The sequence below is a fragment of the Neomonachus schauinslandi genome, chromosome 7 (genome assembly GCF_002201575.2).
Source record: "Neomonachus schauinslandi chromosome 7, ASM220157v2, whole genome shotgun sequence".
Lineage (NCBI taxonomy): Eukaryota > Metazoa > Chordata > Mammalia > Carnivora > Phocidae > Neomonachus > Neomonachus schauinslandi.
In genome coordinates this window covers 50,660,635-50,729,297 of record NC_058409.1, presented here as the reverse complement: position 1 = coordinate 50,729,297, position 68,663 = coordinate 50,660,635, and the positions used below count along the sequence as shown (strand labels likewise).

The following is a 68,663-nucleotide window of genomic DNA, read 5'->3' as shown; positions in this document are numbered from 1 at the left end:
AAAGAAAGAAAGAAAGAAAGAAAGAAAGAAAGAAAGAAAGAAAGAAAAGGAAAAAGAAAAGGAAAGATACAAGAGACATCATAAACAAAACCAAAAATGAAGTCTTTGAAAAGACTGGTAACAAACCTCTGGAAAAACTAATCGAAAATAAAATTGAAGTTCAGTATTAGTAATGAGAAAATGAACGTAACTGCAGATGTAGCAGAGATTAAAGAGATAATATTATGAATAACTTTATGGTAATATGTTTCAAATTTTAGAGGAAAGCAGACAACACATAAAAACAAAAACTACTAACACTGAATCAACAAGAAATTTAAACCCTGAATATTTCCATAAATATTAAAGCTTCTAAATCAGTAATTAAAAGTTTTCCCACAAAGAAATCCCCAAACCCAGGTCATTTATAGGAAAATCCTATCAAATCTCCAGGAAATAAATCATTACAATATTGGAAACTCTTCCAGATCATAGAAAAAAAAAGAACACTCTTCAATTTAAATTGGCAGGCATAGTCATAATATCAAAAGCAGGTAAGAATGGTACAAGAAAGAAAAATTATAAGCCAATCCCCTTCATGAACATAGGTACAAAAATTCCAAACAAAATGTTAGCAAATGAAATCTAGAATTTAAAGAGATAAAACATCAGACCTAAGCTGGACATATGCCAGGAATGCAAGAGTGTATTGATGCTAAGAAGATCTAAAAATATAATTGATTTTTATGAGATTATTTTTATTCCAAGATAATTGACATACAATGTTATATTAGTTTCAGGCATACAATAAAATCATCCAACAATTCTTTTTTATTTAAATTTAATTAATTAATATATAATATATTATTTGTTTTCAGGGGTACAGGTCTATGATTCATCAGTCTTATATAATACCCAGTGCTTATTACAACACATACCCTCCCCCATGTCCATCACCCAGTTACCCCACCCATCCAACAAGTCTATATATTACCCAGTGCTCATCATGATAAGTGTATTCATAATCCCCTTCACTTATTTCATCCATGCCCCACCCACCTCACCTCTGGCAACCAACAGTTTGTTTTCTATATTTAAGAAGCTGGGTTTTTTGTCTTTTTCTTTATTTGTTTCTTAAATTCCACATATAAGTAAAATCATGTGGTATTTGTCTTTCTGTGACTTATTTCACTTAGCGTAATACTCTCTAGCTCCATCCATATTGTTGCAAAGGGTAAGATTTCATTCTTTTTTATGGCTGAGTAATATTCCAAGCCCATTTATCTATGGACAGACACTTGGGTTGCTTCCATATCTTGGCTATTGTAAATAATGCTGAAATAAACTTAGGGGTGTATATGTCTTTTTGGATTAGTATATTTGTTTTCTTGGATAAACACCCAGTAGTGGAATTACTGGCAATTCCATATGGTATACTGGAATTACATATGGTATTTCTATTTTCAATTTTTTAAGGAATGTCCACACTGTTTTCCAGAGTGGATGCCCCAGTTTGCATTCCCACCAACAGTGCACGACAGTTCCTTTTTCTCCACATCCTCACCAACACTTGTTTCTTGTGTTTTTGATTTTAGCCATTCTGACAGGTGTGAGGTGATATCACATTGCAGTTTTGACGTGCATTTCCATGATGATCAGTAAAGTGAGGCATCTTTTCATGTGTCTGTTGGCCATCTGGATGTCTTCTTTGGGAAAATGTCTATCCTGCCTATTTTTTAATTGAATTATTTGTTTTTTTGGTGTTGACTTATTTAAGTTCCTTACACATTTTCAATATATCAACTCCATATCAGACACAGCATTTGCAAATATCTTCTCCTATTCAGTAAACTGTCTTTTAGTTTGTTGATGGTTTCCTTTGCTGTGTAAAAGCTTTTTATTTTGATGTAGTCTCAATAGTTTCATTTTGCTTTTTTTCCCCTTGCCAAAGGGGTCATATCTAGAAAAATGTTTCTATGGCAGATGTCAAAGAGATTACTGCCTGTTTTCTTTTGGGAATTTTATGGGTTCAGATCTCACATTTAGGTCTTTAACCCATTTTGCGTTTATTTTTGTGTATGGTATAAGAAAGAGGTCCCATTTCATTCTTGTGCATGTGGCTGTCCATTTTTCCCAACACCATTTTTTGAAGAGACTGTCTTTTTCCCATTGGAAAGTCTTGCCTCCTTTGTCCTAGGCTAACTGACCACATACTTATGGGTTTATTTCTGGACTCTAATCTGTGTCTATTTTTGTACCAGTATCATACTGTTTTGATTACTATAGTTTTGTAGGTTATCTTGAAGTATGGGATTGTGATACCTTCAGTTTTGTGCTTTTTCAAGAGTGCTTTGGCTATATGGGGTCTTCTGTGGTTCCATACAAATTTTAAGGTTATTTGTTCTAGTTCTGTGAAAAATGCAATTGCTATTTTGATAGGAATTACATTAAATCTGTAGATTGCTTTGGGTACTATAGACATTTTAATAATATTTGTTCTTCCAATCCATGAGCATGAAATATCTTTCCATTTGTTTGTGCCATCTTCAATTTCTTTCATCAGTGTTTTCGGTGTACAGGTCTTTCATCTCCTTGGTTAAGTTTATTTCTAGGTATTTTTTTTTTTTTGGTACAGTTGTAAAAGGGATTGTTTCCTTAATTTCTCTTTCTTCTACTTAATCATATTAACAGATTAAATTAGAAAGAAATCATTTCAGTAGTTCAGGAAAAGCATTTGACAAAATTCTATATGTATTCACAATCTATTTATTTATTTATTGAGAGTGAGAGCATGTGCGCATGTGCACATCTGTGTGCACGAGCTGGGTGGGGGGGGAGGGGCAGAGGGAAAGGGAGGGAGAAGATCTTAAGCGGGCTCCACACCCAGCAAAGAGTCTTAGGCAAAACTCGATCTCAGGACCCTGAGATGATGACCTGAGTGGAAATCAAGAGTTGAATGCTCAACCCACTAAGCCACGTAGGGGGCCCACCAATGCTAAAATTTACATAAAAAAACAAAGATTCAAGAATAACCAAGACATTCCTGAAGACAATAAGGTTGGGGCGAACTGACCTAGCAGATACCAGGATTTACTATAAAACTTTAGTTAAGACCAGTTTGGCATCAGCACAGAAACATAACCAATAAAATAAAACAGAGACCCTAGAAAAAGATCTGTGCATATGTGGAATCTTGAGTATGTTACAAAGATGGCATTGTAGGTCATGAGAAATAGATTCCTTTTGTCTAAATTAGACTGAAACAGTTGCTTAGTCATGGCAGGGGGGCTTGGTCGGGCGGAGGGGGGGTGGTGAAACAGAATTTCTACCTCTGGAATCCATCAATTCCAGATAGATTAAGGACTTCCATCTGAAAGGTCAAACTTCAAAACTATTAGAAAAAAAGTCAGGAATATATCTTTCTGACCTTGAGATATAAAACCTTTCTCAAACAAGACATAAAAAGCAGTAACAAAGAAAAGAGTAATAGACTTGGCTACATTAAACTTAAGAACTTCTTTTCATCAAAAGAAACATTAAAAAGTGAAAAGACAGGCCACAAACTAGAAGAGGGTATTTTCAACACATATCATGAGGCAACAATTAGTATTCAGAATGTTTTTAATTTCTTCAAATCAATTAAAAAAACCCAAAAATCCAATAAAAAAATGGACAAATAGCACAAATAGGAATCTCACAAAAGAGAAAACACAAATGGACATATGACTGGACATATGAAAAACACTCTAATAACTAAAGAAAGGCAGATTAAAACCATTTTATATAAAAGCATTTTATACCTACTGGATTAGCAAAAAGTATGAAGTTTAACAACTTTCAGGGTTAGAAGTATAAATGTATGAGAGCTCTCATACACTGATAGTGGAAGAGTAGATGGATGTAACCATTTTGTAAAACATTTTGGTGTTAACTTATACATCAGTATTAAATTTCCTAGTAGTCATGTTTAAAGGGTAAAAAGAAACAGGGGGACCTGGATGGCTCAGTCGGTAGAACACGTAACTCTTGATCTCAAGGTTCTAAATTCAAGCCCCATGTTGGGCATAGAGCCTACTTTTATTTTATTTTTTTGAAGATTCTATTTATTTGAGAGAGAGAGCGCCAGAGACGGAGCACAAACAGGGGTAGCAGCAGAGGGAGAGCAAGAAGCAGGCTCCCCACTGAGCAGGGAACGGGATGCAGGGCTTGATCCCAGGACCCTGGGACCACGACCTAAGCTGAAGTCAGATGGTTAACCAACTGAGCAACCCAGGCACCCAGAACCTACTTTAAAAAAAAAAAAAAGGTAAAAAGAAACAAATGAAATTAATTTTAATAACATTGTATTTTACTCACTATATCCAAAATGTTATCATTTCAACATGGAATCACTATAAAAAGAATTATTAATGAGATATCTTATACTCTTTTTTCATAATGAAGGAGATCAAAATATACCAGTCTAGGGGCACCTGGCTGGCTTAGTCAGTGAAGCATGCAACCCTTGACCTTGGGTTTATGAGTTCGAGCCCCACATCGGGTGTAGAGATTACTTTAAAAAAATTTTTAAATCTTAAAAGAATATATAAACCACTCTAAAACATGCCACTTGGGCATAAGAGTTATTTTTGAGCTAAAGACAAGTCAGAAACAGTAGACTAAGAGAGAGCTCTCTTCCCTCCCCTTTTCTGCTCGAAAGTAGGGCATAAATTTCCCTCTGTAAAGGTTACATAAATTTCTATTTGTAAAGCAGCCTACCTCCCCATGTCCTGCACCACAAAAAGGAGAGCCATTCTTATCTCAGGAGACAACTTGAGACTGCTTAACAAATATGATCTCAACAACGCTTTTCTAGGATGTATTTTCTAGTCATCATCCCACAATTTAACACCCCTCATAGCCCAAACTCCTTTTGCCTTGGTCTAGTCATTTCACCATAATTTATACCCCTTTGTTACAAAGTTATACAAGCTCCTGGGTCTAACCATCACTTTGGGCTTTTGCTTCTTTCCTATGAAATGCCCATGCATCTAAAAAATATTAACATCAAAAAATCTGTATGTCTTTTCTCTTTTTAATCTGTCTTTTGTGAATTTAATTCACACCATAAGAGGTAGAAGAAAAGTATTTTCCTCCCTATAATAAGTCTTCAAAATCCATTATGTATTGTACACACAGCACATTTCAATCCAGAAGCTAAACTTGGAAATACTTGATCTCTATTTATATTTCATAAAGTTAATAGTTGAAAAAGGAGATTCACAGACCAAAATTGTTCCAATCATATTACAAAGTTATCCAAGAACTGCATCGATTTTCAGTGTTTACATTAAAATTAAATTGAATATTTTAGTTCCTCATTCATGCTAGCTGCATTTCAAGTGCACAGTAGCTATGTGAGGCTACAGTATTGAACAACCATAGTCTTATAAAACAGAACATTCATACACCCTTTGACTCAGTAAGCCCATTCCTAAATAAATCCCCTACAGTAGTGGTTCTCAAACTGCAAGCATCAGAATACCTGAAGGGCTGGTCAAAACACAGATTTCTGGGGCCCATCCCAGAGTTTCTGATTCAATAGGTCTGGGGTGAAGTTCAAGAATTTGCACTTCTAACCATTTCCCAAGTGATAACTGACACCACCCTGTGTGATATACATGGAAAGTCCTCTGCAACTCTATCTTAGCAAAAACTAGAAACAACCTACATATCCATCAACAGAAGAATGGATTTCTGTAAAGTATGTATAAGCCCATAATAGAATACTATACAAAACTGAAAATGATGTGTTGTGTAATGAAACAATAAGGATCAAATTATATACATTTATAGAAACAGAATGTTGATCTTTTTAATAAAGCAATTCCCAGAAGACTATAGACAGCATAATGCTGTTTTTATAAAACTCAAAAACAAACAATATACTATTAGGACATAATTAATAAAACCATTCTTATTTTAAAAGCAAAGAAATGAAAAGCAAAATTTGAGATAGTGGTTACCTCAGGAGCTAGAAAGGAAGCATAAGAGTTAGAGGATATTCACAGGTGTTCATATTATTATGCCTTATAAATTAAGTTAAATACATGTCCTATTAGACCATTTTCATATATATTAAAAACATTATAAGGAAAACAAAAGATAAAAATTTAAATAACGCTGTATAGCACATAATCCCAAAAATGTTAAAAATACATGGATTTATAGATGCAAGGGAAAAAATGTCAGAATATTAATAATGGTTATTTCTGGGTTGTAGAGTTTGGATATGATTTTTCTTTTTGTATAATTATATGTTCTCTACAATAAATATGCAATGCTTTATAATTAAGCAAGTTTGTTTCTTTTTATCTTCAACACATATGGGATTCAACTTGCTGTACTCAGTTATTCTCCAAACCCTCTGTTCATTTCTGTACCACCACAGTACAGACCTTAAGAAGGACCTATTTCTGTTTGCCACAATAAATATCTCAGACGTCTTTACATGTTCTTATTAATAATAGTAGCAATGATAGCTGACATGGATTAAGCACCTACCATGTGTTCTTATGTTCTATGTATTAAGTAAATAATTTTGGTTAAGCTTACAAAAACCCAAGGCCTAGGTGCCATTGGTTTTCTCATTTTACAAATGTACAAAAGGAGATAAAGTGCTTACTTAAGTAGCTTGGATAAATTGCCCAAGTCCACATAGCTTAGAAGGTGGTTTTCCATCAATATCAGCAAAAAGGAAAGCAAAAGTTTGCATTTCATAACTAAGTTCTGTTTTAGGGTTCATTTTCTCAGAAATAAGTTGGTGAGATTATTCTACATGTCAACAAAAAGTGGGGAGAGGACTCATGGAAAGTGTATTAGATTTCCTAATTGTAATTACTGCTGATGACAGAACTTCCTGGCCAAAATCACTGTCTCAATGAGCAGAGCTTGGCTATTCTCAGTCTAATCAAGACAAGCAGAAACCTGGATGACATCAGCAGTGGTCAGAGTCAAAAGAGCCCTCAGCCTCATGAGGCCTTGGGACTCCTGCCACTGGGCTCACCTTCCAAAGAAAAGAGCTTAAAATGCATTTGCCGTAGTATTGAGTGCTAGAGAAAGTCTCAGGGACTATTTCCCTCACTCTCCATGTCATGTGTATTTCATCTTTCATGCCGAGATAATCAACCATCATACTTGCCAAATACAATGGAAAATAGATGCTATTGATTTCTCTTGACAACATCATGCTGGGACACTGAGACCATATCAGTCCACAAACATTGCTTTTGACCAAAAGTACCCTGAGTCATCACCAAACAGCTTATTTAATTTTATTCTAATAAAATCCCCGATACATCACCTCCTCTACCAAACCCACTATGAAGGCCTCTTGGGAGCTTTCTATTTCTGTCTTCTTTTCTTGGTTTCCACCTTCCTCATACCTCAATGATAATTTAGAATCTTTAAAAGCCCCAAATTCTGTCCTAAATAGACAAAAAATATCTATTCAGTTTCATTTTAAGAAAGTAAGCACCTTACTGGAAAACCCAAGATCTTAAATTCATGATGGCAGCAAAAGGTGGGTATATTAGTAGAAGCCAGACTGGGCAGCCCAAACTTGGGTCTGACCAGGCCCAAAGTGACCATGGAAGCTGACAGCTTGGGCCAGCTTCCAGGAAGGACGGAGCCACACTTCAGTCCAGCAGCTGAGGACAGAGGATAGCCTAGACAGAGAAAACAACACCCAATGGGTCCAATGTTATCACAAGGGTCCTTAAAGTGGAAGATGAGGAGCACCTGGGTGATGCAGTCAGTTAAACAACCAACTCTTGGTTTCAGCTCAGGTCATGATTTCAGGGTCATGAGATTGAGCCCAGGTCAGGCTCTGTGCTCAGCCTGGAGTCTGCTTGGAATTCTCTCTCCCTCTCCCTCTGCCCCTCCCCCTACTCACTCTCTCTCTCTCTCAAATAAATAAATCTTAAAAAAAAAAATGGAAGGTAAAATTGGAAGAGGGAACACAAGAGATGGCAGCATGATATTTGCCTTACAGATGGAGGAAAGGAACTACAAGTCAAGGAAAGTGAGCAGTCTCTAGAAGCTGAAAGGGTAAAAAAATGGATTTTCTGAATTGAGCATTAGACTCTCCCTACAAACATTATCCACACTCTCTTGTGAATCATGTACATAGACCCTTATAACAAGCATTTCCCACAATCCCATTTCCTGTTCTTTTCTTTGTTTCTCTATTTCTCCAAATAAAGCAGAGCAAAAAGGTCTTGGTCTAGCTGTTGATACACATTAAGCCTGTTCCTCAGGGACCAAGAGAAGCACAACATATCCTTGGCCATGTGCTTAACTCTAAAATGCTACATTTCCTCAGCTACCTTATTCCTCTGTCTTTGAAGAACCATTTGAAAGTATTTTCCCTTACAACAAATCAATTGAATTTCTATTATGTTCTGGACATTGTGCCTACCTCTGGGCATGCAATTATGAGCAAAGTAGACATTGTTCTTGCCCTTGGGAAGCTATTGAAAGAAATAGTAAATTATCACATAAAAAAGATAAAATACTTAGGCACTGTTTTAAGTACTTAACACACACTAACATTTTAATTTCTCAACAATCCTGGAGGTTATTATGTTCTATTTAAAGATGAGAAAAATGAAGTTCACAAGGGTTAACCATCTTGGCCAAGATTATCCATCTAAGTAGAAATGCAGCTAGGATTCAAACCCAGGCCATCAGTATCTAGATTTTGTGTTCTCAGCCTTTTCAATGTATTACCTCTTTATGATTCTAAGGAGATAGTTCTAGCTGGAACACACACAGGGGACAGCCTCTTGCATAAAGTTCAGGAAAGAAAAAGGAAAAAAAAAAACCCAAAGACTTGAACAATAAACAGAAGTGGTAAATTTCTTCCCATTTTCTCCTTTACTCAAATTTTGTGGGGGCGCCTGGGTGGCTCAGTTGGTTAAGCAACTGCCTTCGGCTCAGGTCATGATCCTGGAGTCCCAGGATCGAGTCCCGCATCAGGCTCCCTGCTCAGCAGGGAGTCTGCTTCTCCCTCTCCCGCTCCCCCCTCTTGTGCTCTGTCTCTAAAATAAATAAATAAAATCTTTAAAAAAATTTTGTGAAAAATACTAAAAGTTAGAAACGAAAATCTTTTAAAAAGAAAGAAAGAAAACTTCAGCACCCAGTACAGTGCTCATGCAACAGTTTTGTTGGTTGAATGCATGCTCCCTTCTCCCCACACAAGAAAAACTGCCAGTCTTCCAGAATAGATTCTGAATCCTATACCTACACTGGATCAAAACAAGCTAGTAAAACTTTTGGTGTAGTTAGCATTAAACACCCTCTTTGTTTTAATTTGAGGCACCCTATTTGAGAGTCTACTTCCAGATGCCTAACTGATCCTTTTGGCTAATCTGCCAGTTGTTCAGATGCAATAAGGAAGCTCCTCTGTTATTTCCCACAACGTCTGGAAACAAATCCTACAGAGACCTGTCACAAACACACAGAGCCTAGGAAATTACACAGACTTTCCTTTATCCTTTGTCATAGCTAACCTGTATTGAATACTTGTGTTCAGGTACTGTTCATACATTTGGCTCCTTTAGTCCTCCTTGGGTCAACAAGACAGATCAAATGGGAAAAAACTGCCTTCATGGTTACGAAGAGTCATGATCTGAACAGGTAATCCATGGCTATATGAGACAACCTCATTTTAGAGGATTATGTCCAGTTCTTGGTGCCACATTTTAAGAAAGTCTCCACCTGTACTAAGAACACATCTCAGTAAAAGTAACACTATATCCTAGCTGAAAGAACAGACAGGCTAAATTAGAGCCACATTAGCAGCACACTGACATTGATATTTAAACAGAATCTTTACCTGCCTTAATTTTATCTGATTATGCTTACTTCTACCTCCTCTATCTCTGCAAAAGAAGAGTTCAAAAACATTCAAGACAAAACACCCACCCCCGTTGTATTTATGAAATATGGTCTGTCTTCACTGAGACTGCAATGGAGGAGAAATTACTTTTCCCTTTTCCTGAGGGACATCATTAGCATAGTGATAATTAACAAAAGGCAGCAGCCAGAGTTTGGTAAATTATTAATGGTTTCAATCATCCAGAGAGCAGAGAGGCCATGTGTGCAGTTGCCCTTGGTGACAGCGTGAGAGTGCTCTGGGGAAACAAGGATAATGGACAGAAAACCAGAGCCGGCGTGGGTGTAGCCTGCGTGCACACACAGGTTCAGACTTTCTCATCCAAATGGAACAGGTTTTCATGCAGAAGTATTCATAGATCAAAACTGAGAGCAAGTCCCTCTGGCATATGGCGAATATTATCAGATTCTCCTTATACCATGGCTAAACAGAAATTAGGTCTGGTCCCAAGGAGCTGTGGAAAAGTTGAGGGGGAGAAGGTAGTGGGTCTTTTATAGCAACCAGAGTTTGGGGGTGAGAGGGTAAAATTGAGAACTCAGGAGATCAATGACAAAAGTGTAGTTGGAGAGTATATGCCAAAATAGGTTACTAGAGCCAAAGTGTTGGAAACAAATGTCAGAAGCTAAGATACACAGACAACCTGAAAAAAAGAGTGATGATGCTCTTCACAAATTTCCAGGGAAGGGAAATTCAAAGCCACTGTAGGAATCTTTCTCTTTCCATAAGTTTACTTGTATGGGCCCCACTTAAACAGAGTCTTCTTGTTACCTAAGATCATAAGCTCCATGAGGGTGGCAATTTTGACTGTTTTCTTCTCTGATGTATCCCTAGAGCCTAGCACAGTGCCAGACACAGAGTAAGTACTCAAAAATATTTGTTGAGTGATGAATAAAGGGATGAATAAGTGGATACAGCTATCTTACCATGTTAGGTATTGGATGAAAAAGAAGTATTGAGGCCATTTCTTTCATCTTGGGTCTCTGTGCCTTTCACAGAACTTCCAACAACACTATGTTGGGACTGAGCATCTGGGGGTTCGCAACCTCGGTGGTCCATAGGAGCCACTGTGAGGAGGCCCAGGGAAGAATTTGCCATTTTTAGTGGAAAACAAGTGGCAGTTACTAATTATGATGACTATGCACTTTGGATCTGGATTTGCTGTACCTTTTGCTTGACACCAAATGCTTGAGAAATAAAGATGTTTTAATTAATCCATTGAATAGATGTGAAAAGGAACATTGTAAGAGGTACAATCTCTTTGAAAAATGGATCGAACTCTTGAATTCAACATACTCAATATGTTTGTAAATAATCTTATGGCATAAAATAAAGAAGTACTGATAAACATTTTTCAAAAAAACCACATCAACTATTACTTTGAGTAACAAAGAATTTACTGAACAATTCATTGGAGATCAGAAAGAGAGTAGAAAAACACACATTGGATTTATAAATGTGAATTTGGTTGGTGGTCATGATAAAAAGTAGTTTTAATAGAGGGTTAAGAATATAAGTCAAACTGGGGATGCCTGGGTGACTCAGTTAGTTAAGTGTCTGCCTTTGGCTCAGGTCATGATCCCAGGGTCCTGGGATCTACGCAGCATCAGGCTCCCTGCTCAGCAGGGAGTCTGCTTCTCCCTCTCCCTCTGTGTGCTCTCTCTCTCTCTCAAATAAATAAACAAATCTATTTTTTTAAAAAAAGAATGAATGGGGATGTATACTTTCAGGATAACTGGTGCCTTAAGTTCATACCATGAAGTAATCCCACAAGGACAGAGAAAATATAAAAAGAAAAAACTTAAACAATATAGCCAGCCTCAAAAAGGAAGCTAAATGTCCCAATGGGCCAAAATGCAATGTCATGAACAGACCCGAGGCTGAGAAGTTGCTCGACTCAGGGTTCAGAAGCTGGCAGTGGCAGCTACAAATTTGGCTCCTATGCGGTAAAAGGACTAAAACTGCTCCAAAACAGGGGTTGAAGTGAAACAAGCTAAATTGTTTGAAAACAAGCTAAATTTGTTTTAATTGCTGCAGATGACTGCCTGGGTCTATAGCTTATTGGAAGTCATAAGCCCAGGGAAGGAGGACAGCTCTATGGCCTTGGAAACAGCAACTAAACACCCCACTGGCTGAATCCCTGAGTTGTTGCTTGGAAAAGAGCTAGCAGGAAAATTGCCCAACCATCTGACTATCTCTGATCACCACAGGCCAGGAGACCCAAACCAACACTGCAAGGCTCTGGAGCAGAAGCCCAAGGCACTTAGGAGAGGCAACACAAAAGATTACTCAAGTGCTACTTTGATTTTTAAATTTAGCCTTTAATTAATCAAAACTACAAATTCAAAAACTTAGCCCTTCTTTGTCCTATTCTTAGATCTTTTTATATCCTTCCTACCTAGATTTAAAGTAAGCCCAACTGGGAGTGCCTGGGTGATACAGTCAGTTAAGCATCCAGCTCTAGGTTTTGGCTCAGGTGGTGATCTCAGGGTCATGAGATTGAGCTCGTCCCCCCAACACCACTCCCCACCGTCAGGGACACTCAGTGCAGAGTCTGCATGAGATTCTGAGATTCTCTCTCCCTCTGCCCCTCCCGCTTGTGCACTCTCTCCCTAAAATAAATAAATAATCTTTAATTAATTAATTGAGTCCAACTAGAATCTTTCATGTCTCATCTTTCTCCAGTCATAGTTTTGAGGTCTTTCAAAAATCAAGAAACTGAGTTAGTAATCAAAATTTCCCATTGACAAAAAAGTTGACCAAACCTCCACAGATAATTCTTCTTTACAAACTGTTTCAAAGGACCAGGAAAGCAGAGGGGAAACAAATTCTTTAATGTATTTTTTGAGGCTATTTAGCCTACTACCAAAATCAGATGACAAGAAAATAAAATTACAAACCAGTCTTTCTTAGAAATACAGACATAAAGGTTTTAGTTTATATATTAACATATCGAAGTTAAAATGTATTATAAAATATGTCATAACTAAGTAGAGCTAATCCCATAATAGGGAAAACACCATTAGAAAATCTGTTGATAAATTTACCATGTCAAGCAGACAAGGTGAACGACCAAGCAGCACAGTAAGAAAGTAGTATTCAGGATATATATGAAGAACTTCTACAAATTGGTTAGAAAAAGACAAATAGCCCAACTGAAAAATAGGCAAAGTACATGAAGAGACAATTCACAAAAGAGAAGATATAAATAAATATAAAAATATGCTCATCCTAAGTAGTCAAAGGTATGCAAATTCAAATAACAATGAGATATGATTGGCAAAAAGGGTATCTGATTGGCCAAAAAAAATTTTTTTAAGGTTTTGTTTTTTGTTTTTTTTTTTAAGTAATCTCTATACCCAACGTGAGGCTCAAACTCACACCCCCGAGATCAAGAGTCGCATGCTCATCTAACTGAGCCAGCCAGGTGCACCGGGTTGGCAAAAATTTTAAAGATAACCATTCCAAGCATGGGTGAGGTTGTGAAGTACACCACTGGTAGGAACATAAACAGGTACAGCCATTTTAGAGAGCAATCTGGCATTATCTAGTAAAGCTGAAAATAAGCATATTGTACAACCTACCCAGCAATTCCACTACTGGACCCTAGGTAAACCTACCCAGCAATTCCATTACTAGAACCTAGGTAAACCTATACAAAGCAAGATGGAGAGACAGAGAAACATGTGGGTAAGGAAGTAAGAGAGAGACTGAGAGAGGAAATGACTCCTACTGGCTTTGGGCATCCACTTCCTTACTACACACCTATATTTCCTGTCTTCTGATCATCTTATAATAAATTCCCCCCCTCTAGACATAAATTCATTAGGATTGGCTTATATATATTTTTTGCCACCAAATGACATCTCCAGATAACTTGAGTCAAAAAGGAAATCAAATTTTAAAATAGAGTAAAAGGAGATTGAAAGATAAATAAAACATAATCAAGGAGGGTTTACTTCCACCCAAACACTTTTCAAGGCAATCTCCCAAACGAAGACAGCTTGTCCTAAGAGGGATTCTGTTGGATAGAATGTCCTACAACTTACCAAATACAGATTGATTGCTTCACTGAATTTTCATTTGGTCACCAAAGGAATAGACAAGTCACTTTACCATTAAGGCTTCCATCTTTTCATTTCTAAAATGAGATTTAATTAAATGACCTCAAAGTTTCCTTTCAATTCTGAAATTCTGTGACCAAGCCCAAGATTAAGACCATGTATAAAGTAGGTTTGTAAGCTATACAGTGAGAATCACAACAAACTCCTAATAAACCCACAAAACCCAACTGCTCTGGAACCTTGAGGCTGACACTATAAATCATGAAAGACAACGAATGGAATGTATAAAGTAGAAGCTCAGCTGAGACATGGGAGCTCAATCCATCAGAAGTGTGGTTTTAAGACTTTAGAGCCTTAAAATATTTGCTAGTATAAAGTGTCCGAGTTAAGGGGTACCTGGGTGGCTCTGTTGGCTAAGCATTGGACTCTTGATTTTGGCTCAGGTCATGATCTCAGGTCATGATCTAAGGTCATGAGATGCAGCCCAGCCTCAGGCTCTGCACTCAACAGGGAGTCTGCTTGGGATTCTCTCTCTCCCTCTCCCTCTGCCCCTCCCACCACTCCCATACTCTTGCACTCTCTAAAAAATAAAAATAAATTTAAAAAGTTCTCAAGTTAAAAATGTTCTCCAGTTACATGTTTACAGAGGTTTTCAGTCTTTATGAAGCCTGCTTATGTGTGCCTCCTTAGAGAGCCCCAGCTGGGTCCTAACCACCAATAAAAATTGGGAAATGAGAATACAAAAGGAAACAAATCATACTGTGTGGGGAAGCAACTAATGTATATAAATTATATACATGTAATTTATAATATGTAATTATACTTATATTTTATAATTATATATTATAATGGTTAAAATATATTTAAAATATACAAATAATTTTTAAACTATATTTATAATTTATAATGTAATTATACTTTAAGATATAATAATACATATGTATTATATCTAATTATATATTTACATATATAAATTTAATAATTATATAGTTATATAAAAATACGTAGCTATATATAACTTATGTACTTATTTGGTATCAGTATACATTTATAATTTAAATAGAACTAGAATATATAAATGTAATATATATACATAATATGTATGTATATAATTTTAAAGCAATTTATCTTCAAATTCCAAATGCTTAGGGCTCATCAGATTATTTAGTGTTTAAGAAATCCAAACTTAAAAAAAATTGAGGTGATTTTAGATTTATTCTTTCTTGTTAAGGCCTGCAGTTCAAGTAAAGCCAAAATCAGTTTGGGCTGGAGCATATTTGCTTTATTTCACAGTTGCTCAAACACAGAATATTAGATGTAGTCAAATAATATAGAATGAAGCCTTGAAATATTTGAACTGGAAAGGGACTCTTCGATGTGTGCATGTCTGAGGTCCTGCACAATTCCGTGACTTGCTTAAGGTTACACAGCTAATAAGTGGCAGAACCATGACCAGAAACCAGGCTTCCTGCTTCCATTGCAGTGCTACCCTGGGCTTGCCTCCCTCTGCTAAAGCCACATCTGCACTGGAATCTAGAACAACCTAGAGAAGCTCCAGGTCCCTTATATATTCATACCCGCACTCTCCTCCCCTGCAAGCATCCATGCCTGTTCCCTTTCTCTGATGTATACCATCCTCCCAGCCTAGCACACTCCTCTTTTCATAAATCTCCCCAAGTCCAACAGTTTCCACACCTCTAGATTTTCCAAACCAGTCAGAATTCCCCCAAAGTTCTGACATCCCAAAACAGAAATGCCCAATTTTATTTTGCTAATAGAAACATTAGGAAAACAACTGCCATCTATTTCCACTAACATTTCATAAAAGTTACTTTAACACTGAAAACATAAGGTGTATACACCTGAAAGAAATGAAATTTATTACATATAAAGTGTACCTCAACAGAGGTATATAGGTATGCTCTTAAAATGTAGGTATGCTGAACTGGGAATTAAAACAATTAGAGGGGCGCCTGGGTGGCTCAGTTGGTTAAGCATCTGACTTCGGCTCAGGATGTGATCCTGGGGTCCTAGGATCGAGCCCCACAATGGGCTCCCTGTCCTTCTGCCCCTCCCTGCCACTCATGCTCTCGCTCACTCTCTCTCTGATAAACAAAATCTTTAAAAAAAATTAGAAACTGAATATATTTAGCTTTGATCTCCCTGCCCCCATGCCATTTTGCCATAGATGAGGGAAAACACCATCACACACAAGAAGAGTTTGGGAAAACTATTGCTTCAGACTCTTCCTGGACAATGCCTCCTGCATCCTTCCTGTCCATCCACGCTACCCATATCCATCCAGGCTTTCATCACTTCTTTTCTGGACTACTGCAGTATATTCCTGCCTACTCTTTCTGTGCCATGTCCTCCTCTCTGGTCCCTCCTTTCGTGTGGTATCAGAATGAGCTTCCTAGGGGCGCCTGGGTGGCTCAGTCGGTTAAGCGGCTGCCTTCGGCTCAGGTCATGATCCCAGGGTCCTGGGATCGAGTCCCGCATCGGGCTCCCTGCTCTGCAGGGAGCCTGCTTCTCCCTCTTCATCTGCCTGCTTCTTTGCCTACTTGTGCTCTCTCTCTATCTCTCTGTCAAATAAATAAATAAAATCTTTAAAAAAAAAAAAAAAAAAAGAATGAGCTTCCTAAAGCACAGCCCTGATCATGCCCTACAGCTGTCAGGAATAAAGCCTTGGCCCCTTCACCCACAATCATACCCACCCTTATCTCCTTGTTCACCATTTTGTACCCCATGTTCTCAGCACTCAGGCTATTTCTAACTGCATTCTTTTCCTTACACACTCTTTTTAAATTTTATTTTTAAGTAATCTCTACACCCAACATGGGGCTCTAACTCATAACCCCGAGAACAAGAGTTGCATGCTCCACTGACTAGCCAGCCAGGTGTCCCTTCTTGCACACTTCCATTCACACTATTTCCCACATCTTAAACAAAATTTCCCCAATCTTCACATTTTGAAATATTACACATTCTTCAAAGAATACTCAAATGCCACTTATGTTTACAAGCCTTGATAATTCACCTCTATACCCTCTAAATTCATCTTCCTCTCTGTCTAGTACGTAACATATCATGTCTTATGATGAATTTGTCATATTATAGTAGAGGTTAGGCTATCATCAGTTTCTATACTGTGTATATATAATTATTAAATAGAAAATTTCTTCTCAACAGATCAGTTTATATCCTACTTCCCTTGGAAAACAGAAGCCATGAAATAACTACCCCCAGCTTCTGCCAACACACATATTAAAATCCCCTACATCTTCACATGTCATGTGCTCTCCTTCCTTCCCAAAGCTATCTTTTTCCTGGCTCTGAATCCCATCCTCCCATTCCTGACAAGAGCTTCACTTCAACAATTACCTCCTCTTTCTTCTAAATGTTTAACCTCTTCCTTGTTGCTCTTCCTCTTCTCAGTAGTTCAGGGAACACCAGTTAGAAATATTTGCATAGGGATGCCTGGGTGATTCAGTCGGTTAAGCATCTGCCTTCAGCTCAGGAGCCCCATCCACATTGGGCTCCTTGCTCAGTAGGGAGTCTGATTCTCCCTCTCCCTCTGCCTGCTGCTCCCCCCTGCTTGTTCTCTCTGTCAAATAAATAAAATCTTTAAAAAAAAAAAAAAGAAATATTTGCATAAACTATTCTTAAACCAAAACTGTTGTGCTGATAGACCCTCTAGACTGGAGACCCTGAACAGAGCACCTACATCTACAAAGGCAAAGGAAACAAGTTATAAACACACATTAGCCAGGCAAGAGAGAATTATATTTAGACACCCACCCATCAGTGAACTAAAGAACACTGAAAGCTGATGCCAGAACCACCACCCTCCTTACTCTCAGCCTTGCTTTCCCTTGAGATATTGCTGATCTACGAACATCTGTAAATTCCACCTGGTCAAGGCAAAAGTGTACACCTGAGGGGCCCAAAGACTTATTTCCTGGGAAAGCCACTTGGACCTCATCTGGTATTCATTTTCTAAGAGTCCACAGCCTCAACATGTCAACATAAATTCATAGAATTCATAGATAAATTCATAAAGTTTATTATGGCTTATAATTTTTGCTTATTATCTATTCTCACCAAAAGACTATAAATCACTTGATTGTAAACTCAAGAACAAGGATTCTGTCTCTCTTCTTTATCATTATGTTCTCAATACCCAGCACATCGAAGGCACTCAGAAAAGTGTAGCATGAATGGGACTATACCAAAAACAAGCTCAGGGCGCCTGAGTGGCTCAGTCATTAAGCGTCTGCCTTCGGCTCAGGTCATGATCCCAGGGTCCTGGGATCGAGCCTCACATCGGGCTCCCTGCTCGGCGGGAAGCTTGCTTCTCCCTCTCCCACTCCCCCTGCTTGTGTTCCCTCTCTCGCTGTGTCTCTCTCTGTCAAATAAATAAAATATTAAAAAAAAAAAAAACAAGCTCAATATTGCAGTGGTTCTAGGGTAGGAAGCTTCGCAGAACAATCTGAGGATCTTATTTAAACTACACAATCCTACATAGTCTCCCCTGTCAAAGAAAAACCAGAATTGGTCATTATAGCCATAGAAATAGATTTTGTTCAAGACTACTTCAATAGGGGAAAAGAGACTTCAGTACAGAACAGGGCTCAGTTCCTAATATAGCATGGGCAAGTAAGAATTTATAGCCAAGAAGTGGATGGGAAATTACTAATGGGAAACATCAGGGGTCAAGGAAATTCAAGATAAACCAGCCTAACAGGATCTTTGCTAAAGACAGGTCAAAGTGCCCAGACATCACCTGGGGGATGGTGGAAGATGAGAAGGATGTGGGACTCTTGATAAATTGATTTATCAGGATTCTTGCTGAAACTGGATTTTATAAGGGAGTGCATAGATAGGCTCAGAAGGAGGTTCAAGAACCTGACTCAAGTCTGGTCAAGAAAGAATCTTTGTCAATAACCAGAATCCGATGTACCATTATCAGGTTTGGGAAGGGTGTGTGGGTACCTAGGTATAGCATGTGTCCCTCACAGGCCTCCAGATTCTAGCAAAGAGTGAGGGGTGAAACATCAGCAATTACTGTAGGAAGGGCAGTGGTTATGTGAAGTTGAGAAAAGTCCTCTAGTAACTTTCACCTATCACCTCTAGACCATGGGAGAACTACTGTTCTAGAAACACCATTCCTATGCCTGTAACATTCTTCAGGTCTTTAGATGTAGATACTTGCCAACTCTCAGACCCCTGATCCTTCAGCCAATCTCAGAAGATCTCTGGGGCTCATACATGGTGACTGCACATGGATAACTCCTTCTCTTATTAAAATTTTAAAAATATTTAACATTCTTATCCTCTACCACAGAGACTTTCAGTCATTAAACATAGTAAGGCATTCTATTTGAACAGGAGGTCTAGGGGCAACTGGGTGGCTCAGTGTGTTGAGCATCTGCTTTCGGCTCAGGTCGTGGTCCCAGGGACCTGGGATCGAGCCCTGCATCAGGCTCCTTGCTCAGCAGGGAGCCTGCTTCTCCTTCTCCTGCTCCCTCTCTGTGTCTCAAATAAATAAAATCTTTAAGAAAAAAAAATGAAGAGGTCTAATACTGACAAAATGAGTAGGCAAAGTTACTTCTACCAAGCCACTTCAGATTAAATGTTGCCATCGTTAGTATAGAATGTCGTTACCACCATGAACTTAAAACCTGGATCCCCAGACCAAACTTTTGGAAAAAGGCTTTCATAACCAGCCCACAGATTCCTCATTACCAATTACCCCTAAGTCCATATCCTTTAGTCAAATGAAACAAGAAAGAATGGGGTGACATAGAAGTAGGGGTGACAGAGTTAAAGGGGTCAGAGTAGAATTCTTATTCCTGTCTTTGAACCACGAAGTCCTCCAGCATCTCTTCCTTTTGGGGAAACATTCCAGGCTGCGATAGGAAGCTCTTCTCAGTGTTCTCCTCCAGGGTCCTGCCTGTGCAGTAATCAATGATTAAAGCAATTTCCTGATCTTATTTATTTAGGACTGACACGAATGAGAACAGTTAAGGGACTCAAGATCAGGATTTTAACTTAAATACTTTCTGGAAAAGTAGCAGACAATGAAACCATTAATGACCTCCTCGCAGTTTTTCAGGATTAAAATGTAACACATTTCAATCACAACTAAGCCTGTCAAAGAGGAATTCAAATAGAAATGTGACTCCCAAAAATACATCGGCCACCCAAGTGAGCTAATTTCTATTAAAGAAAGAAGTGCTTTCTGGGGAATTTGGGAGTCCAAACAACCTGTTCAATTGCCCAGAGTGATATGGAAGCAAAAGGCAAATAAATATTGGGAGTCAGAGGGATTAGAGCTGAAATCAGGATTTAGGATTATGTGACCTGACCAAGATGATTTCCATCATCTCTCCTGACCTCTGCTTCCTTCTCCAAAAAATGGTAATAGTATCTATCTTGGAAGATTATTAAGGGAATGAGCCGTGCTAATAGTAACAATGAAAATACTGCAAATAGCAATTATGTATGAGCATATTTTCTATCAGCATACTCTATCTCCCCAGGAAGCAGGGGAGGGATTTTCTTTCTTAATACTAATATTATGCAGGTGCCTCTTGAGTTTGCACTGGGAAACCATAAGCCCCTGTTTGTCTCCTGATGCTTCTTCTTACATGTTATTTACTCTGGTTTAAGCCCTTAGAAATGTGACCTCGGGTAAACACTCAGAAACATTTAAAGGCTACTAACCTTTAAGATTTTTATATTTCTTGAGTTGAATCTACCACCTATCAATTTTCATTTTTTCCCCTCGAGATAAAATCTTAAAAATATATATATAATCTTGGAAAAATTACTTATTTGACAGAGAGGGAGAGAACACAAGTAGGAGGAGAGGCAGAGGGAGAGGGAGAAGCAAGCTCCCCACTGAGCAGGGAGTCTGCTATGGGACTCAATCCCAGGACCCTGGGATCATGACCTGAGCTGAAGGCAGACACTGAACAGACGGAGCCACCCAGTTGCCCCATGCAAGATTGTATATTAAATAGTGGGAATAAGTGGGTCTCCCACCCTTAAAACACCTAATACAGCTATTTCCCATCCTTTGGACAAACAACAAGCCCCCAAAGAATCCATTTCTTATCAATGAATATTTTCTAATAAAGGAGTAGCCAAAACAAAAATCCCAATTTTTCAAACTGCTTTTAATGGAGCTAAAGTCTGAAACAATTTATCTTTTATTGTTCTCACTGTGAAAATTAAGGAGTCTACTAAAGGTTTTAATAAACGCTATCACATCAGCTCAACTCCAGCCATCTCCAACACACACACACACACACACACACCCCACAGCAATCAAAGAAAAACAGTGCACAAAAGTTTGTGTGGCAAACTCCCAATTAATGATGAAAACTCCTTGGAGCCAAGGTGCTGTTCTCCCAATAGGCTGCTATTTTTAAAATATTTCTCTTTGAAAACAACAGCATGATTAATTCCACCATTCTTAAATTACTTATGACATAGAAACAATGATACAGTATGAGCAATTATTAAAAACACTTTATTATGTATAATTTGTACATGCTGCAATTTGTGTCATTTGGGGTCATCTTCCAGGTTGTGATGTCATCTACCAAGATTAACTAAATCTAATTTTCATCTGGCCACACCACATACAAAAATACAATTTTCAAAGCAGAAGTTCCCCTTCTTTACACAAAGAGTGTGTCAGATGAATAAGAAAAGAATACTTTGCACATGTATCAACACCATACAAGGCATTATCCTTCACACAGTAACATCTAATGTGTTCTTTTATTTGGGAAAGGCAGGAAAAGAGCCCCTTAACCCTCAGAGGGAAATGCAAACTTTGTTGCTAAAGGCGAACTCCAGATATGAAGGTGTGGTCCTTTGGGGGAAGTAGAGGCAATGGGGATTTATGGAGGCGGGTGGATGCCTCACAAGCACTTCAAAAGGAAAGAATTGCAGGTGGTTCCTCGGGGACAGTCGCACAGCTTCCCAATCCTCGCTCCTTTTCGCACTGCGCACCGCTCCCCAGCGTGGCACTGAAAACAACACAATGTGTGGTCTTCCCACAAAAGCAAACCCAGGCTCCCAACAGGCACATCTCCCCCATCAACACAATGTCTGCCTCTTAGGAGAGATAGATGGAACCTATCACTATCACCGGAGGTCTAAGTATGGTCAGACCTGAAACACAGCCTTAAAATTTCAGTGAGAACATAAAAAGAAAAAAACTTAAATTATTGAGCTCCTCCTACTTTATTCCACCTTTTATTTGCGGGGGAGAGGGTACATTTTCTAGCTCCCTTTGTTGTTTATCAAAAAGAAAATAATCAACCAGACATTTTTCTAAGAAATAAACAATAGACCTGTATTTTCTCACAACCTCTGCTCCCTGCTTCCAGACTCCTCATCCCAAGGAAGAGGGGTGTGTGTGTGTGTGTGTGTGTGTGTGAGAGAGAGAGAGAGAGAGAGAAAGAGAGAGAGAGAACACGAGTGTGCGCATGTGTAATTCCCCAAGGAAAGTGACAAGCGGGGAATCAAGAATTTTGACCTTAAAACATAGATCAGAAAAACTGGCAGTGCTCCAGATGGCAAGAAGAAAATTAGAGGAACAAGAACTGAGTAGATTTAAGGGCTCTTCCAATTCAGAGAATTTTTCATGAGAGGAAAAAAGCTCATCTTCAAGAAATGCTCCTTTCCACACAGACCCAAGAGCTGGTTCCTGGCACCAGCTCTTGGATCCTCCGAAATGGCCATTCTACTCTTTGCCCTTAGAAACCAAGGGGTATGATTTGGCGGTGGAAAATAAAAGAGCCCACAAAATTCTGCAAACCCATTACCTGATTTAACTGCGCCCTAGGGAGGTCAATGTATAAGACTCAAGGTGGTATATTTCCTCTCAGAAAAACATGGGGAGGGGGGTGATTCCAGAGCCTTACCATGGGGACTTGGCCATACTTCTTCTCATAGATTGGAATACTTTTAGTCTTGAGCTTCTTCAGGACTTCCTGTAGCGCTTCGATCTGCAACACATCACCCCGGAGCCCGAAGTTGCTGCATTGGCTGCGAGCCCAACCCAGGTGCTCACTCCCAGCCCTAGTTACAAAGAGCCCCGAAACCACACGCACTCCACCCTGGGACTCCAAGGACAGAAAGGGACGTTCGAGGGGTATTAACTTAGCGAGCACTGTCTCACATACTGACCGCAAGTCCCTTAGACGCTGAGGCTCCTGTTGCTCCGAGGGCCCGGGACAGGAGATTCACTCTACAAACTGCCTGAAGCAGTGGGCTCCAGACGATTTACAGATGTAAGCCAGGGCTTTACGCTCATCTCCCTGCACCCCGACTCTGGCAGTGGGGGTGGGGAAGGAGGGAAAGAAGACGGACGAATACAAAGGAAAGGACCGGGCGGCAGCCAAGGGGGATCCGGGAGATACCCACCAGCTCCTTCTCATGAGAGGCATCCTCCACGGCAGAGTAGATGTCCAGGGCTCGGGGCTGGAGCTCAGCGTCCTCCTGGGCCCCGGCGCCCAGCAGAGGTAGCAGCAAAAGCAGGGCGGCACCCAACAGGGCCAGCGGCCGAAGACGGGGGCTCTCCATGGTGCTGAAACTCGGAGCTGCTGTGGCGCGCCACGCTCCCGCCTTTTATAGAGAGTCAGAGCCCGAGTACAGGCGAGAGGGAGGGGGCGACGAAGGAAGTGGGTGTGGAGGAGGGTCCAGGTCAACCGTCTGTAGGCAGCGCTCCGCCACTGCTTGACATCAGTGCCCGCTGGACACCAGGCGCCCGCGAACGAAGCTCTGTGCACAGAGCTAGAGCAGCAGAGAACAGGGACCTTTCTCCCCAAGTGCTGTCAGCCCCATGGCAAGGGACGCTCCCCTAGGGGCCAGAGCTGAAACGGAGGGGCGACAGCTGAGGGATGGAGGAGGAGGAGGGGGCTAGGAAATGGAAAATGCCTTCGAGCCAAGGCTCAGGCAGCAGAGTCCCTCCCCATTCCCTAGTAGCAGCAGCAGCAGCAAAGCAATCCACCTCACCAGCCCTGCCTTGCCTCTCACCCCAGCTCCACATGTGGCAGCAAGTAGGAGGTGTTGCCTCCAGGCAGGCATGTTTGCTGAGCATTTTACTAGGCATTCTTCGGGGTAGGGGAGGCCAATATAGTAAACATAACAAAGAGAAATCATGGCCTTCCCCAGGATGAGCTCTTCATGGAATCTATGTGGTAATGAGAAAAGAAGGCAAACACACTAACTCCAATTCAGAGGCAGTGTGGGGAGCACAGAGAGCCCCATTCTGATTCCAGTCCTGGCTCCACCACTTACAAGCTGTGTGACTTTGGACAAAATAAATAACCTATCTGAGTATCTCTGTCTCTGTCTCTCTTTTGTAAAATTGGTATTTAAAAATGCACCTCACAAGTTATCAAAAGGAGGGAATGAGATTTGGTATGTAAAACTTCTGGCCCAGAGCACAATAAGCACTAAGCCTCCCTGCCTCTCTTTTTTGAACTGTGAGGCTGCCTAGGTAAGTGGCTGTGTGTAGTACCCCAGTTTTTCTTTAGGGCAAATTCACCATCCTCGGGATCCCCATTACCCACCACCCACTCCTGATATCCAAGAAGCCTGTCTAGAAAGAAAGCAAAGGGAGTGAAAAATCCAAGTCCCTGATTATAGAAATACCTCCAGAGATCAAAAGTCACTAATGAGCCAGGTCCTCAGTGACTGGGACAGACTGGTTTTTAAAAGGTAGGGGTCCTTACGGCCTGAATGCAAACCAAAGTTCCTGTAGGTGAGGTGTTGGTTTTCCCTACTTAGACCTAGAGGCTTATCTTAATTGCCTGCCCCCCTGGCTTCTTTCACCACACCTTTCTTTCAACCCCTTCTAGCCCCACTCACTTTTCTCCATCCCCATTACTACCATCCAGTTCTGGACAATTGCCCCAACCTACATTTTGCCTACCTCCAGCTCCATCCCATCTTCTCTTGCCTTCCTCTAATCCATAACTCACGACAACCAGCCAAAGCATTTTTACCCTTAAAATACACTGATGGCTTCCCATCTTACTAAGCACTAAATCTAAATTCTTCATCCTGACTTACAAAGTACTACATGATCTGTACCTCCTTCCGCTTTCGAGTCCTACCATTCTGCCCCAGGCCCCTCCACTCCAGCCTCAGCAGTCTTCTTTTTGGTCCTCTAACAGGTCAAGCTCATTCCCATTTTGAGGCTTTTGCTTCTTAGCTTACCTGGAAAGGTCACCCTGCATTTCTAAATAGTTGACTGCTCCTTATCATTTAAATCTCAGTTCAGGGCGCCTGGGTGGCTCAGTCGGTTAAGCGACTGCCTTCGGCTCAGGTCATGATCCTGGAGTCCCGGGATCGAGTCCCGCATCGGGCTCCCTGCTCGGCAGGGAGCCTGCTTCTCCCTCTGACCCTCCCCCCTCTCATGTGCTCTCTCTCTCTCATTCTCTCTCTCTCAAATAAAAAAAAAACTTTAAATCTCAGTTCAAATATCCTTGACCACCCAATCTAGAGTATCCACCAATTTATTATCCCACAGATTTATTGCTTGGCAGGTGATATGGGTCACTGGAATAGTTAATACATAATATGTGTCTGCTTATTTCATTTATCAAGTATTTAATTGTTACTCAAATGCACACTGGAAAGCAATTCAAGAAGTAATCTCTCTCCTGATGAGTAGCACACAAATTAACAGCATCAAAATATTTTTCCTTAAGATCAATCTAACTTGAAAATTAATCTAATACCTCCCTCAGGTCTGCCTTTTACACATACCTTTAGATTCTATACAACAAAACTTTAGTGGCAGCACATTTTACTTTTTAAACCTTACAGAGACATATTGGCACTCATTGTAAAATTGATCTCCAGCAATAAAAGCATTCTAAACTCCAGAAGGAAAATAGTCCTAAATAAGGTTTTAGTTCATGCTTCCACAAAGATGGGGATATTCCCAATGCAATAATTTCTCTCATACTGTGTTCTACCCAGACACAAATAATAACTTTCCTTTTGTGCTACTTCTATTGAAAAGTACTCGGGGCGCCTGGGTGGCTCAGTTGGTTAAGCGACTGCCTTCGGCTCAGGTCATGATCCTGGAGTCCCGGGATCGAGTCCCGCATCGGGCTCCCTGCTCGGCGGGGAGTCTGCTTCTCCCTCTGACCCTCCTCCCTCTCATGCTCTCTGTCTCCCATTCTCTCTCTCAGATAAATAAATAAAAAATCTTTAAAAAAAAAAAAAAAGAAAAATACTCAAAGGTTCAAATCCTACTGATGTAAGATTGGTGCTCATCTTCATGTAAGCAGGATATTACATTTAGCTGACAGGTTTGGAAAGGGACCCTTAGACAATCCTGTGAAGCAAACCAGGGGTATCTCGGTCATTTAGATATCACAATGCTTTTTTCATCTCTGAACAGAATTATTTGATAACCTGTCTTTAGGAAGCATGTGGTACAGTAAGACATAGGCCATTTTCCTCTTGAGACAACTTTTTTAAGTGTGAGATGTCCTACAGTTCTTACATCATGCACTGTGAGAATTTATATATTCTTGCTAATTTATAATGACTCCATTAGAAAAGAAAAAAGTCCACCTTTGATGCCCCCAAGCAAGTAAAGAAAAATTTGTAATTGGATTTAGTTACTATTTCTCATCTCAGATACAGAAAAAGGAAGCAGATCATCTCACAGAATAGAAGCAGTGACCAGCTTGTATCCACAGAGATTTACTGCAGACAAACCTCTCAACCACTCCCCCGAAGATAAACTAAGATCCTAGTACTTTTCTCTCCCTCCCTTCTTGAAATTTTGAGTCATTCCTTTTCCTGTATGGACCAAAATAACACTTGGTCTTTTGGATTGTCATATTGTTCAAATACCAAACTACTTTGTTATCTATTAACCCCCTTTCCATCCTTCTGCCAACCAAGTCTTGTTCAACAGTAAAACTTCCTCAGTTTTGGCCAGGAAAACAAAAGCAAAAATAAACAATTGGGACTGTATCAAAATAAAAAGCTTCTGCACAGCAAAGGAAACAATCAACAGAACTAAAAGACAACCTACGGAATGTGAGAAGATATTTGCAAATGATATGCTTGATAAAGGGTTAGGATCCAAAATATAAAAAGAAGTGATACAACTCAACACCCAAAAAACAAATAACTCAATTTAAAAATATGAAGACATGAACAGGTATTTCTCCAAAGAAGAAATACAGATGGCCAACAGATACATGAAAAGATGTTCAACATCACTCATCACCAGGGAAGTGCAAATCAAAACCACAATGAGATATCACCTCATACCTGTCAGAATAGCTAAAATCAAAAACACAGGAAACAACAAGTATGGGGCAAGGATGTGGAGAAAAAGGAACCCTCTTGCACTGTTGGTAGGAATGCAAACTGGTACAGCCACTGTGGAAAACAGTATGGAGGCTCCTCAAAAAGTTAAAAATACTTTCCTTTTATCAATATGGCGGCAGCCATAAGTATACTTAGGCTTCAGAAGAGGCTTGCTTCCAGTGTCCTCCGCTGTGGCAAAAAGAAGGTCTGTTTGGACCCCAGTGAAATCACCAATGCCAACTCCCATCAGTAGATCCAGAAACTGATCAAGGATGGGCTGATCATCCAGAAGACTGTGACTATTCATTCCCAGGCTCAAGTACCAGAAAATCACCTTGGCCTGCCACAAGGGTAGGCATATGGGCATCGGTAAGAGGAAAGGTACTGCCAAGGCTCAAATGCCTGAGAAGATGACCTGGATGAGGAGGATGAGAATTCTGTGCGGCTGCTCAGTTAATATCTCGAATCTAAGAAGATTTACCACCCCATGTATCACAGCCTGTACCCGAAAGTGAAGGGTAACCTGTTGAAAAACAAGCGTATTTTCATCAAACACATCCATGACCTGAGGCAGACAAGGCACACAAGAAGCTTCTGGCCCACAGATCTAAGACCGAGGAAGCATACAAGCACCATGAAGAGCTGCTCCAGGCCAAGGAGGAGGAAATCATCAAGACTCTGTCCAAGGAGGAAGAGACCACTCTTTTGTCTGTACACAGTGGCCTCAGCAATTACACAGATCAGTTACTCAATAAAGCAAACCTTTATCTGCCTCAAAAAAATTAAAAATAGGGCACCTGGGTGGCTCAGTCAGTTAAGTGTCTGCCTTCAGCTCAGGTCATGATCGTGGGGTCCTGGGATGGAGTCCTGCATCGGGCTCCCTGCTCCTTGGGGAGCCTGCTTTTCCCTCTGCCTCTACCTCTCTCTCTCTCATGAATAAATAAATAAAATCTTTTTTTTAAAGATTTTTTATTTATTTATTTGACAGAGAGAGACATAGCGAGAGCAGGAACACAAGCAGGGGGAGTGGGAGAGGGAGAAGCAGGCTTCCTGCTGAGCAGGGAGCCCGATGTGGGACTCGATCCCAGGACCCTGGGATCATGACCTGAGCCGAAGGCAGACGCTTAACGACTGAGCCACCTAGGCACCCGAAAATAAATAAAATCTTTAAAAAAATAAAAATGGGGCACCTGGGTGGCTCAGTCATTAAGCGTCTGCCTTCGGCTCAGGTCATGATCCCAGGGTCCTGGGATCAAGCCCCGCATCGGGCTCCCTGTTCAGCAGGAAGCCTGCTTCTCCCTCTCCCACTCCCCCTGCTTGTGTTCCTACTCTCACTCTCTCTCTGTGTCAAATAAATAAATAAAATCTTAAAAATAAATAAATAAATAAATAAATAAATAAATAAATAAATAAATAAAATGGAATTACCATATGATCCAGTAATTTAACTACTGGGTATTTACATAAAGAAAACAAAAACACTAATTTGAAAAGCTATATGTGCCCCTGTTTATTGCAGCATTATTTACAATCGCTGAAATATGGAAGGAGCCCAAGTGTCTATTCCTAGATGAATGGATAAAGAAGATGTGACACACACACACATAGTAGAATATCACTCAGCCATAAAAAAAGAATGAAATCTTGCCATTTGCAACAACATGGATGGATCTGGAGAGTCTAAAGCTAAGTGAAATAGGTCAGTCAGAGAAAGTCAAATACCTTATGATTTCACTTATATGTGGAATTTAAGAAACAAAACAAGGAAGCAAAAGAAAAAAGAGACAAAAAGAAAAAACAAGCAAAAGAAAAAAGAGACAGACTCTTAACTATAGAGAACAAAATGACAGTTACCAGAAGGGAGGTGCTTGGGTGGGGTGCCTAAAATAGGTGAAGGGGATTGAAAGTACACTTACCATGATAAGCACTGAGTAATGTATGGAACTGTTGAATCACTACATTACACACATGAAACTAATATAATGCTGTATATTAACCATACTGGAATTAAACTTTTTAAAAAACGTCCTCAGTTCCATTGACTTCTTATTTTAAAGTGTTTCTCTTTACTTGTGTTCACTGCACTTTCCTCCAGGTTAAACATAGCTTTATTTTCTTTGGTACACATTAATAATCTCTAAGTGGCACACTTTTCATTTCTACATTCCACCTGCCCTGTCTCCAGAAGAGAAATGATTGACATTCATCTTCTATTTACTGACTTTCAATCCATAGTCTTTCAAAGGAACTGATGCTCCTTCTGTTCTAACCAAACGTCTTTATCACTATTTGGAAGAAAATAATCTGCAAATAAAGGACACTTGGAGTTGATGCTCAACTGGGAGGTGCTGGATATGTAGGAAAGACTATGTGCTTTACAGACAGCCCTTGAAGGAACAAAGCAGAGAAATTAGACAAAGCTTTCCACTAATTTTTTAAAGATTTCGATTTAAAAACTTTCAATTTCAGGGTGCCTGGGTGGGTCAGCCGGCTAAGCACCTAACTCTTGATCTCAGCCCAGGTCTTGATCTTGGGGTCGTGAGTTCAAACCTCATGTTGGGCTCCATGCTGGGTTGGAGCTTACTTAAAACAACAACAAAAAACAACTTTCAATTTCAAGGCTTTCAGTTTTTAAAAATCTCAATGTTCAATATGTTCACAGCACTGCTAAGTACTATGAGGACTGTGGAGATAAAAAAAGACACAGTTCTTGCCCTTGATTTTTGAGTCTGATCATACCCATAAATACCTAGAATATAACATCTCAGTGAGGTAATCGTCCTAATAGAGATAGGGAAGCCCCAAGAAGTCAGAAATTAATTCCCACTAGTGAGAGGAAACTTCATGAAAAAATGGTATTTGAGCTGCTGGGTCTTAGAGGGTGGGAAGAATTTCAACAGTAAACATCCCACTCTGGATGTATGCTAAGTCATGGAGACAAGGACATCTGGGGAAACTGAGTGGCCTGGGATGCTGGAGGGTACGGTACATAGACCATGTAAAAGGTGGGATAACAAGACTGGAAGAGGGAGTAGTAGAGCATAAAAGGGAAATTCAGAGCAGCAACAGATCATTCCAAATTTGGCTCCAATGAGCAAGAAGTAGAAGCATAGGTGAACCCAAAGGATTCCATCTTTAAAGTAGTAATGCTAAAAACAAGCTTTTTAATCTAAAGGTGTAGCCTAATAAAAGTAGCCCATGTCAGATATAGGGAAGTATCAGTAATGAAAATATACTTGCCCCAGGACAAAGAAATCTTTGTCTTGTTTCTTTCGCACAGCACACCTGGAGTGCAGCAGAAGGAATGGCACACCTAGCTCACACTTCCTATGCCACAGGTGTCCCATCTCCTCTAACTTTTCTGGATCCAGAGCTCCTAAGCTTGTAGGAAGTGTAGAATTAGTACTGAAACAGCAGACTAGGATGCCCTAAGAGATGAACTATATGACTTAACAGAGAAAAACTTGAATCCTTCAATGACTGCTCATTGCCTACAATTTCAAGTTAACTTCTCAGCATGGTGTCAAAGTTTCTGTTTGATCTTGGCCCGTATTTCCAATCTCCTTTTCCTCCACTCTCAACCAGTTCTAGCAGATATCTTCTATTTTATTTGGCAGATACACCATACTTATTTCTCACTTTTGCACTGAATGAGAAGAATAGACTAGGTTATGCTACCATAACAAACAACTCCAAAATCTTAGTGACCTGAGAAAAAAACAGATTTCTCACTCATCTTACATGTGTATCAGGGTTAATGAAGTACTGTGTTCATCATGGTCACTCAGGGACCAAGAATGACAGAATAATCACCAGGTCTGACATTGCTGGTTGTGTTCTGGGAAGAGCTCTAGAAAGTCTTGACCAAGCTATTAAAAGCTTTGGCCCAGGAGTCATATTTCACTGGTTTCCAACTCATTAGCCTGAAGAACTAGTCAAATGGCTCAACCAAAGGAAAAAGGAGTGTAGTGTTACCACGCCTAGAACGCACTAACTACCATGTGCACTCTGCACGTTCATACCTCTGCCTTTGTCCATGCCCTTCTCTATGCCTGGAACATCCTCCCATGCCTTGAACATCTAAAAAGCTCATGTTTCAAGACCTATCTTATCTGACACCTTCTTCATCCACTGGTCATCATACCACGAGGTTTACCTTGCCTTTGTTTCCATAAACCTTTATACATGTATTCATTAAAACACCCAACATGCGGGGCGCCTGGGTGGCTCAGTCGTTAAGCGTCTGCCTTCGGCTCAGGTCATGATCTCAGGGTCCTGGGATCGAGCCCCGCATCGAGCTCCCTGCTCCGCAGGAAGCCTGCTTCTCTCTCTCCCCCGTGCTTGTGTTCCCTCTCTCGCTGTCTCTCTCTCTCTCTCTCAAATAAATAAATAAAATCTTAAAAAAAACAAACAAACAAACAAAAAACACCCAACATGCATTATATTATATTATCATATGTCTATCTCACTAGCTAGACAAAGAAACCCTCGATGGCAAAGAATACATCTAATCACCTTGGTACTCCCAGTATTTAGCATGGTACCTGATACACAGATGGGAAGAGAAAGTTAGGTGCTATGAAATGAAAAATACTCAGACCCTAATTCGGTGACCATGCAATCATTTACACAATTTATTACAGAAGACGTTTATTGAGCAATTTAAAAGCACTGCCAATTTACTATCCAAAAGCACCATTATTATCCTCTCATCAGGGAAAAAGTATGCCAGAGAGGGATAAATTTTTTTCACAGGTAGTCAATTTCAGAAGTAGGATTTCTGGGGTACAGACTCTGGCCTCTCTCAACATTTCCTCCAACAAAGGGCATTTCAGTTGCAAAAAGGAAAATTTACGCCAAGTACAAAACATGTTCTGTCACTAGGAAGAAGGGTATTGTCTCCATAACCTTGTCGTGGACTTCTTCAGTCGTTTTCCCACATACTCCCTATGGAGCAATATGGAAAAAAAACTGGGATAAGATCAAATCCTAAAGAATCTTGGGAAGTATAAAACCTCTTTCTGATCAGCAGTCTCCAGACATGGACAGGACTCCTATGCTGGGCAGGGTTTGGCTTTGATGGCATCTAAGGTCACTTTTACAGTAATGATTCTGGGACTCTTCTATGCCTCCTTGAGAACTCATTGAAGTGAAATCTATTTCTTTTGACATCAACTATAACCTCAGGAGAAAAAGAATACCATCTGGCATGATCCAAAGAGGCAGGGCCTAAGGGCAAAAGTATATTTTATAGGAAAATGGATCCTGAATATGTCCCTCCTTTATTCTTTAGGTAACCGGCAGCCCTGATATCTCTCTACTGTGCATCAGCAGAAGTTTAATCTGGTTCTGTTTTTACAAAAGATCCATCATGTTGGCCTGGCTTACCAGCTAAGTCAGGCCCAACTTTTCCTGCTCTGCAAGCTAGATGTATTGACATTCAGATCTGTGTACTTCCCATCAAACTGCCTCTATAAATCCAGCCTGGTAAGGCCTCTGAGATGGATGGGCCAGCAATCATTTCTTAAGCTCCCCTAATATTTTGGAAAGCCATAGGGACTATGGTTATTACTCAGGAAGGTGAGATTAGAGTGCAACTTTGAGAAGAGTGAAGCCCAGAGAATGGCAGGTTTGCCCAAGGTCATGTGTCAAGATTTCCTCTCCTATTAATGGACTACAGAAAAACAGGTGTTTGGAAACCCAGTTTAACTTTATGAATGGGAGTATAGACAAGTGAAGCTCTTATATTTCTATACAGAAGAAGCTTAAAGATCTTAGGGAAGGCAATCTCATCAGAAGAGGGGTACAGAGTGGGGGATGTCTTAAAGCTGCATTTACCATAGAGAGTTTACGGACTTACAGGGATCTTAGGGAGAAAACAATGGAGATTATGGGAATACTTTTTAAAAATCCTCAATTTTCCTCAGGGCCTAACACTCCCTTCATTTTCTACCCTTCTCTGGGAAACACAGCTCTTCAATCATACTCTGCCCTCAGACAGGTTGCAGGGCCTCTGTTCACCTGAGGCTGTGGTGTACACCATGGCAGTTTGGGTTTCCTCCACCCCTGAACCACTGTCCGATGGTCTATGTTATAATGTGTTACTGTTCACAAGCATCCGGTGGCCCTCCCTGGAGGAGGATTATACTTTGGATTCCCACAAAAGTGTATGCTTTTCAACTTCTGTGTGGCCCTGTGACTCACTTTGACCAATGAAATACAAGCAAAAGTAGGAGGCACTGTTTTCATGGTGAAGCTTTAAAAACCAGTTCATACTTTGCCCTGCTTTCTTTTTCCCTCTTCCATGCTGATTGGCAATGTTCCAGATAGAGGCAACTCTGTGAGCCTGTGTTATGGAAAGTTCTGGAGGGAAGAAAATGTTGAGCAGAGCTACAACCAGCCTTCATGGACATACCATGTGAGTGAAGAATAAACTTTGTGGATTTAAGCCACTGAGCTTTTGGGGTCATTTGTTACTGCAGCGTAATTTAGCTTTATCAGGCCAACTCAGATATATAGATTACCATACCCACCAACCCATCTCATAGATAGTACTAGTTATCTATGCTGCATAACACATTACCCCAACATTTAGTGGCTGAAGACAACATGTCTTTATCATCTCACCATTTCTGTGGGTCAAGAATCCAGGCATGGCTTAGCTAGATCATCTCTTTCAGCATCAGCACAAGACTGTAATCAGAAGGTGTGATCATAAGGTGTAAGATGACTGGGGCTGCAGTCAACACAAGGTCCAACTGAAGCAGGATTCACCTCCAAGATAACTCAGTGGGTATTGGCAAGGTGTCAGTGAAGTAACCTCTCATCGCTTTTGCCATATTCTATTCACTGGATCCTGCCCACACTAAAGGGCAGGCAATGACATAAGGCATGAATATCAGGAGGCAGGGATTAATGGGAATGTATTAGAAACTGTATCACAATGATTGCCAAAAAAAGTAAAAGTAAAATTAAATGAACAAGCATTGAGCAAGAACCTAAGCTTGAGTGGTGAGACAAGAAAGAGAACTGTGGAATTTTATCACTGCGGCTCTGAAGCCCAGGAATGTTAACTATCTTGCCTAGGCTATGTGGTTAGCAGTAAAGCCAGAATGAAAATTCAGATCAGCGCTCTTTCCACTAGACAGTCGTAAGTGAAAAATTAAATAGCAATACAAGACAAATTGCATTCAACTGAAACAGAAGCTAGGCCATCAGTTGCTAACTGAATTGTCACATAAATCATCCAGACAATGAGTGAATTAAAAGTGCAGAAAGACAAGCTCTTTAGGCTAGGGGCAATCAAAGGTAGGTCATAATATGAGCTAGACTTTGAAGGGTAGAATTGTTTGAGCAGAAAAGAAGGGAAAAGTGTTCTTGGCAAGTAAATGGCCAAGCTGGGAGTTCTTCAGGGGAACCCTTGGGCATCACACAGAAATGCTGACATCTCTACTTTTTCTGTCTTCAGTCTTAACTCATCAGGTGACAGATATTTTCCAAACAGACTATCTCTGGAACATTGTGTGTCAGAGGTGAGGCCACATAGAGAGAACCTTCAATTTACTCTTAGGTAAGTGGTACCCAACCTCAGGAAAAAGGATCAGAATCAACTAGAAATTTTTGCTTGGGAAACTATGTATGCTTATACCCCGCCAAAACCTGAGGCACCAGAATGTCTGTGGAGGGGGGCAGTGGAGCTCAGGTAGCTTGAAAAAGTCATCCCAAGTGATTCTGATATAACCCGCTGGTTAGAGAGTACAGCTGTGGGGCTTTTTGCATCATCTGGTGAGGTCTCAGGGCGTACACTTTGCCCTACAAAGAACTCCAAGGCCAGGTCTTTTCAGGATGCCAATACCCTCCCTCATAAAACATGAACAGCTCGATAGCTGAACCAGGATGGATTGATGTCCCCTCAATTAAGGGCTTTCCAAGAGTGCTTGATGTACAAGGATAAGCCCCCAAAACAGTAACCTTAATAGTAATTTAACTTTGGTGAAAGACTCATTTTTACCCACCTTGGACAGATATTATATTTCCCATTCTATAGGTGATAAAACTGATAATTTAAATAACTGGATCCAGGTCTGCAGGCCAGTGGGAAGGAAGTTGGGCCAAATTGTTTACTTTATCAAGTTTATCATTGTTTGAGAAAAGGAGGTGTGAAAAGAGGGAGCAAAATAGAAAATAGAACAAAATCTTAAAAATTTTTCAAATATCATAAAAAGATATGATGTCAAAATCCCTATGGTTCCCTGACAAACCATGTCCATTTTTATTGGAAACTGCAAAAATGTTAGGCTGAGTCTCCAAGTGCAAGCTTTGACCTTCCCAATGTGAATGGAACTCTGTTTCATGAGGCAGACCATCAACTTTGCACTGAGGTCCTCCTGTATGCCCCGCCAAAGCTCTCCCAGAAAATCGAAGAGGCCTGTAAGGGCGCTTTGGCTAATGGAAGAACAAAGATCTCACCCTGTGCAGACACAAACCTACCATGCTTCACTGACAAGAAGAGACCCTGACAAGGCATAGCTATTAGCATTTATAATGCATCTTGCCCAGATGCAAATGTCATTTTCTGCCATTTGCACTGCTGACCAGGGTCGCCCCAGACGAAGGCATTGCTGATGGACACAGCCTTTACCCCATGCCCTGCAGGGGGTTTGGAATGGACTGTAACTGTAGCTTTGCCCATGGCAGCCGTCAGATAACCACAGAGACCAATCTCTCCCAGTGCTTGCTAATGAAATTTCTCCTCGGGAGATGAAAAAGTCTTCAAATGAACCTGTCAAGTTTGTTTTATTTTTTTTTTTATCATTATGTTTTCTTTCTAGAGCAAGGGTGTACAAAAAAGAGCAAGTAGCCTCCAGATGCCATCACCTGTTTCGCAGGAATCTTAAAATTTGCCGTATGATAATCTAGAGGTCCAAGCATTTCAAAGGGAAACTTTGAAATAATGCTTTGTTCCTTTCTTGTCTATTCTTTCTCCAGGATTCTGCAAAAACACATCTTAGCTCCAGAGGTGTGGACATAGAAGTCCTAAAAGCCCAGTTACATGGGAGTAAATAAGGGTAAGTGAAGGGGCTGCCCAAAAGGGGCTAGGAGACAGGTGGAAACCAATTTTGCATTCAAGACTTCATAGCCCATTTCTCTGACAGAGACCCAAGGTTCTAGTGTTATTTACGTGGAAACCCTAAATGAAGTTTCTTAACTGGGCTGCACATTAGAACCACTTTGGGAGCTTTTCAAACAATACCCAGCATCAGCGATTCTGATTCAGTTGTCTGGGGGTGGTGCCCAGGCAATGTCCTTTCAAAGCTCCCCAGGTGGAAGATGGAAGGCTCTCACTCTCCATGAGCAGAAAGGCCCACCTGGGGCCTAATGCACTGAACTGAGCATTTGGATCTGTTTCCTTTGTTCTAGCCTAGTGGTTGTAAATCCAGCCACCTATGGGGGCCAGAAAGTAAGGTAAGGCCCAGATACAAGGCAACAGACAGTGGTAGAGCGTCTAGCTTTTCAAGAGGAGATAAAAATTTGGATTTTTACATGAAACTTCCTGATTTTAAAATGTTGACAACTGATTTAAAATGGAAGTCTTTGAAGGTGCGTAAGGCAGGAGCCTTGGTTGCCACCCACGGCATTTCCTACACTGGGTCCTCAGGTGACCTGGGGCGGGGGGGGGGATCTCTTTCTTTCTGGGATCAACTAGCAAAACTGAAAAAAGCAAGCACATCTGCAGAGCTTGAATTCATGTCCTGGTAAACACTAGCCTCCTGTCAGCTGGCCTTCATCATCATTTATACATGAGTCTTTAATTGACAGACTTGGGTTGTAGGGAGGGCAAGGGAAATCCCTATGAATAAGATGGGTGACCCTGACCCTGAGAGGCTTCACTAGGCCTTAGACGAGAATGTGCCACTGGGAGGGGCACCTGGGGGGCTCAGTTGGTTGGGCATCTGCCTTCGGCTCAGGTCATAATCCCAGGGTCCTGGGATGGAGTCTCAGATTCCCTGCTTCTCCCTCTGCCTGCCGCTCCCCCTGCTTGTGCTCTCTCAATCTATCTGTCTCTTTCTCCCTCTCTCAAGTAAATAAAGTCTTTTTTTTTAATTTTTTTATTTATTATTTTAAGATTTTATTTATTTGAGAGAGAATGAGAGAGAGCACATGAGAGGGGGGAGGGTCAGAGGGAGAAGCACACTCCCTGCCGAGCAGGGAGCCCGATGCGGGACTCGATCCAGGGACTCCAGGATCATGACCTGAGCTGAAGGCAGTCGCCTAACCAACTGAGCCACCCAGGCGCCCTAAAGTCTTTTTTTTTTTAAAGTGTGCCACTGGGTCCAGGACTTTGGAGGCAACTCAACAAAAATAAGGAGGGGAGTAAGTGAACCCTCAAAAGATCATTGTTGAGGCTTTTTGTTAAAGATCACCAATCAGGAAGTATGGTGTACGGAAAAGAGCAAAGGCACTGAAGCCAGACACTTACCTGCTGACAGGTGCAACCCCCTGTCCTGGCGAAGCACACCATCTTCCAAGCCCCGGATTCTACATCCATCAAACGGACATAAAAATACCTTCCCCATAAATACAGTATGGGGGTTCCAAAAATAAATAAATAAACAAAACTACCCTATGATCTAGTAATTGCCCTACTGGGTATTTACCCAAAGAATACAAAAACACTAATTCAAAAAGATATATGCACCCCTCTGTTTATTGCAGCCTTATCTACAATAGCCAAATTATGGAAGCAGCCCAAGGGGCCATCTATAAATGAAGAGATAAAGAAGATGTGGTGTACACACACACACACACACACACACACAGGAATATTATTCAGCCATAAAAATGAATGAAATCTTGCCATTTGCAACAAAACGTGGATGGAGCTAAAGAGTATAAGGCTAAGCTAAATAAGTCAGTCAGAGAAAGACAAATACTGTATGATTTCACTCACAGGTGGAATTTAAGAAACAAAAAAACAAAGGGAAAAGAGAGACAAACCAAGAAACAGACTCTTAACTCTAGAGAACAAACTGATGGTTACCAGAGGGGAGGTGGGAGGGGGGATGGATGAAATAGGTGATGGGGATAAAGAGGACACTTATCTTGATGAGCACTGAGTAATGTATACAATTGTGGTGGGGTTTTTTTTAAAGACTGTTTATTTGAGATAGAGAGTTACAGAGAGAGCATGCACGGGGGGCAGAGGGAGAGAGAGAAGAAAACTCCCCAGTGAGCATGGAGCCGACATGCGGCTCAATCCCAGGACCCCGGGATCATGACCTGAGCCAAAGGCAGATGCTTAACTAACTGAGCCACCCAGGCGCCCCTGAATACAATTGTTGAATGACTATACTGTACACCTGAAACTCGTAGAACACTGTACGTTAAGTATACTGGAATTAAAATTTAAAACTTAGTTAAAAAAAAAAACAACCTTCCCCATAGAGTTGGAATGGTGAGACAGGATGAATCTGAAGCACCCAACACATGGAATGCACTAAATTCCCAATCAGAAAAAGCATCCGTTTTCATGCCTTGATAATCGAATTAAAACATCTCAGAATTCCTACTGTTCAAAGTTCTTCCAAGTAGATGATTTAATTGTAAATTCCCTTTGTTTATCTGCAACAGCAGCAAGCACACTTTCCTTCCACATGTGTGAACACAGGTGACAAATGCCTCCTTCCATCAGAGCTCTTCCTTCCTTCCAGGATTTCAGTACGTGGTCCCTGTCACCTTCTGAATTCTGCCCACCCTTCCACAATACTTCAAGTATTTCACAGTACTACTGTATCACCTGCCACTCAGCATGTCACAATGTAGAAACACCATGACAGAGTGGTCTGCATATGGTCACCTGACATAGTTACCCTTGGGGCAGAGGCTACGTGTTATGCATCTTTTCATCTTCTTCAAATATAGAAATGTCACCCAGGAGACCAAAATGTCACTCAAGGCACTTTCTCCCAGCCTCTTTCTGCCAAGCCTCATCTTGCCTCCAGCATCTGCTGCCAGTTCTGAAATCACCTTTCCCATCTCGGTGAGCTTTGCACTCTAAAAAGTAGCTACAGTCATGGCTTACCTTCCTCCACATCATCTGTCTATATTCAATTTAATTCCACAAACATTCAGGGACTTCTATCTCCAACCACTCTACTAAGGCCCTGAGGAGGAAGAACTGAGCAATACACAGCCCTTTGCCAGAGCTTCCCACAGTATTAAGGTTGTATATCAAGTTTGCTTGAAGGGATGATGACAGCCCATCCATGGTTAGGCTGCTTTTTATTAATATTTCTCTGTTCTGCATCTTTTTACCAAGACATCCACCTGTGATTCTGATTCCCTGGCCCAGGAATGGAGCAGGAATGGCTACTAACTCATTAACTGATTATTTTATACAAACAGTTTTTATGTCTACATGGATCTCAAAGGAGATTAGGATATGCTACCCCAAAATGTGCCATTCTGGCATAAAGTTTATTCAGATAAGACTTTGAGCTGAAAGCAACTGAGAATCAATAGATACAGGATATACCTGCTTAAAAGCAAAGCACAAATTTCCCTTTGTGAAGGTGTCCCCCACCCCCTCCTGTGTCAGGAAGAGGAGAGTGACCCTTATCATCAAAGATGGAGAGCCAGCAACAACATGAACCTGCAGAAACAAACCTTAATAACATAGCCCTCACCTTCCATTAGTTTCCCCCATGTACTCCCTGGTTGCTTCCACACAATTTATTGTCTGTTGAAACCCACACCCTCTTTCCTTTGGTAAGAAGTGTAGATAAGCTCCTAAGTCTAAAGGATTCTTTGAGTTTCATTTTTCTGTGAATTCCCATGCAAGTAAATATTCATAAAAATTGTGTGCCTTTTCTCCTGTTGATCTGTCTATGGTCACATTTGCAGGCCCCCACTCACTGAACCTAAGAGGGTAAAAGAAAATTTTTTCCTCCCTCACGATTCTCTTCAAAGCAGACATTCTCAGGGATGATATACTAATACTCGAAACCTAAGGGCCTGCAGCCCTTTCTTGAAAGGTTCGCTACAGTTTATCTAACCATAAATGACTGAACCCTATGCATGTAGGATTGTTGACTGAGAACTGCCAACACTTATTTGCCCTTAAGCAAGGACTACGTTGCTGGGAGTGGGATGAGGGGACATCGAACTATGACAATCAGTGTGAGATGAGCTTACAGAGGAGGAAAACACACAACTCCCCACACTGGAACTCACAAGCTGGGCTTCTAGTCCCCTTTAAATCCCATTCTCCAATATGGCAGCCACTTAGATCTTTTTTTACATGTGAATTTGAGTCTTCTTGTTCCCTACTTAGATCTCTGGAAGCCTTAACTTTGCACTCAGAACAATTCCTAATTCCCTTCATGGCCCACAAGATGCACCTGGTCTTGCCACCCTCCCCATCCTCCAGCACTTGTTTTATGAGCATCTGCTAGGCTGCAGATCTCCACTAATCTCACCTGCCCCCTGGACCCCCACCTACTCCCACACGTTTCTTCTCATCTTCTAGATCTTTTGCTCTAATGCCACCTCATCCAGTCCTTCTCCAGCCACTCAAAATAGCTGCCTTTGTTATTCTTTATCACAGAATTCCAGTTCTGGACATGAACAGACATTTCTGCAAAGAAGACATCCAAATGGCCAACAGACACATGAAAAAGTGCTCAACATGACTCAGCATCAAGGATACAAATCAAAACCACAATGAGATACCACCTCACACCAGTCAGAATGGCTAAAATTAACAAGTCAGGAAATGACAGATGTTGGTGAGGCTGCAGAGAAAGTGGGAATACAAGCTGGTGCAGCCACTCTGGAAAACAGTATGGAGGGTCCTCAAAAAGTTGAAGATAGAGCTACCCTATGACCCAGCAATTGCACTACTGTGTATTTATCCCAAAGATACAAATGTAGTAATCCGAAGGGACCCCTGCACCCCAATGTTTATAGCAGCAATGCCCACAATAGCCAAACTATGGAAAGAGCCCAGATGTCCATCAACAGATGAATGGATAAAGAAGATGTGGTCTATATATACAATGGAATATTATGCAGCCATCAAAAATGAAATCTTGCCACTTACAATGACGTGGATGGAACTAGAGGGTATTATGCTAAGTGAAATAAGTCAATCAGAGAAAGATAAGTATCATATGATCTCACTGATATGAGGAATTTGAGAAACAAGACAGAGGATCATAGGGGAAAAGAGGAAAAAATTGAAACAAGACAAAAACCAGAGAGGGAGACAAACCATAAGAGACTCTTAATCTCAGGAAACAAACTGAGGGTTCCTGGCATGGTGGGGGGTGGGAGGGATGGGGTGGCTGGGTGATGGACATTGGGGAGGGTATGTGCTATGGTCAGCGCTGTGAATTGTGTAAGACTGATGAATCACAGACCTGTACCCCTGAAACAAATAATACAGTATATGTTAATTAAAAAAAAAAAAAAGAATTCCAGTTCTGTCCCAGCACTTATCACTACCTTGAAAGTGACTCATTTGTTTCCTTGTTAGTTGTTTATCTTCCCCCTTAGACTGGAAACTCAGTGAGGGCAAGGATCTGAGCTGAGCAGAACAGTGCCAGGCACAGAGTGTCCTGGGAATGAACAGTTGTGAGCGAGGAAATGAGCAGGAGGTCAACCTTCGGGGCAGGCCCACCCCACCTGTCCCTTCATCTGACATGCCGGGCTTGTGTCATCTGCACCCAGCCACCCCTCACCTGCTCATGGCTCAGCAGGTGCACATGCTCCCACAGAGCCCGGGCTTGTCCAGCGGTGTCTCAGGGTCAACCCCTAGGCAGCTGCATTCCTGGTTCCCCTCCCTTCCCCAGGAAAGCCTGTGGGAAGCCTACTGGGTAGAAATACAAGTCTGTCCCTCCCCCTCCCTCCTCATCCCTACACACACACACACACACACACACACACACACGAAGCACATCTAGGGTTCCACAGAGAGAGACTCAAACTGCCCAAGAACATCTCCTTTGTGGGACAATTTGGCTTTAAGATCTTGAACTCCTGGTCCTTCATGCCCAAGCTGTTTCCCAAGGGAGTTTATGCTGGGCCTTTGCTCTGGGGCACAAGTCAGGCCCAGGGATGGCCTTGCCACTGCCACCCAGGACATCAGATGTGACCGGAGTTCCCAACAGTGTCAGCGAATGACCGTGGACCACTGGGTGACATCATACATGACCCAGCACCAGACTTTCAATGTGGCACATCACAGGCTTAATCATAAGATCCGGAAAATACAGACTTCATGCCTCCAGAACGACATGGCTAAGATTTCTTTTCCTAGGGATCAGACAGATTGAGCTGAAATGGGTGTTGATAATACCCCCTGATTGCATCTCAAAGATCATTTCCCCGAACTAAGCCCAGGCCTTGCCATCAGAGAGCTTATTCCTTTATAGCTGCATCCACTGGGGAAATTTTTGTTCTAAGATATATAGCGCTGGAGAAATGGAAAAAACCTTTTACTATTGTATAGTGAAGAGGCGAGGGGGTGTGGGGATAGTAACCTCATTAATTTTTAGGATAGCCAAGAGCTTCTTATTCAACAGCAGCCCTGAAGAAAAGATACATTAGTGCTCTTGGAGGGGATGCATTCAATGGATGTGGACATCAGAACACAGTTATGGACACTAATAACAGAAGCTAACAGAGCCCCTTATTCTGGGGCAGGCACGGAGCAAAGCAGCTGATAGGCACTTCTCATTTAAAATGAGGGTCAGGAATTATTCTCCCATTTTTACATAAGGAAACTAAGGCTCAGAGAGGTTAAGTAGCCACACAGCTTTGCCACATGCCTCCATCAGTTCTTGCCACCATCACTAGGCTTTTGAACTACGGGATCAGTGAGAAATCCAGCGAAGGTGACAAGCTTAAAATCCACTATTAACCATCCACTGCCATGTGGTTTTCCCCTGCCCCCATCCAGGCTGCTCTCAAGATTGCTGCTTCAAACTAACATTTGCAGAAGCAGTGGGGGAAGTAAAGAGCAGGAAGGGAAAGCCCCAAGACCCTCACCTGCTTCCTACTCACACTGCCCCCAGCAGTGATGTGATGTGATGTGTGACTCCCATCACACAGAACACCCATGGCTTGGCTTTGAAACATTAACAGCACTCAGCATTAGTCACCACATTTTCACTGAACCTGAAAACAACATACTTTTAAAAAGCTGCTCTCTTTCAAAGCTCTACACACAGAACTGAATCTGGTCAGTGTCCTTTAAATATAATTTAGCACAGGTGTCTTTTGTGATAGAAATATTGAATGGCTACCATTTACTATTTACTAGTTGTCAGATGCTTTACACAGATATTTCTCTTAAAAGTTGTATCACAAATAATGTACACTATACCAATATTTTAATAGCTATTAACTTAATAGTTAATGTTATTAATTATGAATACACCGTTCCAGTATTTTATTTATCCATTTTAAATTATTAGCAAAAATAACAATTTAATTCTTTGACTTTTTAGCAATTACAGTTCAGTATCGGGCCAGACCCTACTGAGATTAATTGGTTTAGTCCTCCTAACAACGCTATGTTATTATCTCATTTTTTTGAATATGAGGAAACAAAGGCCCAGAGAGCTTAAGTAATTTGGTCAAGATCACACAGCAAATAGGTCACAGAGCTGAGATTTGAACCCTAGCAATCTGATTTCGGAGTCCAAGCTTATGACCTCCGTGCTCTGCTGCTTCAAGTCCTCCATAATCCCAGTGGTTCTTTTTTTTTTTTAAGATTTTATTTATTTATTTGAGAGAGAGAGAATGAGAGAGAGCACATGGAGAGGGGAGGGTCAGAGGGAGAAGCAGACTCCCTGCTGAGCAGGGAGCCCGATGCAGGACTCGATCCAGGGACTCCAGGATCATGACCTGAGCCGAAGGCAGTTGCTTAACCAACTGAGCCACCCAGGCGCCTAATCCCAGTGGTTCTTAAGGGAGAAAACAATAACTGCACAAAACTAGTAATTACCAAAAAAAAAAAAAAAAAAAAAAAGAATTAGCAGATTCAGGGAAGAGTCCACCCTTGTGACAGAGTCAAAATCATATACAATTCATAGAAACATACACTGTGTTGAGATCAAAATAAATGATATGTGCTTAATGTTACATATCATAGAGATACTAATTTTTTTAAGATCAAGTAAATACTTAGAAATGTTTACAACACTGACAAGCATTCTTATCTGTAATTTGATAGTGCTGCCATTTATAAATCAACAGGAATGGTTTATAATGGATGTTTATGCAGGCAGTAACCGATCAGCTAAAACCCACATGTAGATGAGTCTTGAGGGAACAGACAATAGCTACATAATTGTGTGTGCGTGTGTGTCTGCCTGCCCCCCCACTCTCTCTCTCTCACACACACACACACACACACTCAGGGGAGGGAGGACACTCAGGTAGAACACATAGTGTGTCTGCTGTCCCAATTAAGCAAGCAGCACAGCCAGGATTTGAAGCAGATCTGATCCAAAGCCCACGTGCTTGCTGCCCCCTCCCTGCCTTTCTGAAAGAATGTATGAGAAAGGTTTTCAGTTATGTTTTCCTATAAAACCTAAAATTTAGGTTGAAAGCTATTTCATCAAGAAGGGATAAACAGACCTAAGACTCCTAAAGTATAATTTATCTGTCATTCTTTGATTCATTTTCTATCCTTCAGAAACTTTCTATTTCTAGGATCTTTCATTTATCACCCTATTATTAAAAGGATTATTTATTTAACTGGTTGTTTTTAGTGTAAAATTCTGTGAAGTTTGCTCGAAGTTTGGAATTCACATCTTACATTATTTCTTTTTAGTTTACTGTAAACTAACTATTCCTTTCTCCCTTTTTCTAAATGACTTATTTTAAACCAATGTATATAGCAAAAGAAACCAAGGAGTTTTGTGGGAAACCTATCTACGGATATTGTTATGAATTTATTGTCTATTGTTAGTCTCTGAAATCATGATCCTGACCACAATAGTGATGGACAGGACCATTCTGGATAAGCACTGTCTACAAAGCAGGCGAGACAGAAGAGGCAGGGAGGAGGAAAATTGTTAGATTCGTCGCAACTGGGTCATAAAGCAGAATAAAATGCCTGTAAGCTGTGTGTCTCCCTTAAGATGCTTTGTTAAAAAGCACATTCTGCATTTCTTTGCCTTTAACCATATCTTCAAGACAAGTTTCTGCCCTCTGCTTTGTTTCAATTGGCTGGCTAACCCTGAGGTCAATCAAGCTAACCTCCCAAATGTCAGGCACACCAAGAAAAGAATACTGACAGTTAGGGTAGAGACGTGGTTGCTCCTGCCCAGAACTGACTCGCCTGGAGGGTCACCTCCATCCCCCACCAACTCAAAAGAGTAAGAGACCCACTTAGTGGGAATGCTTACTCTATTCTCGGTTTTCTATGAATGTCTCGATCTCAAACTACTTTAGAGACTAAGGTTAAGTTTAGGGTTAGGGTCAGGAATAGGGTGAGCCAAAGCAATGCCCTGAATTTTCCGAAGCTAGTGCTACTTCCCTCCTCCTCTGTATATTTTAGTGTTCTTCAGGCATCCCGAGAAACCATAATGGTGTGGGATCTGCCAGACACTGCACTGAGCCTTACCCACATTGCATGGCAACTCTATGCAGGGAGTGATGTCATTTGCACCTTTGCCCAGATAAGAAAAGGAGGTGCAGGCTGGGACTACACAACCAGGCAAGCTGGCTCCGGGGCCAACTACCAAGGACACAGTTTTGCCCGCTGAGAACTCTAGCTCCCCTGCAGGAGTCTTGGAACAGTTGGCCGAATAATGAGGAAGGGACCTGAGAAGAGAAGAGGAAGGCTAAGCAGGGAAGTGAGTGCCAAGGAAAAGGCTCACAGTCTTGCCATCCTCTCTGCCCTTGGACCTTGAAAGGCAAACGTAACTTCTAGAACCAACTTCAAGACTGCCATCTGGGTCCTCAGAGGCCTGAAGAGGAGGAAATGGGCTAAACTTGAATTTCCAGATCTTTTTGAGCCTGCTGAAAGCTAAGAAAGGTCTGCTTGAAGGAGAGTGCAGAGTCTCTGTGTCCCTGGAAATGGACTTTAAAGAGAGGACTGTCCTCTCTCCGGGGTATTGGACTTGGTTCCATCAAACCAGGATGTTCTGCTATTGCCCCACCCCCACCACCAGTGAAATCCTCTTTTCCCCTGTCTGCCCCTTTCTTCCCCCTTCTCTACAACTCTTCACTAATTTGACATTTTGAAATACTCCACCACTTATCTAAAACTCAGTCACGCCATCCGGTAATCCTTGAGTGCTTTGATATACAGACAATTAAATGGTTCTTGGCTCAGTAATAAGACTTACTATGTCAGAATGAAAAAGAAATAATGTTTCAAAACTTCTTGTCCCCACAAATCACCACTCTTTCAAGTCTGCAACAAATGTCTACAATTAAATGCCCACTAAATAGATAAAAATTTTAAAGTTTTTTCTAATAAACCCTTATTCCTGGAGGCAATACAAACTGTTCGTGTGGACAATATCCCTGTAAATATTTTTTCCCCTGTTGGTCTTCAAATGTATCACTTTCAATTAAATGCTCAGTGTGGGTTCATTTACAGAGTGAGAAGATTTTAACGTCTCCTCTTTCGGCAGAGGAGGTGCAGGCTGGGACTACACAACCAGCCATCCCCCTGGATGGCTGCTATCTCTCAGGGACAATGTTCATCTCTGGGGAATTTTTCCATTAGCCATGGGTCATCACGACTCTCGAAATTTATTAAGTTTATTTGGTATGTGTGTACATACATAATGCAGTGCTTTGGCATTAAACAGACGAGTTCATTCCCAACCCAGCGATTCTATTCTTCCACATGTGCATAAAAAGCCATGTACACAGAAGAATATTACACTAGTTTTTTAATAGAAAAGCCATAGGAAATAACCTAAATATCCACCCCTAAGGAAATGCATTGATATGGTGGAATATTACACAATATTTCTGTTCTATAGTTAACAATTTCAAATCAACTCCCATGTCGCAATGTTGGTAATGCTTGCTGGAGAACACAAGAGGGATTCAGCAGAAATCTGTATTACAAAAAAAAACAGCTCAACACCTTTGTCTTAGAAATAGATGGCCAGGGGCATCTTTAATAACAGCAGCAACAACAATTGGTGGTTATCCAGCACTTTCCACGTCAGGCACTGTTCTGAGTGCTTTACGTATTTTAGCCCAATGTATCCTCCCAACAGCCCAATAAAGTTAAGACTATTAGAACCCACATTTCACAGATAAAGAAGTTAAGGCACCAAGAAGACCGGAAAGTTGCCCAACGTCACACAACCAGTAATGGCAGGACTGGAATTCAACGCAGCCAGTCTGATTCTAGATGCTGTGATCCTGCCCATTTTGCTGTTTCTCTATTGGAATCAAAATGGACAGATGCCAAAATAAAATGTGAGTGGGAAAAGAGGAGGATACAAAATTTTATGTAAGACATCATTTATGGAAACTTTAAGAGCACACATATAATAATACCTATTATTGGCTACTAATACTCAAATATACTATGTTAAAGTATCTTTAAGTGGACTGGAAGAAGATACGCCTAACTCCTGAAAGTGGTTCATTAGGGAAAGAGGGGGGAAACAAGTCATGCGGAGGTGGAAATGAGGAAAAAGGTTGAACTTAGTCTCTAATATTTTATTTCTTTAAAAAGATCTCCTCGGGCGCCTGGGTGGCTCAGTCGGTTAAGCGACTGCCTTCGGCTCAGGTCATGATCCTGGAGTCCCGGGATCGAGTCCCGCATCGGGCTCCCTGCTCGGCGGGGAGTCTGCTTCTCCCTCTGACCCTCCCCCCTCTCATGCTCTCTCTATCTCATTCTCTCTCTCAAATAAATAAATGAAATCTTTAAAAAAAAATTTAAAAAAAAAAGATCTCCTCAATTTCGATGAGTATATGAAGTCAATGCATTGCCCTTTCACTTGTCCCTGGAGTCCAACAAAAGGTACCTATTTTCCCCCCATCATTCATATTTGCAAAACCCAGAATCCACAAACATGCTTTAATCTATTAGCATTTGCATTACTAAGATACAGTTTAAATGACATTTACTTTTAAACAAATTTTATTAAGCTGTGCATTTTAATGGTGTGAGTCCATTAGAAGGAAAAAGCCAAATAGGTTAAAACAAACACATTTTACTTTCTTCTGGTAAAAGTGATGCAGGTTCATTTTAGCAACTTCAGAAAATTCTAATATATGCAAAAAGAAGACACTTCACTGATACACCACTGTTTATGTTCTCGGGTCTATTGTTCCAGGGTTCTTCTATGATTAAATACACACAGAATTTTGATACAAAATTTTGATTTTGTATTTTGATACAAAAATGACACTATGTGATATCCATCTCCATAAACTATTTTCCACTAATACAGACCAAATGTCTTTATATTTTTTCTGCATTATTTTAAACAGTTGCCTATATTTTATTCTCTCAATGCCTATATTTATCCAACAGTTATTGCCCCCCCCCAAAAAAGATTAAAGACATTTGCAGAAAAATGAAAGCTAGAACACTCTGTTGCTAGCAGACCCATATGACCAAAAAAAAAAAATGTTAAGGAAGTTCTGTGGCTGAAGGAAAACCATTCCAGATGGAAACTCAGATGTACACAAAGGAGGGAAGAGCATCAGATGGTAAATATGTGGATAAACAACTTTTCTGTTATTTTTTATAGACATGTAAAAAAAAAAAACTTAAAATTTAAAGCCAAAAGGAGTAACAATGTACTGTGGGTTTTATAACAGATGTAAAATTAAAAGGTAGGACACTAATACCACAAAAGATGGCAGGAGAGAATGGGAGCAAACTGGAGTAGCTTTCTTACGTTAGTCATGAAGAGCTTTAATGTTACTGGTAGAAAAATGTGACAAGATGTGCACAGTAAACCCTAGAACCACTAAATTTAAAACAAAAAATAGTAAATGACAGCAAGTACACAATTCAAAACAACAACTGGTGTGTCGAGGATGGAAGGACCCATCACTGAGAGGTCCAGGCAGACTTCTCCACTACTTTCAACTGCTATTCTTCCAGAAATAAAAATACCCTTAAACAATTCGACTCTGGTCTAATTCCTTCATCCTACATTTCAACTCAAAATAGAGAGGAATCCAAATCCACCTGAGCCAACTGCTAAAGAAACTGGACATAGACAAATAGTCCACAGAGAGAACTGTACTGGATCCAATCCAAGTACTCTCCTCACAAACATAAGCCTAGCCAGAGAAGCTTGGATCCTGACGCTTTGACATTAATCACCCTGATTTCCATTGTAACATTATCGCTATCAAAGAGACATTTTCAGGGTCACTTTTTAATAAGGTTTGATGTTAAAAAAAATAATAAGATTTGAGGCATAATAACCAAAGTGGAACTACACTGGCATTTCCAATACCAAGGGATCAATCTTTCTAAGACCCAGTTCCTTTTTGCATCCGTGCATCCACAGACAGAGAAGGACAGTGACTTGAGCTTGAATGAGCCCTTTAGGGAACATCCAGCTGTTGATGCCAGATACACATCAGAGTTCCAGCAACAGAAATCAAACCGACTTTCTGAATCATCCCATCCTGCTGCCTGGATACAGCAGAGCTCTGAGTGTCTCTTGGCAAGTCCTCTTGCTCAGGGAGATGAAGCCAGTTGCTGAAGGCCTCTGGCAGCTGGGATTTTTAAAACAGTCCTTGAATCTCAACATATACAGTTATCATTCTTAGACCCACCCCAGACTTCCTTTGTGGCTTTGAGCAAGCCACCTTTCCTAAAATCTTACCTTAGCCACCTGGTAATTATTCTATCACTATCTGACACTTAAGGCTTACTATGTGCCCTCTATGGGCTCTAAATGACTATATGAAGTACATATATATAACAAATAATGTTATAAATAAAAGGCAATAATATACATATTCACTTAATACTAACAACAGATAATAAAACAGAGGCAGATTTTGAATAATGTGCCCCCAAATTATAAAACTAACAAGTGACCGAGCCCAAGACCCAGCTCCAGCTTTTTGCCTCCATACTCTACTCTTGGGAGAGGAAGGGTGGGGGACTAAGTCCTTACAACATTAACTTTCTTCCAGGAACAATATCAAGTCACTGGGACAGAACATAATAACCTCACTTCTTGCTCCTAACCCACCGTCCATCTGCTGCCCTCACATGCTCCCCCTGACTGCCCCAAATCTTCATCTTGCAAGGGTTTCACCCAAGGGGTGGCTGGAGATAGACAGCTCCCCTACAACCACCCTGGAGAGGTCCATCTGTGTGCCAGGTCCCGTTCGAAGTGCTGACATGTCCAGACAAGTTGACTTCCTTACCCTTAAGGAATGCATTCATTTGTCCATTCAACAAATATCTATCAAGCACCTATTTTGTGCCCGGCCAGATACTGTGCCAGAGAATGGGAATACAGTGATGAACAAAGAGGTATAGTCCTAGCCCTTGCAGAACATACAACCATGTAAAGAGACAGACGGTGTCTACTTGGAGAGGGGAAGTTAGAGGAAATGTAATGGGAGAGCTCACACTTGAACAAAGTTCTGAGGAAGAAATTAGTTTGTCAGTCAGACAAGGAGAATAAAATGTCAGGCAGAGGGAGAACATGTCCAAAGGAGCGAAAGCGGGAAACAGACCATAGGGTTACCGGTGAGTGACAGAACAGGAAATCTGGGTACAAACATCAGGCAGACTTCTACTGAAGAGCGGCCAAGGAAGCCAGGAAAAGCACCTCCTCAACCCCGCACACCAATAAGACGAGAGGAAGGAGCACGAAAGGAAGAAACCGACGACCACAGAGGTTGTCAGTGGATGTGCCAAAGAACTCACGGAGGACAAAAGCGCTGGACAGAATGCTGACCATCATGATGAAGTGGAGCGAGGAAGCCACGCTCTGCACAGAGTGCTACCAAGGACAGAACCCTTGACAGCCGGGTTAGCTCGGAGTTTCACAAAGCAGACCCCGAGGCAAAGACTCATGTGCAGGGAGTTTATTTGGGAGGTGATCCCAAAATAGCAGAATGACAGAGCGGGCAAAGTGAGATGGGACAGAAAGGGAGAAAAGCCCATCAAGTGCAGTTAATACGAAAGTTCCTGCTGTGGGCCACTGGGGCTCTATCCCGGTGGGGGCAAAAGGAAGACTTCAGAGCTGAAGGTATTTATCAAAACAACTCCATCCCTCCCTGGTAGAGGGCTGCCCCTGCAGCAGTAAGTCACCAGCACGTTCAGGCTGCCCTGCACGCTGAGCAAAGCTCCGCCAAGCGGAGCCAGACAGGTACCTGAGGGACGAAGTTGTCGGTATCTACAGGAACTGGAACTACAGGCAAACTTTGAGGCGGGTTGCGGGGCTGTCGTGCCAGGCATTAGCAGCTTCTGCTGCAAAAGGCTCCATACTCAGTCCCCAGAATGTGTGCAGGATAGCAGCAAGGGGGCAAAGATCAATTGGGGATCAACTCAAATTCAGTTCACCAAGCAAACAATCTCCCATGCATGGTGGACTCTCCAGCCAGAGGATTACCCTTCTCTTGCTCTATTATTTAACCAAAACTGAAACTCAAACATATTCTCTCTAAAATTCAAAAAGGCCTACCAGGGATTATGCCTCCTTTTATTGGTAGACAACGAAAGACACAGCAATCTATTTTTCACCTTGCAGGAGCTGCCTCAGCTGGACGCCTCCCACCCTCACCAAAACGTCACTAAGGAGACAGACCTTTCAGTGTTCATAGTCTGGATCTCTCACCCTGTGGTTCACTTATGTCTCATTAAGGCATTTTAAGTCCTTGCTCCTTCCGGCTCATCAGATCTAACTAACATAGTCATCAAAATAGTGATCCAATGGGGCGCCTGGGTGGCTCAGTTGGTTAAGCATCTGCCTTCAGTGCAGGTCATGATCTTGGGGTCCTGGGATCGAGCCCTACATGGGCTCCTTGCTCAGTGGGGAGTCACTTGCCTCTCCCCCTGCTCACTCTGTCTCTGTCTCTTTCTCAAATAAATAAAATCTTTTTTAAAAAAATAGTGATCCATTGTAATCTTGTATGTCAAAATGTCCAAAGCTTTTGTGGCCTTATGATAGAAGGCAGGACAGCTGGTACAGTCCTGAGGCAAGATTGAAAATACACTGTTGGTTGTGCTAGGTAAAAGCAAATTGCTTCTGCATGCTCCTGGGTGGCTCAGTCAGTTAAGCATCTGACTCTTGATCTCAGCTCAGGTCTTGATCTCAGGGTCGTGAGTTCAAACTCCACATTGGGCTCCATGCTGGGCATGGAGTCTACTTAAAAAAAAAGGGGGGGCAAATTGCTTCTGGATACTGTTGGTTGCACTAGATGAAAGCAAACTGCTTCTGGGGATACTTACAAATTGGTAAAGAGTAAAAAACATTTTCTGAGCCAGGATCTGCATACAGGTACCAGGGGCTACATTCCTCTGCAGTATTAGCTATTTCCTCCCTCACTTTTTACCGCCACACTTTGTGCTTCTCTCCCTCATTATGAGTCTAGTGACAACAGGAAGAGACTGGAGTGAGTCTTGAGGACAATAGGCATCCTTTTATTCAGGCAATTTCCCCAACTAAGATGATTAGTCTTCAAGCCAGAGGCTGGTCTACCCAGATGAAGAAAAATAGACTTCTTCCACCACCAAGGCAAGTTCTGAGTAATCAGATTTTGAGGGATTCAACACTGTCAGCTCTATCCGAGCCCATCAGATGTCCCCATTCTAAGACTTGCGGTCCCATTCTTTCTCAATGTTCTAACTCTCACAAGAGAGTCATGGCAAGACTATGAATTCAGTGAAAGTTTGAGTTTGACTTTCAGCAAGATTGGCTCTGTAGCTATAAGAAATAAATTATTTTACGGCTACTGCAGAAGCTCTCTGGGTCTCTATAACTAGAGCTTAGAAAGGAAATATCCTGTCTTGTTTTCTTTCTCTGCGTGATCCAAAGTACCCAGAAGAATCCATCCCAGGCTACTGTCCTTTTTTGTCATCAATGTTGCCACAGTGGTCAAGTACGGCAGCCACACGCTCTCCAAAGGTATTGGCTTCAGTGGATACTTCATCACTCTAAACCATACGTGAGAGAGCTTAGAGAATTTGCCACCAAATGGATTTTGACACCAAACTTTCAAAAACAAAGAAAAAAAGTCCTCAGATTTCACAGCATTGTGATTTTTTAAACCGTAGATACAAGATTATGAGCCTGTGGGGAGAAGGGGAGAGAAACTATATTGAGGAGAGAAGAGGCTGTGTAAGCAAGCTAAAATTTTGATTTCTTAGAGCAAGAATTAAATAGACTATTTCTAAGGTTGAAAAGAAATCATAATGCAAGCACTTATATAGGGATATCACCAAAAGAACAAAACAGAATTGCTTACAAGTGGCTGTCTCTGTGGATAAGGGATGGATGACAAATGTGAATCAGGGGACTATGATGAGCCTGTTCGTTCTATTTCTTTTTTAACCACTTCTGAATACTATTTGGATTTTTTTTTTAATTCTAAAAAATTTAAGCCAGGCCCAGAACACTCAGGGATGCCAAGGAAAGACATTTAAACTGCAAGCCTAAGTGATAGGGAACCAGTACTTAGAAGACTGGTATGATCAAAAAGTGTTTAGTTTTGTTTTTTTAAAAGATTTGTATTTATTTGAGAGAGAGCACGCACGCACGCACATGAGCAGGGAAGAGGGGCAGAGGGAGAAGACGACTCCCTGCTGAGCACAAGGTACTCAATCCCAGGACCCTGGGATCATGACCTGAGCTGAAGGCAGAAAGCCAACTGAGCCACCCCGGTGCCCCCAAAAAGTGTTTTTTTAAAAAGGTCAGGGGAGGGACACCTGGGTGACTCAGTCAGTTAAGCATCTGCCTTCAGCTCAGGTCATGATCCCACGGTCCTGGGATTGAGCCCCGCATCGGGCTCCCTGCTCAGCGGGGAGCCTGCTTCTCCTTCTCCCTCTGCCTGCCGTTCTCCCTGCTTTTGTGCTCTCTCTCTCTAGCAAATAAATAAAATCTTAAAAAAAAAAAAATGGTCAGGGGGTTGGCTAAGTCAAGAGTGTACAGGACTCTTTAGATCCTATGTGGAATCCAAAAAAGTTGAACTCGTAAAAAAAGGAGAATGGTGGTTACCAGGGGCTGAGGGGTGGCGGGGAAATGGGGAGACCTTGGTCAAAGGGCACAGATTTTCAGTGAGAAATAAAGACACTCTGGAGACCCCATGTATAGCATTGCAGTCATAGTTAATAATGATGAATTTTATTCCTGAAAATCACTAATAGTAAATCTTAAGTGCTCTCACCACCTACAAAAGAAAGGAAATAATAACTATGTGAGGTAGTGGATATTAGTTTTTGATAGTGGTAATCATCCCGACAGTATACACATTTATCAAAACATGCTGTACACCTTCAATATATACAATTTTTTGTCAACCATACCAATAAAACTGGAAAAAGAAAAAGATTTTTTTTTTTTAAGTGTATATCAGAGGCCTACAGGAGGGGTGGGGCACAGGGTTGTATGGAGACCAGTCAGAGGGAAACTTGCCACATTCATGGTTTCCATAGCAGCACAGTTCAGAATCTAGTTCACCTGCAATTTCAAGTTCCAGCAGTGAGGTTACGTAAGCTAATCCCTCACCCAAGTGGACAGCACACTAATACAGGCCTTGTCTTCTATTCCTTATTCCATCAGGTATCGTTATCACCTTGGGATTTAAAGACCTGCAGAGGGCCCCCTCCTACATGGAGGCCCAATCCGGATGAATCAAGGAGAGAAACTTCCACCATGAACCAGAGAGACAGGTCAGACAGCTGGGGTTTAACAGCCATGTGACAGGGTCTGAATGACCAGCACCAGTCTCGTCTGGCGCCCTGCAGACACCTGCATGCCCACTTCCCTGCTGACATGCACAGGTGAGATTTGCAAGGGAAATAATCAAAGTTTAACATACTCAGTCTTTGAAATGATCCTGAATTTGCAAATCCTATTTAAAAATAGTTCCTGTTAAATTTTATTCCGCATGTTTATGAAGAATGTATGAATGCAGACAGGAAGGAACAACTTCAAAATGGTGGTTCTGTGTCTCGATGACATAACCAAGGACGCAGACCCTCTCATGGTGCCCTGGTACCTTCAATGTCAGCTTCATCCTCTGACAGACAGCAACAAGGCTCCGTAGACCCAGAGTCTCATCCCCACATGACAAGATCCAGAAGAACTAAGAGATCAAATGTTCTGGCTTTTCCCTGGGACAAAGAATTATCTCCTAGAAACACCCTTCAACAGATTTCCTCCCATCCCAACCCCTGCGCTCATCCCTGGGAAAGAGAACAAGAAACCTTTAAACCAATCAGGCCCACCCAGAGCTGCGGGCTGATGGCTTCCCTGAAGCACATGGATGCATTTGTAAGTATGAATAACTGAAGAACAAAAAAAGTAGAGTTCTGTAGGAGAGACAACAGGGGAACAGATGCTGGACAGATATCCAGTAGCATCCATTATAACACCTAAATTGAACAATTTCCAGACTTATGGGGTCAGGAAATCAAATTATATTAAATTAAAATTGTGGTCAAAAGAAGTAGAGAAAATATTTAGCTCCTGATTTGGGGAGGTGAGGGTAAGGGGAAAAAAGCCAAGTCAACTAACCTTAGACAAAGCAGAAAAGAATAGCCAATGGAAAAAAGACAGTCTCTTCAACAAATGGTGTTGGGAAAATTGGACAGCCACATGGAGTAAAATGAAATTGGACCAGTTTCTTACACCATACACAAAAATAAACTCAAAATAGATTAAAGTCCTAAATATGAGACAGGAATCCATCAAAATCCTAGAGGAGAACACAGGCAGCAACCTCTTTGACCTAGGTCACAGCAACTTCTTGCTAGACACGTCTCCAAAGGCAAGGGAAACAAAAGCAAAAACGAACTATTGGGACTTCTTCAGGATAAAAAGTTTCTGCACAGCAAAGGAAACAGTTGACAAAACTAAATGACAACCTACAGAATGGAAGAAGATATTTGCAAATGACATATCAGATAAAGGGCTAGTATCCAAAATCCATTGATAATTTATCAAACTTAACAACCAAAAAAATTAAAAATCCAGTTAAGAAATGGACAGAAGACATGAACAGACATTTCTCCAAAGACATAAAAATGGCCAAGAGACACATGAAAAAATGTTCACCATCACTTGGCATCAGGAAAATACAAATCAAAACCTCAATGAGATACCACCTCACACCAGTCAGAATGGCTAAAATTAACAAGTCAGGAAACAACAGATGTTGGTGAGGATGCAGAAAAAGGGGAACCCTCCTACACTGTTGGTGGGAATGCAAGCTGGTGCAGCCACTCTGGAAAACAGTATGGAGGGTCCTCAAAAAGTTAAAAATACAACTACCCTATGACCCAGGAGTTGTATCCAAAGGATACAAAAATAGTCATTTGAGGGGCACCTGGGTGGCTTAGTCAGTTAAGCATCTGCCTTGGCCTCAGGTCATGATCCCAGAGTCCTGGGATTGAGCCCTACATCAGGCTCCTTGCTCCGCGGGAAGCCTGCTTCTCCCTCTCCCACTTCCCCTGCTTATGTTCCTGCTTTCACTCTCTCTCTAATAAATCAATAAAATCCTTAAAAACAAAAACAGTGATTTGAAGGGGCACATGCACCCTAATATTTACAACAACAATGTTCACAATAGCCAAACTATGGAAAGAGCCCAGATGTCCATCAACAGATGAATGGATAAAGAAGATACATACATACAGTGGAATACTACTCAGCCATCAAAAAAATGAAAACTTGCCATTTGCAATGACACGGATGGAACCAGAATCTATTATGCTAAGAGAACTCAGTCATAGAAAGACAAATACCATATAATTTTACTCATATGTGGAATTTAAGAAATGAAACAGATGAATATAGGGGAAGGGAAAAATAAAGGAAGATGAAAACCAAGAGGGAGGCAAAACAGAAGAGACTCTTATCTTTAGGGAACAAACTGAGGGTTGCTGGTGGGGGTGAGGTGGGAGGGATGGGGTAACTGGGTGATGGGCACTGAATAGGGCATGTGATGTAATGAGCACTGGTGTTAAATGCAACTGATGAATCACTGAACTCTACTCCTGAAACGAAGACTACACTATATGTTAATTGACTTGAATTTAAAGAAAATCTTGATAGGAAAAAAATGCCAAGAGGAAAGACCTGAGACCCACACAAGAAGTATTTCCAGTGATCTCACCAAAATCTGGAGAGAATGCCGGCACTGTGAGAACTCACGGGCAGGCTCTATGACATTTGCAGAGCTCTCAGGAATCCTCCAAAGATACAGGAGTTGTACGAAGGATAACAGTGCATGCTTCAATGTGTAAATTAATGAAAATAATCATGGACAGCACCTATCAAGTATGTGCTCTCCATTAAGCACTTTACATACATTAAATGCTCATAAATTCCCAGTGAGAGGTTATTAGAAATGAGGAAAATGAGGTGCAGATAGGTTATCTGCCTGATTTCTGACCCTACGAATGGAGAAAGCAAGACATAAACCTAAGTTGATGTGATTCTGAAGCTCATGCTCTTGATCACTCATCTGTAATACCTAGTTTCTAGAGAAATCTAAGAATTAACTAAAGAAATGAAATCACATTCCACATCATGAGTTCAGAAGGATTCCAGTGTAGTTCTGGTAATTTCTTTTCTCCATCATCAACTGATCAACCTTTGCTGGATACCCACTTGGACCTGAGAGATCACCTAGGTCATCTGGCCAACCCCTACAGCCTCTGCCCAAGTGTGGTCCACAGACCAGAAGCACTAACATCAATGCAAGCCTATTAGAAATGCAGAATCTCAGGCCTTACCCTAAACCTAGTAGATTAGAATCTGCATTTTCATCTCCCCATAGTCCTCTCAAAGCTAAATACCCACTTCCTCCAGTTATTTCCTAGATCATGCTGTTCATGTCTCCCATCTCAGTGGTACCCAACCTAAGATGTACATTAGGGTGACTTGAAAATATCCAAGGGTGGATCCCAGGAATCTGTATTTTTCACATACTTCCCAAGTATAGCCAAGGCCCAGATCTCAGGGCTCAGAATCAATGCCCAGCATACCCCCTAGTTTCTTAATATTTTTCACGGAGTGCAGCTTGTCTTCATAGAGCTGAAGATGAGGATCAGGCCAAAGTATATGCATTATTATGGGCTGTGGTCAGAGCATACTATTTTAATTAGTGCAGCCTAAAATGTGGCGAGCACTTATAAGAGTCTCATCACAGTGAGCCTATATCAAGCTTGTTGATAACCAAAATTCCAGTGTCTTCCCCGCCCCCCCCAACCATATGAGCTGTTTCAAAGTCAGGTTTCCCTAGATCTATACATAAGCACTCTATTTTCCTGAATTTAGATGTAAGACTCTATACTTCTTCCTCTTAAAATTCCACTTGTTGTTTTGAACGCTTGATTTCATCTGCCAAAAGTTCTGAATCTTTATTCCACCCTTTATTGGAAAGCAATGAATGGACTAGGAAAAGTTAGACTCTAGAATCAGACATGCTTAGGTACCATGAGATTTACTGGAGACAAATGGCTCAAATGGTTATGCTCATGACTTAAGAAGTCAGCTCAGTGCTGACAAGAAATGTTCATGTAACAGAATACCTGCTGAATGAATTAATGAAATAATGCCTGATGGCCGGGATACCGGCGAGGAGACTGGCTAGATACTTCTCCATGTGAGAACAGATGGAGGTCTGAACTGAGACTGATTCAGTGATAAAAAAGGAAGATTTAGGGCGCTCTTTGAAAGGTAGAAACAATAAAATGTATTGGGCAATTGCATGTCAGGGTAAAGAAGAATAAAGAGTCACAAGGACACCCACGACTCCGGGCTAAGCAAGTAGGAGGACGTGGTTGCTGAGAGCAGGACCAAGGGCAAACCACCTCAGCCCACCCATAGGAAAGCCTGAGGGCTCCAGGGAGATAGGAGTGCCCTCCAACTCCTGTGTGTAACTGAAACAGGACCGATACCTTTATGGACCTAACTCAATTGTGACAGATATCGTCCCATCAGTAATAATCTCTGGATGAACCTTGAGGACATTATGCTAAGTGAAATAAGCCAGACAAAAATGGATAAATATTTTATGATTCCACTTACATAAGATACCTAGAACAGACAAATTCATAGAGACAGAAAGTAGAATAGTGTTGCCAGGAGCTGGGGAAAGGGAAGAATGGGGAGTAAGTGTTTAAGGAGTATAGAGTTTCAGTTTGGGATAGTAAGTTCTGGAGCTGGGTGGTGGTGATGGTTGCAGAGCAGTGGGAATGTACTTAATGCCATTGAACTGTATCCTTGCGAATGGTTAAAATGGAAATTTTTATGCTCTATTTTGCTACAATAACAAAAATGTTTTCAATGTAATCTCAAGTTATCAACCATCCATGTTGATAATTATTCCCCTTTCTGTTTGGTTAAGCTTGATTGGGACTGAGGAACTGACAAGTCCTCAGAGACTTAAATGCTCTGTTTAATCCACTGAAAAGTTACAGCAAAAGCACCAGGGCATAAAGAGATGATTCAGAAACCAATTCTGTGGAAACAAAATGTCAGGTGCTATTATGGCCCGTTACGTAAAAATAATTTTCCTGCTTTTGCTTCTGTGAATGTTTTTGCTCTCATTTCTTTCCATCACCTTGGATAAATCTCATTAGAAACTTCTGTTTAAGTACTTTCCGCAGCTAACCTAAAATGAGGCACATACAGAAGTCAAAATAAGGCAAATCTTCAAGGGAGCTGTGAACTGTACCTTCAAAAAATATTTATACAACCTAAAATTTAAGATTTTAAATCCATGCAAGAGTCTTGAAATGAACGGTTGCTCCATTTTGAAATCCCCTGATGTAGCCTCACCCTGTGAAGAGACCCTCAGCTTTGACTGTACACTGGAATCACTTAAAGGAGCTTTGAAAATTACTGAGAGCTGCATCCTAACCTTAGAGTCTGATTTAGTTATGTGGAGTCCCGTGTGGGCCTCAGGATTTTTTGTAAGCGAAGTTCCCCAGGTGATTCTAATGTTCAGCCTTGGCTGTGAACCAGTGACCAAGAAGTTAAGACAAATTCATCCCACCCTGGAAATGAGGGAGAAAGACAAATATATAATGACCTAAGCAAAAATATACAAAAGTGATGCTATCACCAAAGCAGAAACTGATCTTAGAACCCTAACATTTCAGAGCTAAGAAGAAACTTCAAGACCATCTAGAGCCGTTAGTGGTTCTCAAAGCATGATCCCTGAACCATCAGCATCAGCTGGAAACATGTGAGAAATGTAGATTCTGGGGCCCACTCCAGACGGTAGAATCAGAATCTGAGGTAGAGTCCAGCAATCGGTGTTTTATTTATTTATTTTTCTGGCAATCTGTGTTTTAAGAAGCCCTCCAGGAGATTTTGATAGCAGCTGAATTTTGAGAACCATTGTTCTAGAGCAGTGATGGGGAGATTTAAAAAATATCCCAGCACTCTACAAAGCTTCTCATTCAACCTTTTTTTTTTTTAAACCTCTTCAGCTGATTCTAATGTGAACCCAGGGTAGAAAACTAGTCAAGTCCCACCCTGTATTGAGACAAGGAAAGACGAGCCCAAGATGAGACAAATAGTACCACCATCTGAACAAGAACCCAAATCCCTTGATTCCAAATTGAGCTCGATGTCCAGTAAGCAATTCTAATTCTCGTACTGTGGATACTAAATCCATTCTAGTATGGACTTAAATTATGACTCAGTTCAAAAACTGCATTGTTCTTTTACTTATAGTGCTGTGGTCTAGGAACTTGATCCTCTGGTTCTCTTTCCTATATCCCTCATGTTGGATAGAGGAGGTTAGAAGACAAGCCACATCAACATCAAGACAAAGCAAAAATAAAAATGCCAATTGCTCCAAAATAAAAACCGAAGCCTCACAAGTACTTGCAAACATCCACAGAATACATGCAATTTGTTAGCATTTCAAATGAGATTATAGAAAATATTTTGCATTCCTATAAGAAGGAAGCTACCCAACAGGTCACAAAGGTACCTAAGAAATCCCTCAGTTGAGCCTTCTGGCTCTTGGAACGGCTGTTTTTACATTATCCCCAATGGAAGACTGTCAGATTTTTAAGCCAGATTTCAATTAAAAGTAACCTAAAATCTTGCTCAGTGACACATTTCAATGATCAAAAGGTTGCAATAAGTTGAATTTCCCTTGTAGCAATTTTAACACTCGATCCGTCCTCGTTGTGCTGGGAAGGCACATCCTTCCTTTGAATGTGCCACTTATTTGAAAGGCAATACCCTCCATTTAATGTTCAGTGTACATGATATTCTTCACTTAATTTCAATGTCCCATTGGTTTCATTTCTGAAAAGTCTTCTTTAAAATGTTGGCAATAAAGCTTTCATCATTTTTGAAAATAGAGAGGAACTTATTTTAACCTTGGTCTTGCAGGACATGATACCAGTTAGTATTTGTTGCTATAAGCACTGGAGCCTGATTCTGGCAAGTTTATTTTATTTTATTTTATTTTTTAAGATTTTATTTATTTATCTGACAGAGAGAGAGAGAACAAGTAGGCAGAGAGGCAGGCAGAGGGAGAGGGAGAAGCAGGCTTCCCGCTGAGCAGGGAGCCCGATGTGGGGCTCGATCCCGGGACCCCGGGATCATGACCTGAGCCGAAGGCAGACGCTTAACCGACTGAGCCACCCAGGTGTCCCTCTGGCAAGTTTATTTTAAAAGTATTGCTGGAAGAATCCAAGATGCCAGGACACCTCACATCCACAGTCTTAGTAACCAGGGTGGTGCCAAGGACACAGAGCAAGAATAAACCAACACCCTCTAACAGTCCACGGAACAACTCAGGGCCGGCTGTCTCCCATGTCTCTCTCTCTCTGCTCGAGAATCAAACAGCTTAAGTCAGCCCTACCTCTCCGCTAGGGACCAGGGATCTTCGCTCGACACTCTCCAAGACTGCACAAAACAGGAGAGGGGTAGTTCCCCAAGGAGTACGAGGGGGGCACTTTACTGAAAGACAATGGAGGGGGACTGAGCAGGTGAAAATACCCACCAAGTCACTGACCCATGGCTACGCCAGGAAGGGGCCATGCCGTAGTTGTTTAAGTATTAACTACCCTATTTACTCTGTATTCTATCCCAAAGCCAGACACACCGTAGGCCTTCAGTAAATGTTTGTTCATTTGAAAAAAATAAACTCTGACAAAGCTCAAGAACACAACCACCTGACAAGTGGTCTCCACCTCAGTCTTACCAAGCCAGCTGGCGCATACTTATGTGCAGAATGATGATGATGATGATGATAGGGGCACCTGGGTGGCTCAGTCAGTAAAGTGTCTACCTCTGGCTCAGGTCATAATCCCAGGATCCTGGGATGGAGCCCACATCGGGCTCCCTGCTCAGTGGGGAGCCTGCTTCTCCCTTTGTCTCTGCCCCTCCCCCAGCTCATGCTCTCTCTTGCTCACTCTCTCACAAATAAGTAAAATCTTTAATAATAATAAAATAGTAATAATCATTCTTAACATACCCTATTTTTTTCTCCAACTTACTTCTAACAAGTAGGTGTGGTTCTGTTTTCTCTTTAAGTTCTCTATTAAATCCCCACCTTCAAAGACCTTTCCCTGCCTCCAATCCTCACCCCTCTTAGGCCACTTGCCCCCATAAGTAGCAGAAATAAAGGGGATCTGGGGAAGTGGAAAGAAAACTTAACTAGACAGAGAGAAGGAAACAACTACTAGGTCAGAGAGGCTGAACTTGGTTCCCGCCCATCTTCAAGTTCACATAGCTTTTTGGTAGCAGAACTAGGGGTTAACTGGCCTTCTCCCCATCTTTCCCAGTCCCTCCACAACCATGATGCCACCCATGCATTTTGTTGAGTCTTCACAACTTGTTACTAACGTGACATTGTTACCTAGACACAACTTTTATTTATTTTTAAAAATTTTATTTATTTATTTGACAGAGAGACACAGCGAAGAGAGGGAACACAAGCAGGGGGAGTGGGAGAGGGAGAAGCAGGCTTCCCGTGGAGCAGGGAGCCCCATGCGGGGCTCGATCCCAGGACCCCAGGATCATGACCTGAGCCGAAGGCAGACGCTTAAGACTGAGCCACCTAGGCACCCCTAGACACAACTTTTAAAAATTAACAAGAACACTAGTTTCCTAAACAATTAAATTCTACTGGAAGTTACTGCAGCATCTGAAAGCACCAGAGTCAGCATTACAAATGCAGCAATACTTGTATCATAAACATATGTTTATAGAACAGAATTTAGCAATAGGTCTTAAAAGCTCACATACACTTTGATCCAACAATCTCATTTCTAGGAATTTATACTAATAATCACAGTTATGTAAAGACACTACAAGATATTTACTGCAGCATTATCTGTAATAGTGAGAAGCCAGAGACAACCTAAATATCCAAAAGCAGGGGAGTGGTTAAATCAAATAGGATGGCCATACAATGTAGTATCGTGCAACATCACAATTGTTGTAAATACAGTAGCACATGACATGGAAACATGCCAAGACATTTACACGACATTAAGTGAAAATGAAGGTAACAGAGTAACTTTTTTTGTGGAAAACAAATCCCACAGATAGAAAAAAGAATAATACAGTCGATATATGAAATTAGTAATAGTAGCAGCTATCTCTGGGTGGTGAAATTATGGAGAGAGTAAAGAAAGTGAAAATTCTCCAAGTTTTCTAAAAAAAAAAAAAAAAACACTGTTGGATTTTAAATTATAATTTTAAAACAAATGTCATTTATAATAATCTTACAACATAGGAGTGCGATAAAGCTATTGAAAAATGTACATTTCCTACAGAAACCTCTTGAAAGTAGCCCTAGCATTCCAAAACTGTAACTTTTCACTTGCTGAATTACACATTAAATTTTTGATTTCTCCACCTTACTTCTAACAAGTAGTTCTGGTCATGTTCTCTCTTCAGTCAGTTCTCTGTTATATCACAACCCTCTAAGACTTTGTTCTCCCTCAGACAACTTTAAGATTTTGTCTATTACTTATCATTTATTTTATTTATTTGTTTAAGAGAATTTTTTTTAAAGATTTTATTTATTTATTTGAGACAGAGAGAATGAGAGAGACAGAGAGCACATGAGAGGGAGGAGGGTCAGAGGGAGAAGCAGGCTCCCTGCCGAGCAGGGAGCCCGATGCGGGACTCGATCCAGGGACTCCAGGATCATGACCTGAGCCGAAGGCAGTCGCTTAACCAACTGAGCCACCCAGGCGCCCGAGAGAGAGAATCTTAAGCAGGCTCCGTGCAGGCCTCGATTTGAAGACCCTGAGATCATGACCTGCGATGAAATCAAGAGTCGGAGGCTTAATCATCTCAGCCACCCAGGCGCCCCAACCCTTCTCTCTCTTAATCTAAGGAGTAGCATAAACCTGTGATTTGGGTCACCGTTGTAAAAGGAAAAGCAGCAAGACACACTGACATGCTGGGTGCTACAGAAAATAAAATTGCCCCTGCCTTGTGGTAAACTCTCCTCCTGAGCCGATTAAATGGCTCTCTAGAATGCTAACACATATCATGTGTTTGATATAATGCTGAAATCCACAATCAAAGTTACAAAGCAGGAAGGCGACCTCTAGAAGCTGAAAAAGACAAGGGAACGGATTTTCCCTTCAGTCTCCAGAGTGAACACAGCCCTGCCAATATCTTGATTCTAGACTTCTGGCCTCCACAACTAGAACAGAATAAACTTGTATTGTTTTTGTTTGTTTTTGTTGTTGTTGTTTTTAAGCCACGAAAACGTTACAAAGCAGGTATCTGGAAGAGTGGCTTTTAAGAGGTATCAAAACCTGACATCCATCGGTCCTCCGTGATAATCAACTAGAGAGAGAGCAGAGGTCCCAATCTGCTCACACCTGTTCCCCAGTGTAATTCACAGCAGGGCCTGTTCCCTCCCAAGTATCCCAGAGTGGATCATCAATTAGCTTGATTACAAACCTCACCTGGAATGTACATTTGCCTAGAAAGGTCAGTAGATAGAAATTTCATTTAGCTCCAAGAGCAACTTTATCCTTAGCATTCTGATTCTATATAACAAGAGAATTTGAGGCACATTAAATTTTTTTTAAAAAATATTTTTAAGTGTTTGGTGGTATGACCTTTTTGTTAAAACAATAAAAACCTGGCATTGGGGCGCCTGGGTGGTTCAGTCGTTGAGCGTCTGCCTTCGGCTCAGGTCATGATCCCAGAGTCCTGGGATCGAGCCCCGCATCGGGCTCCCTGCTCTGTGGGAAGCCTGCTTCTCCCTCTCCCACTCCCCCGGCTTGTGTTCCCTCTCTCGCTGTCTCTGTCAAATAAAATCTTTAAAAACAAAACAAAACAAAACAAAACAAAACAAAACCCCTGGCATTATTAGATACTAATTGTAATTTCTAACATTTGCAAAGAAGTGTCATAAATAACCAGAGACCATGATTATCTAGTTCATTCTCTTGCAGTTTTTCTAAATACTGAATTTCAGAACCAGTAATTAAGATTTGTAAGAAATTGGCTTTGGCCAGAATAATCAATCATCATTCCAGGACACCAACGAACACATTTCAGAACCAACAAGGACTATGTGGCCTCTCCCCAAAAAAGTCTTATTAAATCATGGAATAAGCTGCCGTTACCTACCCTTGTAAAGGTCATACCAGCCTCTCTAGTTGTGCCTTACGCATGAACATGCACATCTGGCAAATGATAATTTTACTTGCACATTCAACAACATTCAGCAACGCCTTCTGGTAGTGTAAAAACATATTTCAACAAATTCTTAATTGAAATTTTTTTCCTGAAAACTGAAAAATACAATTAATTTTGTCTCTTTTATTCTCGAAGTACCCAGAGTGGCTAATTTAGATTAATTTGCTGCATACTTAAGATTCTAAGTTACTCCTATTATCCTGGCTGCAATTCTCATTTATAAGAACTGAGATGTAGAAAAAAAAAAAATATTCTCCCTACCAAACAAAAAGTTCTGTGAGGTGAATGTGTTAAGTAACCACATTGTGGTAAACATTTCACAATATAAGTGTATCAAATCACACTGTACACCTTCAACTTCCATGTGAAATGTCAGTTATGTCTCAGTAAAGTTAGGAGGGGGCAGACGAAAAATGCTGCCTGTTTTGATAAAACAATTTTTTTGTATTGGCTTAACTATGTAACATAATTTAACTATTTTAAGTGTGGTGCTCGTGATGATGGTGATCTTTTTAGAGAGAACAATTTCTTTAGAGAGATAAAAACAGTCCTAAAAAATTCATCAATCTTTGATTTGTTGAGGATTCATAGCAAAACAGTATTACCTACACTTGATTTTTTAAAAAATTTTTGTTTTCTGACATGGATGTAAATTTTAACTGAAACTTTAATATAATTTACTATTTTAAAATGCTTACCGTGTCCTCTTTGTTGGTTCGAAAACTGGCCCCAGAACAGGGAGGCCAAGGGAGAGATGGGAGAGAGAAGGCCACTCCGCGTTGGTATGCGAGGGAATGCACTTCTGAGCGTGGCCTTCATCCTCCACAACACGAGATCATCTCCACACCCACGGGCCAGAATCTTATTTATAAAGAAGCCTTAACTGGGTTCAGATGGTCTCAACAACACCTTCCTCTCTCAAGGCTATGTTCTTGAAATGGCTCCCCCTACAGGAACAGTGGGTGGGGGAACTTTCCAAGGAAAGGGAAGGAGATGTCCTCTCAGTGACCTTGTCCCACATCCTTCTGAAAATGCAGCCCACCTCTGAACTGTGAGCATTTATCTGTACACACCTCAAAAAATTAAACTGATTTCTGATACACAAATGCTGCCTAAAAATTTTTTTTAAGGTTTTATATACTTATTTGACAGAGACACAGTGAGAGAGGGAATACAAGCAGGGGGAGTGGGAGAGGGAGAAGCAGGCTTCCCGCCGAGCAGGGAGCCCGATACGGGGCTCGATCCCAGGACCCCGGGATCATGACCCGAGCCGAAGGCAGACGCTTAACAACTGAGCCACCCAGGTGCCCCAAATGCTGTATAAATTGAACATGACACACAAAGTTTGAAGTATTAATTTTATGAGGAAAGCACTGGATAGTTGTATTAGATCACATAATCAGTCACTTAATTGTAATGTGGTCTGAAGACATCAATTAAAATATGGGTTTCTCATTCACTCAACAAATACGTAAGCACCTACAAGTGCTGGGGCCTGCAGCTGCAGGCTAAACAGGACATCCTTGCTCTCAGAGAGCTTACATTCTAGCAGGAGGGCAGTATTAAAGAAATGTTTAGGTTTCTCATAAATATGTAAGACAGAGAAGAAAGTGGCTGCGGCTTTACGAGAGCACAGCGTCTAACCCAAACCAGGGAAGTCACAGAGACAAAAAGGTAAGTGTTTAAGGGAAGGTAGGATGGTACAGGCAGGGGGAACCTTGGGTGGTGGACCCTAAGGTGGGAAGGACTCTACAGGTTCAAGGAACAAGAAATCTGTAACAGCTGGAGCACCGAGCGTGAGGAAGAGTCAAGGAGATGAGGCAGAAGAGAGGATGTGATGATCACAGTCCTGGAGAGCATGACGGGTCTGGCACTTCGACAGGGAACCAGTGAGACATTGGAGCAAAGGAACAGCATGACCAGATGCACACTTAGAATGGCCATCTTCATCTCACAGTGATGGGGAAGCAGTACTAGCTAAGACTGGATGCAGATAGACCACTTCTAAAGCCCGTGGTGGTGAAAGATGGAAATAATGGGGAATCCAAAAGACAGGAGGCAAAATCAATAGACCTTGATGATTGAATCTGAGGTTCCTATAAGACCATCAGTGCAGACATTCAGTAGACCCGTTAGATACACAGGTCTGGAGCTCAGGGAGAACAGCCTTGATGCAGGAATCATCCACATTCAGATGGCCACCGAAGCCATAAGGCCTGAAATGACCCAGCGAGAATAAACCAAACCATGAGAAACACCTACATTTAAGAATGAGGAGAGGGCCGGGGGCTGGGGGGAGAGGGAATGGGGAGCTACTACTGTTTGGAATGATGAAAAGTTCTGGAGCTGGGTGGTGGCCATGCTTGCACAACCATGTGAATGGACTTCATGCCACAGAACTGTGCAGCTAAAAATGGTTAAAATGGTACATTTTATGTAATATATATTTTACCACAATTTTTCAAAAAG

General features: G+C 41.2%; 2 protein-coding genes and 2 pseudogenes across 3 annotated transcripts in view; 2 read left to right on the top strand and 2 right to left on the bottom strand.

The window, feature by feature from the left end:
• Positions 1-10,927: 10,927 nt before the first annotated feature.
• On the top strand, positions 10,928-11,112 carry LOC110587520 (annotated as a pseudogene).
• Positions 11,113-21,911: 10,799 nt separating this feature from the next.
• CARTPT (CART prepropeptide) lies at positions 21,912-23,580 on the bottom strand. Its single transcript, XM_021700336.1, has 3 exons — positions 23,422-23,580; positions 22,920-23,003; positions 21,912-22,019 (listed from the first exon to the last, which is right to left on the bottom strand). Exons 1-3 carry the CDS (start codon positions 23,578-23,580, stop codon positions 21,912-21,914), a joined length of 351 nt encoding a protein of 116 aa, XP_021556011.1.
• Positions 23,581-27,472: 3,892 nt separating this feature from the next.
• LOC110587530 lies at positions 27,473-28,128 on the top strand (annotated as a pseudogene).
• A 39,418-nt stretch (positions 28,129-67,546) lies between these two features.
• MCCC2 (methylcrotonyl-CoA carboxylase subunit 2) overlaps positions 67,547-68,663 on the bottom strand; it is a 62,290-nt gene continuing 61,173 nt past the window's right edge. For both annotated transcript variants that reach the window (XM_021700348.1, XM_044916659.1), the window contains one exon: positions 67,547-68,663. This exon is cut by the window's right edge and continues 975 nt beyond it. The gene's annotated coding sequence lies outside the window, so the exon portion shown is untranslated.

What these genes read in the sequence shown, in the direction of transcription:
- CARTPT (XM_021700336.1), bottom strand. Translation starts at nt 23,580, where the DNA reads ATGGAGAGCCCCCGTCTTCGGCCGCTGGCCCTGTTGGGTGCCGCCCTG. An exon ending in CCTCTCATGAGAAGGAGCTG is followed by an intron (nt 23,004 to 23,421) that starts GTGGGTATCTCC and finishes GATGTGTTGCAG; the next exon opens with ATCGAAGCGCTACAGGAAGT. An exon ending in AGTATGGCCAAGTCCCCATG is followed by an intron (nt 22,020 to 22,919) that starts GTAAGGCTCTGG and finishes TGTTGTTTTCAG; the next exon opens with TGCCACGCTGGGGAGCGGTG.